At 43.0% G+C, this 66,315-nt stretch overlaps 3 protein-coding genes across 10 annotated transcripts; 1 reads left to right on the top strand and 2 right to left on the bottom strand.

Annotated features, from left to right (window-relative positions):
* Positions 1-17,555: 17,555 nt before the first annotated feature.
* Positions 17,556-30,581, top strand: LOC119563675 (aldo-keto reductase family 1 member B1-like). The gene is made up of 9 exons (XM_043539835.1): positions 17,556-17,621; positions 21,495-21,668; positions 22,410-22,526; positions 23,285-23,360; positions 24,069-24,193; positions 26,023-26,131; positions 26,943-27,022; positions 27,490-27,573; positions 29,060-30,581. Exons 1-9 carry the CDS (start codon positions 17,556-17,558, stop codon positions 29,135-29,137), a joined length of 909 nt encoding a protein of 302 aa, XP_043395770.1. The 3' UTR covers positions 29,138-30,581.
* Positions 30,582-33,284: 2,703 nt separating this feature from the next.
* Positions 33,285-44,029, bottom strand: LOC102930534 (perilipin-3). Of its 5 annotated transcripts, none has more exons than XM_043539752.1 (8): positions 43,853-44,029; positions 43,202-43,278; positions 38,764-38,959; positions 36,633-36,712; positions 36,014-36,263; positions 35,283-35,470; positions 34,646-34,774; positions 33,285-34,548 (listed from the first exon to the last, which is right to left on the bottom strand). In XM_043539752.1, exons 2-8 carry the CDS (start codon positions 43,259-43,261, stop codon positions 34,201-34,203), a joined length of 1,251 nt encoding a protein of 416 aa, XP_043395687.1. In that variant the 5' UTR covers positions 43,262-43,278; positions 43,853-44,029; the 3' UTR covers positions 33,285-34,200. The 5 variants fall into 5 exon arrangements, with proteins under 5 accessions (XP_043395687.1, XP_043395681.1, XP_037733229.1 ...); XM_043539746.1 differs by having other exon boundaries at positions 43,797-44,026; XM_037877301.2 differs by having other exon boundaries at positions 33,285-34,551; positions 43,853-44,025.
* Positions 44,030-47,847: 3,818 nt separating this feature from the next.
* Positions 47,848-63,926, bottom strand: LOC102945034 (aldo-keto reductase family 1 member B1). 4 transcript variants are annotated; one of them, XM_037877346.2, is made up of 10 exons: positions 63,477-63,926; positions 58,781-58,948; positions 56,333-56,449; positions 54,637-54,714; positions 53,752-53,874; positions 52,270-52,376; positions 52,011-52,092; positions 50,999-51,082; positions 50,161-50,243; positions 47,848-48,449 (listed from the first exon to the last, which is right to left on the bottom strand). In XM_037877346.2, exons 1-10 carry the CDS (start codon positions 63,540-63,542, stop codon positions 48,407-48,409), a joined length of 951 nt encoding a protein of 316 aa, XP_037733274.1. In that variant the 5' UTR covers positions 63,543-63,926; the 3' UTR covers positions 47,848-48,406. The 4 variants fall into 4 exon arrangements, with proteins under 4 accessions (XP_037733274.1, XP_037733288.1, XP_043395725.1 ...); XM_037877360.2 differs by lacking the exon at positions 58,781-58,948 and having other exon boundaries at positions 63,477-63,657; XM_043539790.1 differs by lacking the exon at positions 54,637-54,714 and having other exon boundaries at positions 63,477-63,652.
* Positions 63,927-66,315: the final 2,389 nt, after the last annotated feature.

The raw sequence follows: 66,315 nt of genomic DNA, 5'->3' as shown, positions 1-66,315 counted from the left end.
GGGTGGACCACAAATATCCAAGTGCAACTGTATGGCTAGAACAATGGAATACACGCTGCAGGTCTCTCAAAGAGCAGACATGCAATGCTTTCTACTAAATTTTTTTAAATACAGCCCATGACCATAGCATTCAGTGGCACAGCCAGGCCACTCAGGATAAGTCGGCAAAACCTGCAGGGCTCTCAGAGCCTGGGTCTACAGACAAGGGCTGGGCGCTATAAACAGCAAGATAGACATTGTGGCTTGGGCTGGAGCTCAGGCCTCAGGGGCTGAGCCTGAATGTCTACACTACTGTTTTTAGCACTGTAGCACAAACCTGAGTCTCTGGGCCCAGACTCAGATTCACTGCTGTGGGTTTTAAAAGTCAGTGTAGACGTACCCTTACTCTTCCCCCTGAACTGGGAGTGACAATGAACCCCAGCTACCTGGCAGGGTCTGCTGCAAAAGCACCTGTGAGCTGCTCCACTCCTGAGATACTCCCCATCTACAGGCATCCATTGGTACAGCCTGGCTGCTTACTCTTCACCTCTATAAGTGGGAATGAAGACAAACTCCAGGTAGCTGGCAGGGGCAGCTGCAGAAGCATACTTGGTAACATTTCCCCTCCCCATCCTCCTTTTGCCACTCCCCCATGGCTTTCATTTAATCACTGTTGTTGCGTTCCTCAGGATTTTCTCCAATTTGTCCACATCCTTCCTGAAGTGTGACGTCCAGAAATTGACAAAATACTCCAGCTGAGGTCTTATCAGTACTGACCAGAGCAGAAGAATTACTTCTTGTGTCTTGCTTACAACATTCCTGCTGATAAATCCCAGAATGATGTTTGCTTTTTTTTCCCCCAACAATATTATATTGTTGACCCATATTTCGTTTGTGATCCACTATAATCTCCAGATCCTTTTCTGCAGTACTCCTTCCTAGGCAGTCATTTTTCATTTTGTACTTGTGCAATTGATTATTCCTTCCTAAGGGTAGTACCTTCCATCTGTCCTCATTGAATTTCATCCTATTTAATTCAAACCATTTTTCCAGTTTGTCAAGATTATTTTGAATTTTATTCCTGTCTTCCAAAGTGCTTGCAACCCCTCCCAGCTTGGTATCGTCCACAAATTTTATACATGTACCCTTTATGCCACCATCTAATTCATTTACAAAGATATTGATTAGAACCAGACCCAGGACAGATTCTTCCAGGACCCCACTCTAAATGCCCTTCCAGCTCAATTGTGAGCCACTGATAGGGGAAGCAGTAGCAGTTATCTGCAAGGCTTATTACTCTGTCAAAGAAGGCTACAGCTTGGTTTGACATGGTTTGTTCTTGACAAATGTATATTGACTGTTACTTATTATCTTCTAGGTGCTTACAGATTATTTGCTCCATTATCTTTCCCAGGACCGAAGCTAAGATGAGTGATAATTCCCTGGATTGTCTTTATTTGCCTTTTTATAGATAGGTACTATATTTGCCCTTTTCCTGTCCTCAGGTACCTCTTTTGTCCTCCATGAGTTCTCAAATATAATCGCTAACGGCTTAGAGATCTCTTCAGCCAGTTCCTTAAGCATTCTAGGATGTACTTCATCAAGCCCTGAGACGTGAAGACATCTAACTTGTCAAAGTAATCGTTAACACGTTCTTTTCCTTCTTTAGCCTCAGAGCCTATCCCATTTACACTGTTGTTCTCTATGTTAGCCAGCTGATCATTGCTAACTTTTTGGTGAAAACTGAAACAAAAAGGGTATTTAACACTTCGGCCATTGCTGCATTTTCTGTCGTCGTCTTTCCCTCCTCATTTAAAAGTGAGCCTAACTTGTCCCTAGTCCTCCTCTTGCGTCCCATGTATTTAGAAAATGCTTTCTTATTCTAGCTAGTTTAATCTAATTTTGTGCCTTTACCTTTCTAATTTTGTTCCTACATGCTTGTAGGTTTTTTTTTTTATATTCATCCTTTGTAATTTGACCTATTTTCCTATTCTTGTATAATTCTTTTTTAAGTTTTAGGTCATTGAAGATCTCCTGGTTAAGCCAGGGTGGCTTCCTACCACATTTCCTATCTTCCTCTGCATTGGTACAGTTTGCTCGTGCTTTTAAAAATGTCCCTTTAAAAAAACTACCAACTCTCCTGAACTCTCTTTTCCCCTCAGACTTGCTTCCCAGGGGCTCTTAACTAACAATTTTCTGAGTAATAAACTCTGCCTTCTTGAAGACCTTTGTCTTTATTCTGCTGTTTTCCCTCCTACTATTCCTTAGAATCATTAACTCTATCATTTCATTCTACTTTCACCTAAGCTGCCTTTCACCTTTAGATTCTTAATTACTTCCTCCCAGTTTGTCAGCATCAAATCCAAAATAGCCTCTTCCATAGTCTTTTTCTCCACCTTCTGTAATAATGAGCTGTGTCCAGTGCATACCAAGAACTTGCTGAATAATTTATGCCCTGCTGTATTATTTTCTAACCAGACACCTGTTGGGTTGAAGTCCCCCATCACCACCCATTTTATTAGTTTTTTAAAAAAGTCTCATCCACCCCCTTTTCCTGGTTATCTGGTCTATAGTAGACCCCTACCATGACATCACCCTTCCCCCGTTTTTTATCCTTATCCTGAGACTAGCAAGAGGTCTGCCTCCCACTTTTGTCTCAACCTCAGTGGAAGCGTATACATCATTGATATACAAGGCAACATCTCCTCCCTTTTTTCCCAGCCCATCCTTCCTGAACTAGCTGTACCATTCTATGCCAATATTCCATCATGTGAATTATTTCACTAAGTTTCTATGATGCCAATTATGTCGTCTTTATCGGGCCCTACCAAATTCATGGTCCATTTTGGTCAGAGTCATAGGATTTTAAAAATGGTAAATTTCATAATTTGAGCTACTTAAATCTGAATGTTCATGGTGTTGTAATTGTAGGGGTCCTGACCCAAAAAGGAATTGTGGGGGTTGGAGTCACAAGGTTATTGTAAGGGAGATTGCGGTACTGCTACCCATACTTCTGTGCTGCTGCTGGCAGCCGTGCTGCCTTCAGAGCTGGACAGCTGGAGAGCAGTGGCTGTTGGCAGGGAGCCCAGCTCTGATGACAGAGCCACCGCCAGCAGCAGTGCAGAAGTAAGGATGGCAGGGTATGGCATTGCTACCCTTACTTCTGCTTTGCTGCTGGTGGGGCGCTGCCTTCAGAGCTGGTGCTGTCACACAGCTTCCACTTTCCAGCCACCCAGCACTGAAGGCAGTGCAGAAATAAGGGTGGCAATTCTGCAACCCGCCTAAAATAACCCTGTGACTCCCCCTGCAACTCCCTTTTGGGTCAGGATCCCCAACTTGAGAAACGCTGGTCTCTGGTATAGTATAGGGTAAAAGCACACAAAAGACCATATTTTGCAGGGGGCGGGGGGGGAACGACACCAGATTACACAGTCCGTGACACTGTTTTCATGGCCATGAATTTGGTAGGGCCCGAGGTATTTGTGATTATCCACTAGTATTTCTACTTCTTCCTGTTTATTCCCCATACTTCCTGCAGTAGTATACAGACATCTAAAATGTTTATTAGATTTCTCCACTACATTTTCTTGTCTCTCCTTTGTCCATGCTGCAATTTTCAATGTTCCCCCTAGATTCTGACCTTTCACCCTGGTCTCTGTGTTTTGGACTCACCTGTGGGCTTTTGCCTCCTGCCCATCAGACCTAGTTTAAAGCCACCTCACTGGGTTAGCACACCTCCCAGCATACCAGATCAGGCATGCAGATGGATGCCTCTGTCCCCTTTAGAAGGGAGTCACTAACCACCACCACCACCCTTTGATTTCTCTTGTGAGTGCTGGCCACGATTCTCCCAGCCTGGGGGGTACATTGTTTCCTTGTTCTCCATGGTCTTCCTGTATCCATCTGTTGTCTCTTGTCTAGTACTTCATAAGAAAGGGAGCACCTTTTTCTTTTGTGTTTGCATGGCACCTAGTGCAATGGGGTTTTACTCCATGACAAGGTCTCCTGGCACTGTGGTAATACAACTAATAAATACAATAATAATAAACCCTACTGTATATTGTATACTGTAAACTATACTGTACATTGCAGCAGAGTTTATAACCAATAGCTTTATTCACTTGGAAGTAAAATAGACTCAGAATATAATAATTGTCCAACATTATATAAAGCTTATATATAAACAAAGAAACATTTATTTATAAACATATAAAGCTGAATTGGGTCATACCTATAACTGTCTGTAGGCACAGAAAGTAGAAGGCTGTTACAGGGGATGTTTATTCTTAGTAAACATTGAACCTAGAATAATGGATTTTGGATGCAGCTGGAATTATTTAGGTTTAACACACATATGATTCAAACTCTAAATTCAGCTCCAGATTTGGATCCAAACTTCTCCAGAAATTGGGAATTTGTTTCCACCATTTATAGACAAAAGGGCCAGTTGACAATTTTGAAAGTAGACGCAAACTTCCCCACAGGAATGTTAGGATGCAGAAGATTCAATTCTGCATTGTGCCCAGTAGCTGCTGAGCAATGCTAAGGGAAGGAATTACACGGGAGCTTACGTGTTACATATGCTCCATAAGAGTTACACGTGTTTAAGTCCAAAGTAACTCAGTTGCAGTCATTTCTTGTGGATTTATGTTAGAGTAATGTAGAGCAGAATTTGATTCATTTAACTCAATCCTGCCACACAGTGGACAACTGAATAGATGACCTGCAAAGTCCTGTTCCAACCCTCATTGTTACACTCCTAGGTACATTTGTTTGCACTAGGGCATTCACCATGAAGAGTTCTCCCTACTGATAACACCTAAGAGTTATTGAAGATTAAATTATTTATTAAATTTCTTCTCCATTGTAACAAGACATTTCACCTGAATCAAAAGCTACCTTGAACTGAACTGAAGTTTCTGCTTCTCCGGATACTAGTTATTGCAAATTTTCAAACCAAGTTGGAGAATTTATCTATACAAGGAATTGTATACCTCTATAGCCTTCTACTCAAGTGAAAGTTTGGCTAATATAAGTTAGATATTTACTTTCTGAAAAGTGTTTTAGTAAACCAAGATAAGATTTATAAACTACTTGTTATATCTACTATTGAATTTTCTGAGGCACTAGGGTTAGCTTTGAATCAAAGTGCACACTTGGGTTTAATATATAATGTTTGTGTTCATGTGCAAAAAATGGTCTTGGATAAGACATTATTTGGAGAGGCAATGAGGAATGCAAACCATAAAACAATGACAATTAGGTTTTTTCTATCACCTTTTAATTTAGGAATAAAAACCATCAGTGAGAATAATTTCCTGTTCTATTTTACTGCATTCATGATATTTTATGTGAGAAAGTTTAAAATATTTGGCACCTTAGGGTCTGAATTAAAGCCCAAAGAAGTCAATAAAAATAATTCCATTGATTCCAATGGGCTTTGGATCAGGCCCTTAGTGGATGGCTTACCTTAAAGGAATATAATTTCCAAAATAGTATAAAGAACAGGTAGCATCTATTGTTTTACTTGCAATAATTAAATCTACAAGGCTATTAATCCAGATGAAGCAGAATATAAACTGATTACCAACTCGGGACAGGAAGAATTTCCCCTCAAAATATTGTATTGTACTATATACATTAGTTTGTCATTTGTTTTTTGGGTTCCTCGAAGCAGTCATCATAGGCTAATTCTTCAAGAAGGAAGTTGGACTTTGTTTTCTGGAGTATGTTTTAGGATATAAATATTTACTGCTAGAGAACAGGGAGTGTGGATAATGAGGAGATCAATAGAGTCAAACTTAAGAGTCAAGCATTTATTGTTCCCGGACTTCCAGACTAGCTCAGGGCGGTGAAATATATGCCAAGTCTTTAAGAATTAAACAAAATAGAATGTCACCAGATCTGTTCTTTCTCCAAGGCTGAATATCTAAGGACAGTTTTTCTAAAATATCTTTGTAATGCCGCCATCTTTGCCTATTTATCAAAAGGGTCATTCTGTAAGGTGGTTGTACGCAACACTGTATGTAAACTAATGTACAAAGATAATAGACTTGCTAAATACTAGGACAAACAACATTAATGACATTCTTCACTGCCTAGGTATAAAATGGAGTCCACATAACAACGTACTTATTTTTTCCTTGCAAACAAGATATTAGTTTGTCCACAACTATGCCATTAGTTACTTATATGGCTGCCATCACGTTGGTATCGGAGCACCTCACAGGCATTGATCAATTTACCCTCACAAAACCTCAAAGAATGCACTTCACCTACTTTTCCTGCAATGGAGCCTCTTCTTTGGATTATGGACATCATCACTTTCGCCAATAAGCATGAGTGAAAGTAACTTCAATGATTTACCAGTACACCGGAGTCGTGAGCAGGGGGCGTCGCCTCAACCAGAAGAGGTGGGGCCTTTAAAGGCCCCCGAGCTCCAGCTGCGCTAGCAGCAGCTGGGAGCCCCAGCCCTTTAAATCACCACCGGAGCCCCCAGCTGCAGAGGCAGCTGGGAGCCCCAGGGTTCAGGAGCAATTTAAAGGGCCCGGGGCTCCAGCTGCCACTACCCCAGCAGGGCTCTGGGCCCTTTAAATCGCCGGAGTCCCAGGGGCTCCCGGCTGCTGCCACTAACCCAGGGCTCGGAGATTTAAAGGGCCTGGGGCTCCACTGTGGTAGCTGGGAGCCCCTGGCCCTTTAAATCACCGCTGGAGCCCTGCCGCCACTACCCCAGGGCTCCGGCAGCGGGCTTGGGTGGCAATTTAAAGGGCCCGGGGCTCTGGCCACTGCAGGGAGCCCCAGACTCTTTAAATTGCCAGCCTGGGGAAGCTGGTCCGGTCCAGCACAGCTTACCGGCTCTTGCCGATATGCCGTACCAGCTTACTTTCACCTCTGCCAATAAGGGAGCCTGTCAACACTACTGCTTAAGTAGCTGGTGTCTCCTTTGATTGATAGGATATATTTTCTCATACCAGGATCTGACTGTGCTGCATTTCTGGCATTCACAGTCCTGCTAAACCCAGGAAGTATAGATGCAGAAGTGAAACTGTTTTTGCTGCATGGCAGGGTCACAGGGTCAGCAGATTGAAAAAGATGCACGCTATCTGTCCTATGTGAGATACAATGGGAATGTGTTTGATTGGTAACATTTGAGGACGATCTAAAACAGCCGTCATTGACATGAACTGGACTAATAGCATGATTTGTGTGGAATAAAGCCACAAAACCATACCTCTGCAGGAAGTTACAGGATGTCTCCTTGAGGCTATATCTTGGGGGGAAAGGAATTTTCACGTACTGCATGAGGCAGAAATATATTCATGCTCTCGCCTAGACCAAGGAATGCGGCCACTCACAGACAGCAAGGCCTTCAAGAAAACAAACAGAAAAGGCCAAAAGCAGAGTTATAGAAGACTTACTGCTGGCACTGGTAACCTCTCTCTTCCCTCTCTTGCTCTTGAGATTTCTGAGTCTCACTGAAAAGAAGTGCTGAGGTAGAAACAGCAAACCATGTTAATTCCATTGCTTGATCTCTGGCTGAGATCCTCACCCTCAGATTTCAGATGTTCTTCAGTTCCAAGAAACAGTAAAGGAAACAGGAAAGAGTTATTTTGGCATTAATGGAGTCAGTATTGGGTAACTCATGAATACGTTATAGCAGCTTAATATCACTTGGACATTAAATGTTTATTTCAGGCTGAAGTTTGGCCAGTAAAAAAAATCCCCCCAAAATCACACTATCAACTTTAATTTATTAAAGAGAAAAATATTTTGTAGAGTTTCTTCTTTTTTGGTGATTAATAAATTAAACTGATTCTGAAATTAAACAGAGTCAGACTTGTTAAGTGATTTGCCTTGTGGGCATTCACCCAAGAATGATGCCCAGATGAGACATTAAAAAGGACCTTTACACTCAGTGAAAAAGACATTAGTGTAAACAGTCTCATTAACCAAACACCACCGAACTCGGTGAACAACATTAGGGCATAACACTATTAACAATATGCATAATAACTACTGATCACAAGAACTCCTTGGGTCTAGATGGGTTCTACTGCCTGTGGCCCCACATATTTCTGCAGAAGAACCGTATCAGGGATTCTAAAGTCTTTAAGGATGATATGTGCTGGGCTGGTGGCTCTCAACTGTAGTTATTGCCCTTCTGACCCTGTGAAGTGAGGCTCTCTCTGGCCCTTAACTGGGTTCTTCGGAGCCTTCCTGTAGCTCTCCCTTTTTGGGCTGCTCTTCATAGGGAGATCAGTAAGAAACACCCCTCTTCAAGGGGAGATGATTCTTATCCTGGCCTAAGTTAAGCCATTCCTTCCCCAGGCTGAATGTCAGAACTCGCCCCTCTGTCCTTTCAGGGCCAGAGAAGATGGTGCCCTCCAAATTCCATTCCTAAAGCAATCTGACTGGCTAAGAGGGACTTGGCTCTTCATCAAAACCTTCTCTGAATCAAAGCTGCAGCTGTGCAGTGCCTTGCTGAAAAGACAGTCCTGGCCTCTTGTACAAGACCATTTTCTTTGTTTGATGGCACATTTCTTACCCGTGAGCCCAATGGAGAAGCTTGCTGCATTTCCACCATATTCAAATAGGAGCCTCAAACAGGCTTCAGAAGAGATTTTCTGATGTAAAGCTTTTTCAGAAAAGGAATTAAAATGCACAGACTCCTCAGAGGACCCAATGTGACACAGGAATTTTTGATACCATATTAAGTTTGGCACCTCAGTCAGTCTTTAGAAAGATTTTGAGGTAAATTTCTTCATAATAAGCACAGACTCCACAGAATGTCCAGTCAAAACCCATAATTTTTAACAACAAATTAAATTAGGAACTTCAAAGAGACCTTAAAAAGGGATTTCTGAGGTAATTGGTTTTAGAATAAAGTTGAATGCCAGCACTTGCCAAGGTTTCGGGGTGAGAGTGGCCTGCTGTGTGCACTGATTGGGTCTCAGCATATGTTTGGTTGCTTGGGGGATATTTGAAACAAAATTCCCTGGAGCACTTCAGTAGAGAGAAAGTGAATGCTTCCAAAGGACAGAGCCAGGCAATCATTAAGGGGCTGGCCACTAAACTGGGAAGTGCACATTAGCTGGTTGGCACATTAGCTACTGGCTGAAGCACAGCACTGGTATGCTACATTTGTTCCTCTGAGGTACAGGAGGGAAAGGAGGAGGGCCATGCTGTCCTTGGCTCAGAGATGGAGTAGACAATACACACACAGTCTATGAACCAAAGAGGATTGTCCTTAGCCCCACTGAATCACAGCAAATCCAGCAATACATGCTCACCCCAGAAGTCTTCATGCAGCTCTGTGAAAAGCCAACGGGTGATTTTGAGAGGATGATACACACAGCCTCTCAACTGCTGTCAGCGTCCAAAGTATCCTGGATTTACCTGTTTTGGATCCTTTCAGAGACGTATCAGGGACACCTTGAACCTCACCAAATCTGTTGCCTCGCAAAGGTCCCAGGATTTTAATGAGGAGAGCAATGTGTCTCCTTCCCCGTGGACAGAAGCATCCAAACTCAAGTAGTCCGGATGGTAGGCTGAGGGACATCAATCCCCACGAGAGCTCTCAGAGTGGATAATACTGCATACCAGAATAGCAAACACATTTACTTAAGCCCTGAGCACAACATGAGTCTGTGACTCTAAACTGCAATTTACAGCCTTGGTAGCAATGTTTCTTGGTTTCTGCCACTTCCTGCAAACTCAATATCTTATTCCACCCAGGACAGGTTCAGAGTGAACCACTGAATCTGGATTCATCTCTGCTGAGAGGCAAAAAGAAAAAACAACTAATATTCACAGCGTACATATTTTCTGAACACCAGTCATGGATTAACAGGGAAAATACCTTGATAAATCTTTATCAGAACATACTCTTGTAAATCTGGCTGTTCTCTTCCATTATAAATCAAACAAAGACTCAGGACAAATAAAAAAGCGCTCGTAGATCCACCACAATGGGTATAGAGAGGGCATTTGATCCTCTCAAAGTGCGAGTCAAGTATCTGCATCAGATTAATATTATGTTACTATATGCAGACAGGAAGTTAAAGAGCACCAAATTCTCTCCTTCCTTGTTTAACATGGTGATGGTGGCAGCTGACAGGTGGGTTACGATATGGCTTCCAACATTGCTAACAGCTGAGGGTCTGAATTGGTGCTGGCAATAGTAAGAATTTTTTGAAAAAAATTCTTAAAGATGGATCTATATTCTCCAGCAGGGCAAATCATTTTGAATTTGTTTTTCGTACTGTAATATATTTGGGGGGCGCATGGGTGAGGTTCTTGGGAGTAAGATACTCTTAAGTAGAGCTAGGTGAAGATTTTTTGATGAATTAGTTTTTCATTGAAAAATGCATTTTTCGGAGCCCAAAACTATTTGTTGAATCCAGGTCAAATTCAGTGAATTGTTTCAGTTGAAAATTCTCTCATTTGAAACATTTTATTTTAAATAAACGCTTTTCAAATCAAAAAGTTGACTTTTTTTTTAAAAATGCACACACACAAAAAGGGTGCACATCTCAAACTGCCTAATTCAAAGAAAAACCAACAAAATCATGTTGCTTTGAGGGAAATCATTTTGGTGAACTCAAAATGCATCAAAAACTGAATGGACTTAATATATTTTGGTCAATTCAAATTTGAATTTTTGATTTGAAGAAATTTTTTGAAAAAATGTGTTTTCCATTCTAATCAAACCAGAATTTTCTTTCAGATTTTTTGGGTAAGGCCCTGAACTAAAAAAATCAATTGTTTGCTAAACTCTATTCCTAATACAGTAGAACCTCAGAGTTATGATCACCTTGAAAAGGAGGCTGTTTGTAACTCTGAACAAAATGTTATGGTTGTTCTTTCAAAAATTTACAACTGAACATTGATTTAATACAGCTTTGAACCTTCACTATGCAGATGAAAAATACTGCTTTTAAGCATCTTAATTTCAATGAAACAAACAAATTGTTTTCTTACCTTGTCAAATCTTTTTCTTTTTAAAATTCTCTCTTTTTTCAGTAGTTTATGTTTAACACAGTTCTGTACTGTATTTGCTTTTTTTCCTGCCTCTGCTGCTGCCTGATTGCATATTTCCTGTTCCAAATGATGTGTGTGTAGCGCCCCCTCTCCAGCTGGTTACCTCCTTTAATGCCAATCCGCTTACAGGTTTTGATGGACAGGTCTGGGTTCTTTTGGAACCCGCCACCCACTCAGCGGGGTGTATCTTCTTTCTTTTTTTCCTATGAAATTATTTGGCGGTGCCTCCACCCACCTTATTCCTTCCTGGCAGGGTCACCAGGGCAGCTTGGGCGGAAAATTCTAACTACAGACTAATCCCCACTTACTTGCCAGATAGTTGGAGACTTCCAAGAAATAACACAATAATTATATTAAACAGGAGAAAAATATAACATAACGGGGTAAAACACTACTTTTAGGGTCACCGGTGCCCACACTGCAAATACCCGTGACTTGATGTAGCAAAATGTAAAATTAGGGTCCCGTTGGTACGCACACTTTGCTGGGGCCCTTGATGACCTAGAACCACAAAATTCTTCTCTGCAGTGGTTTAGCAGCGTGGCTGACTGGGTTCAGTACAGCCCAAAGGACTCACAAGTGGGAGAAGGTGGTAAATCCATCCACAGGTGTAATATGCAGCAGGTTATAAAATCCTCAAACCCTTACTCCCTGGCTTGAGGACACAGTTCAGGGAGTAGGGGGTCCCCAGAACAAATTCCCTGACTAACTAACTAAACGATGGTGCACTCACAAACTCCATGAATGATCCTCAGGTTCGAAGATGACTCTGGACTCCTCAGTCACTGCAGAGGGGCCGCTCTCTGCTGGCAGGTTTCAGAATAACAGCCGTGTTAGTCTGTATTCGCAAAAAGAAAAGGAGTACTTGTGGCACCTTAGAGACTAACCAATTTATTTGAGCATGAGCTTTCGTGAGCTACAGCTCACTTCTGCAGTTTCCACAGTATGCATCCGATGAAGTGAGCTGTAGCTCATGAAAGCTCATGCTCAAACAAATTGGTTAGTCTCTAAGGTGCCACAAGTCCTCCTTTTCTCTCTGCTGGCAGGGATCCTCCTCAGGCAGGAATCAGGCTGCGTCGGTCCCAGGAGTGCACACAAAGGGGTGCAGGGCTCAAGGTGTAGATTACACAACTACACTAAGATCCAAACGGTAGTCTCCTAGCCCAGCCTCCAGTCACACACTCAGCAGGCAGCTTCCCTGGACTAGCAGACAGAGCAGAGCTGACCATGTGGTGAGTGGTCTCACCTAGGGAGCTGGAGCGCGAACTCAGCCTGGCTGGGAAGTTTCCCAGCAAATGCTACAAATTGGGAATCATCAGTGGGGAAGGAAAAAACCCAGCGGAGGGATCTGCTGTCAGGTCCCTAGAGGCCTGTTCTCAGGGGGAACCCTACATGCAGGCCTGGGACTCCCCAGCTCTCTACACAGCCAGTCCTGCCCTTTTCCTGGCTGGCTCCAGACTGACTCCCAAATGGCTTCTTCCTGGGAGGGCTTCTCACTCCCTATTGGTTGCTGGGCGGACTCTGAGTCTGCCTTGGCTCCCCCACCCTACCAGGGACAGTGTGCCTCTCCCTGAGCTGCCTGCAGACAGAGTCCCAGGAATCTATGTCATCTCCTTGGCGGTTACAGGTGGTTGACTTGTCAGTTTGTAACGCTGGTGTGCGGAGCTCTGAGGTTCTACTGTATAGTACGGGGGGAGCCAAACTGCAGCTCATGAGCCGCATGCAGCTCTTCAACCGTTAGAGTGCGGCTTGCAGAGCCCCCCATGCCTCCCATTCTCCACCTGCCAGAGGGGGTGGAACCTTAGGGCTTCTTCCCTGTGGTGGGATGATGGGGCTAGGGGCTTCTGCCAGAGACCACTGGTGCCTGCTGATGGGGGGGGGGCACAATTTAAAGGTTTGTCCCCCCTGCCCCCCAGCTTGACTCATGCCCCCAAGCACAGCCTCCCTTTTACCCTCAGCGGCTCTCCCTGCAGCTCCCAGCTGTTTGCTGTTGCCTCTAGGGCAGTGATGAGCTGCCAAAATCTTAACAACTGGTTCCCTCCTCACCCCATGAAGGGGTCGTGGCCCACCCCCGCCCCCCAGGACTCCTGCCCCATCCAATCCCCCGCGTTCCTTGGTGCCCCCCCCAGGACCACTGCCCCATCCACACACCCCCCCCCGTCCCCTCACTGCCCCAAGAACCGGGCAGGAGGGTCTTGTGGGCCACCGTACTGGGTGCCCACCCCACCCCTAAGAGCCAGAGGGACCTGCTGGGGGGCGAGGTGGGGAGTTCCGGAGGTGCTTACCTGGGGCAGCTCCCAGGAAGCATCTGGCAGGCCCCTCTGGCTCCTAGGGGCAGGGGAACGTAGCTAGGAGGGGAGCAGGGGGAGCGGCCGCTCCCCCCCACTGATCACATCAAAAGTGGTGCCTTAGGCACCAACTCCGTGGGTGCTCCAGGGCTGGAGCACCCACTGGCAGCTCCCTGCCCTGCTCCCGGCCCTAGCTCACCTCCGCTCCGCATCTGCCCCTGAACGCACCACATCACTCTGCGGAGGCGGAGCGGAGGTGAGCTGGGGCTGGGGGTGGGGTGGGGCGGGGCGGGGAGCTGCCAGGGGGTGCTCTGCACCCACCAAATTTTCCCCTTGGATGCTCCAGCCCTGGAGCACCCATGGAGTCGGTGCCTAAGGCGTCACTTTTGGTGGGTTAAATTTAGAAGCTCTTTTAGAGCCGGTTGTCCCTCGCAGAACAACCGATTCTAAAAGGGCTTCTAAATTTAACAACCGGTTCTAGCAAACCGGTGGGAACCGGCTCCACCTCACCACTGCTCTAGGATGACCAGATGTCCTGATTTTATAGGGACAGTCCTGATTTTTGGGTCTTTTTCTTATATAGGCTCTTATTACCCCCCACCCCCATCCCGATTTTTCACACTTGCTGTCTGGTCATTCTAGTTGCCTCTCCTTATGGCCGCAGCTCCCAGCTTGCTGGCTCCAGCAGCTGCCACACAGGGAGGGGACCCGGCAGCACCATGTGACCGAGCGGGGCCAGTAAACCCTGGTAAAAATCTGGCTTCTGCCCAGTCGGGAGGGTGTCTTGAGGCATCAGCCCTGCGGGAGATGCCTGCCACGGCTCAGGGCTTAAGCCCTGGGCCCCGGCAGGAGTGCCCTGGCTCTCAAACTTCTGAAGATTGTTGTATGTGGCTTGAAGGGTCAGTAAGTTTGCTACCCCAGTATAGTAATTCCTTGTGGAAGAGCGGAGAAGTGAGGGGTGGGGGGGCAAGAGGGCTGAAAAGTGCAGAGGAAGATAAGGTAACTGGGAAAGGGGAAATAACGCAATAAGGAGATCATGCCAGACTAATCTGATTGCTTTGAGAAAAAAAATTGATTTTTTTAGACAAGGGAAATGCAGTAAATTTAATATACTTGGACTTCAGTAAAGCATTTGACATGGTAGCACGTGGGAAACCGAGTTAAATTAGAGAAGTTGGGGATTAGGACAAGCATTGTAAGCAACTGGCTAAAGGGGAGAAGGCAATGGATTGTGCTGAAAAGGTGTAATATCGAACAAGAGGGAAATTCCTATTGGAGTTCCTTAAGGATCCGTCCTGGGACCAATCTTATTAAGCATTTTGATTAATGACCTTGGTACAAAAAGTAGGAGTGTACTAATGAAATTTGCTGATAATACAAAATCGGGATGCAACTATCATCAATACAGAAAAGGATCTTAATATTATACAGGAATCTGAATGAAACTGAAGACTGGAATGACAGAAAAGAGATGAAATTCAGCAGAACAAGTGTCAGGTCGTGCGCCTAGGATCTAATAATAAGAGTTTCTGCTTTAAGCCGGGGGCTTGTCAGTTGGCAGCAACAGAAGATGAGAGAGACCTGGTTGCGTTGGTCACTCACAAGATGACTATGAACCATTAATGGGATGTGCAAAGAAGGCAAAGGCAATTCTAGGATGCATCAGGCAGGGCATTTCCAGCAGAGCTAGAGAAGTATTAATGCCATTGTACAAGGCACAAGACAGACCTCATTTGGAATACTGTGTGGAAGTCTGGTTACCCATGTTCAAGAAAGATGAATTCAAACTGCAAAGGTACAGAGAAGAGCTACTAGGATGATCGGGGTATGGAGGGCCTATCTTATGAGAGGAATCTGGAAGAGCCTGGCTTGTTTAGCCTACCAAAAAGAAGGCTGACAGAGTATATGATTGCTCTAAACACCAGGGAGGGGGAAGAGCTATTTGAGCTAAAGGAAAATGTTGGCACAAGACCAAATGCAGGCTGGAACTCCTCCTCTGAAGGTTTCTAACCATCTGAGATGTGAGGTTCTGGAACAGCTTCCCAACAGGAATTGTGGGGACAAACAACTTTATTCGTTTTGAGAGAAAACTGGATAAATGTGTGTGGGATTGTACGATGGGTTACATGTGATGGTGGGGCACAGGGCTCAGCAGCCCTGGGGACTCTTCCAGTTTATGTCTTATGTTCCTAACGATTATGCTTTGCCAGTCACCCACAGGGGTTAGGAAGGGATTCCCTCCCTTCAATGTATTCTCTCTCTTTCCTCTGAGCCATCAGAGATGGCCCTGGCTGGAGAGTGGCCCACCCTGTATAGTGTGCTATGATTTGAGACAGCACTGAGCAAACTCTCTCACATGCTCAGTTGGCTGGTTTTTGTTCACATGCTCAGAACCTAACTGATTGCATTATATGGGGTCAGGTTGGAATTTCCCCCCAGGTCATATTGGCAGTGACCTTGGGGATTTTTGCCTTCCTCTGCAGCATGGGGAGTGGGTCACTTGCTGGGATTATCTGGGCATCTCTCACTTAATCATTTCCTGGCCATTACAGGGGCCTTGGGCAACACAGTCCCTCCTATTCTTAGACTTCTATTCTCATAACAAATTAAGTCTAATTTTGGTTTCCGGGTTTGGTGTGAGAGTACTGGATGGTGTTTGTGGCCTGTGCCATACAGGCAGTCAGACTAGGTGATCTGGTGGTTCCTTCTAGCTTTAAACTCTTGACTCAAGTTCTGTGCAGCTAAGAAGAACATAAGAATGGCTATACTGGGTCGACCAGTAGTCCGTCTGGCCTGATATTCTGTCTTCTAACAGCGGCCAGTGCCAGATGCTTCAGAGGGAATGAACAGAATTATCGAGTGAGCCAGCCCCCTTTGCCCAGTCATAGCGAGCAGGAGTCAGAGGTTTAGGAATAACCAAAGCATGGGGTTGAATCCTTGACCATCTTGGCTAATAGCCATTGATGGACCTCTTCTCAATGAGCTTATCTAATTCTTTTTTGAACCCAGTTATACTTTTAGTATTCACAAAATCCCCTGGCAATGAGTTCCACAAGTTGACTGTGTGTAGTATTTCCTCTGGTTTGTTTTAAACCTGGTGCCTGTAAATTTCATTAGGTGACCCCTCATTCTTGTGTTGTAAAGGGATAAACACTTTCTCCATAGCATTCATGATATGCCCCTCTTAGTCTTCTCTTTTCTAAAGATGAACAGGCCCAGTCTTCTTACTCTCTCTTCATATGGTAGCTGTTCCATACCCCTAATCATTTTTGTTGCCATTCTACTTCCCCCCCCCCCCCAACTCTAATTTTTTTTTGGAGATGGGAAGACAGAACTGTATGCAATATTTAAGGTGTGCGTATACCATGGATTTATATAGTGGCATTGTGATATTTTCCGTCTTATCTGTCCCTTGCCTAATGGTTCCTAAAATTCTGTTTGACTGCCACTGTACAGTGAGCCGGTGTTTTCAAAGAATTATCCACAACAACTCCAAAATCTTTCTTGAGTAGTATGAGCTTCTTTAAACCTCATAATTTTGTATGTATAGTTGGGCTTATATTTTCCATTGTGCCTAGTCACCCACTTGTGAGATCTCTTTGTAACTCTTCAGTCAGCTTTGGACTTTACGATCTTGAGTAATTTTCTATCATTTGCAGCTTTCCCACCTCACTGTTTATCCCCTTTCCAGACTGTTTATGAATATGTTAAACAACAGTGGTCCCAGTGCTGATTCTTGGGGGACCCTGCTATTTACCTCTCTCCATTGTGAAAACGGACCATTTATTCCTACCCTTTGTTTCCTGTCAGTTAATGATCCATAACAAGACCTTCCCTCTTATCCCATAACTGCTTACTTTGCTTAAGAGACTTTGGTGACGGACCTCGTCAAAGGCTTTCTGAAAGTCAAACACACTATATCCACTGGATCTCCTTTTCCCCACTTGCTTATTGACACCCTCAAAAAATTCAAATCATATAAGGACACACGTACAAAGCCTACTGCACACTTGCAGATTGGAGAATTATGAAGCCCTGTAGAATTACAAAGAGAAGAGGGAAGAGGAAGAGGCACAAAGCAAAACCTCCACCTTCTGAGGCTTCTCGCCTTCATTCTCCCTTCCCACTCCTATCTGCAGCCAATCACCAGAAAGTGGGTGGAGCAAGAACCTATTTAAGGCTTTTGCCAGGGTATTGCTCATTCTTTTACTGTGTTGCATTCCAAAGGGAATTAGGAACAGACAAGCCATGACAACTTACGTGGAACTGAGCACAAAAGCAAAGATGCTTATCCTGGGACTAGGAAACTGGCAGGTAATGATGAAACCCAACTATTCCGGCACTGTACACATAAAGGTTACAAACTAGCCTTGCTCTAAGCATGATGCAATGAAACAGCTACAGGTCATCAAGCCTGTTGCAGCTGTCTCACCAAGAGAATGCAACTCCTACCTGGAGCTTATGGTCTCTTGAAATTCTGCAGGTGTGACTGTTCAGTTACAGCTTTCTTTAAGTACTTGTCAAATCTTTTGAGAGTGAATGCCTAGCGTTTATGTGGAGATTTGCCTTTGGATGTAAAGGCCGATGCCCCTGAAAACTGCTTACTGTGATTTTTTTTATTATTCAATGCTAATCTGTTTGATTTAATTTCAGTAGATGATACTTAAATTAATTCTAACTGGATTTACAAATGGAACTTTGTACAAACTATTTGGATGTTGATTTATAAAGCACCCTATTTCTGCATGGTACTTTCCAAACAAAAAGGAATTGTAGTATCTCACATTGCTGCTTTGGGGTGCAGGAGAAGATTTTTAAGAGCCTATTTAAGTTAATTTCCCAGAAGTAGGCAAAATGGACAAATCTCACAAAAAACTGCAACATTAAAAGATAAAAGATGATGTTCAGCCCCATGTTTTATTAAAGCTCTGTAAAATGTTACATTGAGAATGAGCAGTGCCTGAAGGGGAAATATAGAAAGAATGTGTGTCAAAAGAGTTGTACTTATGTTTATACTTTAATTGCCCGCCTCTGTGTGGGTCTAATCACAAAAGGTGTTAAGTGCCTTCAGCTGCCATTGACTCCAGTGCTAATTGTGCATGCCCAGTATCTCTCAGGTTGAGACCCCTTAACTCATTATTGCAAGCATGGGATTGTAACATGATTTATCAGTGATGATTTGTGAAATCTTTGACAGGTTTGAGTGGTAGCTATGTTAGTCTGTATCAAAGAGAATGAGGAGTACTTGTGGCATATCTGATGAAGTGGATTTTAGCCCACAAAAGCTTATGCCCAAATAAACTAGTCAGTCTCTCAGGTGCCACAAGTACTCCTCCTTCTTTGTTGAAATCTTTGAATGAACCTGATAAGTGGGTCAGGCTGACTGGAAAGCTTTTTGGATATAAGAAGCCCCTATCTAAATGCAATGAAAAATTCCATGTTTATTTCCACAAAAATCACTAGGGTTATTTTGTCAAGATTATTCAGTATTAATGTTCCCACAGCAACCTCAACTGTATCTTTGTACTTACTGAATAGAGGCGTTTCAATTTGAGTACAGCATGACTATGTAAAGAAAGATCCTGTTGTAATGCAGGTACACAATGTAATATAATACAAGGGATTATTCTCTGAATGTCTCATTGCAGAGTTGTGTAACCAGGGAACAAATTGCCAATCCTGTCTCCCTTGTTGCTCCACCAGCAAACACAACGAGAAGGATCACATGTTTTGCTTCTTCACAAAAAGCTTTGTCTTCCACACTGCACTTTAGTACAGCATATTGTATAGCAGTGGTTCTCAAACTTTTGTACTGGTGACTCCCCCTTATAAATGAAAAACACTAATATTTATCATCATTAAAAATGCTGGAGGCAAAGCAGGGTTTGGGGTGGAGGTTGACAGCTCACAACCCCCCAAGTGGTCCCAAACTCCAGTTTGAGAACCCCTGTTGTATAGTGACTGACTAGGACAAGGGCACTCACCTCCTGACTGCTTCTTGTCAGCTGGGTGTGGCACTTCAGTCTCTTTTACCCCCTGCTCCTGGAACCCTTTGTAGATTGCTGACCTTGCTAGGCAGGTCTTCAGTGGCTCAGCTCTCTGGCCAAGTACCACAGTCAAATGGATGAACCCCCTCCAGAGTAGCAAAGAGTTCAACAGTAAGCCCTCACCAAGGTCTTCAGCCATGTCTTCAGGTCCTTTTTAATCCAGCCCTTCATTAGGGTTTACACCACTTTGCCACTGGCAGGACCTGGGCCCACCAAATACTCCAGGTCCAAACCCAAGGACCCTATAAATAGCAGTCACATACCCCTGCCTCCTTTAATTAATTCCCTGGGCCTCTTCCCACCTGGTCTCTTTACTGCCATCCATTACCTTAGGGCTAGAGCTCACAGGTCCTCTCACCCTCCAGATTTAAGCAAATACAGCCCATCAAGCTCCCTGAGGCCAAAGTTCCCTCTAGCCCCAGCCATGAACTGACCTACTCAGCCCCTGCAGCTCCTTTTATTTGAGACTGCTGGACTCTGATTGGCTACTTCTAGGCAGCCTCTCTAGGCAGCTCTAGGGGACCCACCTTTACTGCTCCTTCCTGGGGTGGGGTGGTGGTAGGATTGAGGGGCCTCCAGCAGGGGGCCACAAAGAGACTGGTACATCTTGGCATGCTGCCACTTTTACATATGCCAGCTAGCTTTCCCACGCTGCTGAAGGAACTGCAGTTAATGAATCTTATGCAGGAAATGAGATGAATTCAGGCTGTAAGAGTCATACAAAAAGTAGATATTCACCAGAAGGGATAACTGGTTCCTGCTTATTTTTCTACCCCATGCAAGAAGCCAGGTAGGGTTTTTTTTTAAAAGAGTAATAGAATTTAAGGCCGGAAGGGACCACCAGCTCATCTAGTCTGACCTCCTGTATGTCACAGGCCACCAACATTACCCAGCACCCCAACCAAGCAAGCAGCCTTTGATCAGCAGGACTCAGAACTATGTGCTTAAAAAAAGTGATCAGTGATTATATTGTTCATCTTATAATGCATTAAATGTAGGAATGTGTAGTTCTGCTTTTGCTGCAAGTTCTTACTTGAGATGCCTCCCCTCTTTCCACTTGACTTGGTATAAGGTTGTCAAACAAATTTTCAGTGTTCTTTTCCGGCCAAGAAAGTTATGTGGTTTCATATTGATAATGAATCCTAAACTATGTGCCTTATCCAGAGAGTGGCACTTTCTATAATGTTTTGCATTGTATCTACATATGCCTCCTGTCCCATCTCCTCAATAGCAGATTTGTTTATGTTCAGGAGTCAAGAGGATTTCCAGTGATTATGTCTTTCCTCGTGTTTCCCAATACCCCACCTTAAAACTGGTTTCTCCTCTTTTTCTCTCTTGGCAAATTATAACTTAATTCCAGGTGTTGATTCCAAGTAACTCAACGTTGATTCCTATGGTCCGTTTAGCAGAGCTCTTCAAAAGTTATCCTGTCAATTTCTCACTCTCAGAATGACTGGCTGCAAAGGAAATGTTAAGCAGGTGAATGAAGGTTTCCAACAGGGATGTGGAGAATCTCTTGGAGGGCACTCCTCGAATGAGACAGTGTCATGACCAGTAACTTTCAGCCAGGGAGGACTGGAGAATTCTTGTATCATGTTTTCCTTCCTCCACACTCTCAGTCTGATGTCTCCAGGAACATGTACTTACATTGTAGGGAATGGGCTAAAGAATTCTTGCACAGTTTCCATGTACAGATCTTGGAGTCTGTTATTGTGTTTTCCAAACAAATGTTGATCAATATGATTACCATACCTTCCTTTGACTCCCATTCCTTGAGATTTGCCCCTTTCTTGCGCACCCTCTTCATCTACGTGATTGGCCATCTGGGCAGATTTCACCCTAAATAGATGCATATGGCATGGTACAGTCTTGTATCTATCTTGTCCTACCTGTCTATGGTATTTCTTGAGTGCCTATTACCATAATCTGTGAGTGCCAATCACAGGTGGCTTAAGACTCAAGGTTGTCACTGGTTGTTTTGTTCCATAAAGCACACTGAAAATGGGAATCAAATCCGGATCACTCAAATACTACTGGATTAATACTACATGATTTTAGGGGAGGATGAACCATTATCACACTGGAAAGCTGGAAATATTTTCCAGATATTTAAATTTCTGGCTTTCTCTTTTCATTTCAGTCCCCCATTGGGAAAGTGAGAGAGGCAGTGAAGTTTGCCATTGATGTTGGATACTGCCAGTTTGACTGTGCCTATGTGTACCAGAATGAAAATGAAATAGGGAATGCGATCCAAGAGAAAATTGAGGAGGGAGTTGTGACACGGGAGAACCTCTTTGTTGTCAGTAAGGGTAAGGTACTGCCTTGGTTCACCTGAGTCCAAGTATGGGGTCAGGTTGATGACTGGGAGGAAAAGAGACAAAGAACACATAATGCAAAGGGCAGGCTCCATGGAGTAAAGCTAGTCAGGAAATTAACCCCTTAATACTGTATCCACTATTTATTAATTTTGTTTTCTTTATTCCAGTAGTCAAGTAAAGGGGATGGAGGGAAGGAAAAAAGAAACTCTCTTAAAAATCCGTGGTTGATTAGAATGCACTTTTCGGTGTACTCCTCTTTTGCCAGCAATAGAGCAGGAACTCAGCCTCTTCTTTCAGTGACCCTGAGGAAGAAAGCATGGCTACAATATTCTTGCTCATTCCTGCTGCAGACTTGAATTTATTAACCCTTGTATGTTAGGTTTTCTCCCCAGCAGCAACAAGGGTAAGAAAAAGAAATTGTTTTCTACCTACTGGAAAACTTGTGAGTGGGTCTTCGCCAATCTTGCATTTTTGCATTATTTTCTTTAATTGCTGTCTTAACTGGTGACGTTTTACTATATTTTAATCTGGCAGAATCCTAATTTAGTCAAGTGTACTGCCAGTGACAAAATTAACTGCAATAATATACCCATCAATGCCACCTCCCCTGTAGATGAATGGCATAATATTCCCAGACCTGCCTCTGGTAGGTGTGACATTCCCCTGTCCTTCTGGGGATATTTAATACTGTCATTAGCCTGTGAAGTCAACTGTCATGCTTAGTTTTCTCTCTCTAGCTATGGTGCACATTTCATGAGAAATCCATGGTGAAGGGAGCATGCCAGAATACGCTTGCTGCACTGAAATTGGATTATTTGGACCTCTACCTGATGCACTGGCCCATGGGATTCAAGGTACTGTGACTTTAACTCTTCTAAGCCTTTCTGTCAGAGTCCTAGGGAGGCAATTTCCTCTTCTTAGCAGTCATGCCGTAGTTATCGTCTAACCAGGCAAAGAAGACTAGACTTTCTTCAGCGTGTATTGGTGCCACTCCCAGGATCCTCCAGAAAGTAGTGCTGCCCTGGACTGGTAAGGCAGTAGCTATCTTGCAAGGTCATTCTTATGATATGTCTATGCTGCAGCTGTGTTACTGTGACACTGTAATGTAGTCTTTTTGTCATTCTTATTTTCTTCCTTTTTCCAGCCCTTCTGGATTAGAGAGTAATTGATCCAAATCAAATCCAGGTCTCTTGGCTCATAATATCTAGTCATTTGGCTGTCTATAATATTCTACAATATTCCTGTCTGATGATGTCTATGTTCTGAATGCTTATCTATCTCTATCTTTACTGGAAAGATAGCTAAGTCCTCAGCTCCCTACTGCAGGACTATTCTGTCAACCTCCAGAGAGCTCCTACAAGCTGACAGAAGCACTGATAAGCTTCTGTCCTTCCTCTGCTTGTAGTTGCAAGTCACACTGATTGGCGTGGTGCCAGTCTGCTCATAAACTAATTACTTTAATAAGAGTTATTCTTTTTGCCCCTCAAAGCTCAAGTCAGGACAGCCTGTATAAATCCACCTTCACTCACTTGCAGATTTAAAGAAAAACAAACAAAAAACCCCAATAGATAATTCAGCATGGACGATATCTTTGTCTATCTTACAATGACAGGCCGGAGAAGAACTGTTTCCTGCAGATGAGTACAGCATGATCATTCCAAGTGACACAGATTTTCTGGACACATGGGAGCTGGGTTAACTGATTAATTGAGATTCCCTTTGTTTCTGTCAGAAATGCTATTAGATGAGGGTGGCAACAGGAACTGTGTGTGCTCAGCCAAGCCTTCAGGAGAAAAGAGAATGAGATAGTAAGTCACCAGATTTAGAAGGAACACTTGGGAATTTTGTCCTTTTCTCCATTCTGTGAGATGGGAAATGAATCAAGTCTTATTGGTGACTTACAGGAATAAAAAGGAGACTGCAGGCTGATACTAATGATAACAAGCACAAAAAGAAAACTGTTCTTAAAAGAGAATGTCTCTGCCTCCTAAAAGAAGGATGCAGTGGGCTATTTTTTGAGTATCCCCTTTCTCAGCTAGACTCTGGGACCTGCAAAACATGATGTATTTGGCAGGTCCAACTACCTGGTTTATCATTTGGTTTTGTGAAAGAAAATAGGCAAGTTAACAAGAAGACCACGAACACTTTGTGCCATGTATGTCTACATGGGGAAACTGACTTGCATAACTTTTCTGGAATAACTCTGAAAGAAAAGTGACATTATTCCAGAATTATTACTCAGCTTTGTGAGCAGACTAATTATTCTGGAATAAAATTACTTTTATTCTGGAATAGTGTGTTCACAGGGGGAGTTACTCCAGAATAGCTATGCCAGTCAATTTCCCTGTATAGATAAGACCTTGGTTATATAAAATGTCTGATTCTCTTGTATCCTTAGGCTATGGAAGAGCTGGTGGATGCAGGATTGGCAAAATCCATTGGAATCTCCAACTTTAACTGTGAACAGATAAAGAGGCTCTTGAACAAACCTGATTTAAAATACAAACCAGTGAATAACCAGGTGGCTGCTTACAGACTCATTCGTGTTGGCAGAACACTTGTCTGAAGGATGCTGCAGGTAGAAGATGTGACTTGTATGTGTGTCTGTGTATGTTTGAGAAGGGTGTCATTGGTTAATGGACAGAATGGACCATTTAATGAGTTTTTCTATGATTCCTATAAGTAGAGTTTTTCAAAACTTGGAATTTCCATCCTATGGGAAATTCAGACATTTAACATTTTTTGTTCTAAATTCAAATTTCAAAATTGCTCACAGAATAAAATTTCTGAAAAAAAATTAGTTTCAGGTAAATTGAGACATTGTTTCTATTTTGATTTTTAATGTATTTTAATTTTTTTATTTTATATTATAAATTGATAATTGTTTTTTAAAATTGATATTCTAATTGCTAAGTAGTATTCTAATTGTTAGTTTGCTTGGTAATTGGTATTCTAATTGGTTTGGTAACTAGTACTCTTTGCTATTCTAACTGATCATTTGTAATTGTTATTCTAATTGGTAATTGGTATAATATAAAAATAAAAAATATAAAAATGTAAAATAAAAATTTTTGAAATAAAAAGTCATTCTGAAACAAAAAATTGAAATGTTCCATGGTGATAAGGTCAAAATGGAAACCCGAAAATTTCAACCGCATTAAAAATAAAAAATACACGATTAGTGAACACCTGTGAAAAGCTGGTTTAGTTGCCCCAAATCAGTCACTCTGAGGCATATTACCGAGGGGAAGCAAGCTTAGCACAAGGTTGTGCTTAATCAACAATGAGATGGAGGTTGTGTACAATAAGAAATTTTAGATCACAAGAAACTAAAAGTACAAATCAAGTCAGTTCTTTAACTACTCCTTGCAGGAGGAGTACCTTTAGATAATTTAAAGTACAATAGAACCTCAAAGATATGAACACCAGGGTGATGGACTTACCAGTCAACTGGCCACCCTGTGAAACCTAAAGTCATCAATCAGGCAGTAGCGGAGACCAAAAAAAGACAAAAAGAACACCCCACCCCCCCAAACACCAGCAAATACTGTATTGCCTCTGGACCTTAGCCCTGGGGCTCATGGCTTCAGCCACTGGGTGGAGGGGAGGGGAGGGGAGGGAAGTTGGGGCTGCAGCCGCAGGGTGTAGGGGAGGACGGCTGGGGACTTCTGACCCTCGGGGAGCACCGGAGCTCAGGGCTTTAGACTGTGGGGAGCACTGGGGCTTGGGGCTTCAGCCCTGTGATTCCATTCCCAGTTTTAGCCCTGCGTGGGTCGCCGGGGCTCTAGCTATGAGGGGAGCGCCAGTTTCAGCCCCAGCATTTCCCCCCCATAGCTAAAGCCCCGATGCCTGGCAACTCCTGTGGGACTGAAGCCCTGATCCTTGATGCCCCCCACGAGGCTGAAGCCAGGAACAGAGAGGCGGGACTGAAGCCTCAAGCCCCAGTGCTCCCCCCAGGTCTAAAGCCCTGAGCCCTGATGTTTCCAGAGGGCAGAAGCCCTGAGCCCCCTGCCAAGAGCCCTGGCGGCCCCTAGGGTCAGAAGCCCTGACCCCCATCCCCACCCTGCGCCTGCAGCCCCAACTCCCCAGTGACTGAAGTCTGTAATGTTTTGTTCAGAGTTAACATTTCAGAGTTATGGACAGCCTCCATTCCTGAGGTGTCTGTAACTCTAAGGTTCTACTGTATATGGACTAGTTCCAAAAGAAGCTACCTTCTGGAGGTTAGTGGGGATATATTCTATGGAGAAGCTTGTGCTATTATATATCTTTCAGTAAGTCACCACAGTGTCTGTACTCTGAAGAACAGTAGTACAGTCTGCCTCTGCGTAAACTTAGTGTTCATGCTTGTAGATCGAGAGCCACCCACACCTTCCTCAGGAAGAGCTGGTTAAGTATTGCCAGTCCCAAGGGATTGCTGTCACTGCATACTGTCCCCTTGGAGCTCCCAACTGGCTTTGGTAAGAATGTTTTCTATATCTTGTTTTCTTTTTAGGAGTGATTTCAATAAACTAATATTTGTATATTACCATAGCTGGATGAAATAAAAATGAAGAAAATTGATAAATTATTGTAGATTACAAAACATCAAAATTTCTCTTAAATCTGCACAATTACATAGAAACCATTAATCTCTTATTGGATTAATGTGTGGGACTCAGTCTAACTGGATTTATGTATTTCAATAGAAAAACAAGCAATCATTTTGTGAACTGGTGAAGAAAATTCTTAGTTGAATTCTGATAAATTTATTTAACATTCTTTAACAACTTAATGAAAGATTACAAAATCATAATCAAACACCTGTCATGAAAACATCAGTTTCATGCATTCATTGTAACAAACATATGATGAGCTTGAGATTGTCTCTGGGTCTAATCTTCAAACCTGCTAGACTACCTTAGAGACATCCACTCTCCATCCATTACCTACAAGGGAAACTGGGATCATGAAGGATGAAACTCTTGGGAGTCAGAGGGAAGGTATTCTCGGTGCTAAATCCTAGACTATAGAACATCTTATTGGAGTATATTGGAACAAGCTATATCTAACTTCTATGCAAAACTCAGCTATTCACAGATGCCTACTCATGATAAAATAATGTGAAGAATGATGTTTGCGGGGAAAGGAGCAATGCGATGGGGTGAATTAAAGTATGCCATACATTCTTTTGTTCCTAAATTACCAATTATCTTATGAACCCTATGATGTTTAGTGGTGGAAAAACACAATTATCTTTTCCATCAAAGTGTCTACTCTTTATTTTTGTTGGCCCAAGTCTGAGGACTTTTTCCTCTTGGATGATCCCAAGATTAGGGAAATTGCAGCTAAGTATAGCAAAACCTCAGCTCAGGTACAGACTCATTGTACAACATTTTTTTCCTTTCTAAAATGTCATCCTCTTATGCTGGCTAACATCTTTCACAAAGGAATTGCACCCAGTTCTGCTCCCTGTTATGTTTCCTTTGTAGCGTGTTGCTTTAAATATTTGTTTTTAATATGATTGCATTACTGAAGGGATGGGGAAAGATTACTGACCACTATACTGTGTGAAATTGAGGGCATCAGTTAGAAAGGGGTAGCTACATCTTTCATATGCATCACCATTAGTCAACCTTTTCAGTCAGTGGCAGTCAATAGTTGCCATCTTGGTCTCATGAATACTAGTAATAAATGAGTATGTGCAAAATTAGTGTGGCTCTGCTACATTGTTTCCTCCTGTAGTAACACTTTGATCTAGGGGATTTATTCACTATTGAATGTGAAGGTAGGCATGGCATTGTCTTCTGAATTTGCCACATTTCTGATTTGTTGCTGTAGGTTCTGATCCAGTTCCACATCCAAAGAAATGTGAGTGTAATTCCCAAGTCTGTCACTCCACATTGTATTGAGGAGAATTTTAAGGTAATGTTGCAAATAAGATACTTAGAGGTCCTGTTGCAAGTTTATACAGGAAACCTGCTTTACTTTACCAATATCACTGTTTTCCCTTCTATTTAGAACAGGAAATAACTGGGGTCTCTCAGATATGACTATATGATAACATGGTAAATGCTGAAGTTTTTTTTTGAAATGGCAACCACTCAGCTTACTTCATTAGAACAACCAGCAAATAAATAAATGTGAAACCAAATCCTCCCTCTGGAAGAGGTAACCTAACAGTTTGATTTAAAATTCTATTAGTGAGTTGCCTGATTACATATACTACTTTGTTTCAAAATATGGTCTCTCTCTCTCCATCATCCTGTCAGTTCAATGCTAGACCATTCCAAAACACCTGAATCCCTTTGTTTAATGTACATGATTTCCCCATACTCAGTTGATTTTTCTAGGCGCCGATAACCACATAACAACTAGGAATTTGGAAACAACTAAAATAAATGACAGGTTTCAGAGTAACAGCCGTGTTAGTCTGTATTCGTAAAAAGAAAAGGAGTACTTGTGGCACCTTAGAGACTAACCAGTTTATTTGGGCATGAGCTTTCGTGAGCTACAGCTCACTTCATCGGATGCATAGCAACTATGCTCATGCTCAAATAAACTGGTTAGTCTCTAAGGTGCCACAAGTACTCCTTTTCTTTTTAACTAAAATAAATAGAATTCTCATTAACGCTGTCACCTCTTTGAGGTAACACCCACATATCTGAAGCTAAATCAGTCACTCATACCTACAACAATTCTTAAGTACTAACACAGGCTACACTATGGTTACCACTAAGGAAGGGCCAAACACTGCAGTACATATACTAAAGTAAATATCCCACTGAACATATGAGAGATGGCCCGAGGAATGGTTTGGAGGATCAGGCCATGCAAACATCTTTCCTTCCTCTGAATTATCCCTCATTTGTAAACATTTGAAAGTCTACCTGAACTATCTTTTTCAGCAAAATAAAATAAAAATTGATCTGATCAGTGAGTTGAATGGTTAGCGACATCCTAAATTATAATATAAGAACCTAGCGGGTGGAATCATGCCGTTTTGTATTGTAGAGCGGTTTTCATAATTCAAGGCCAAATTTTGGGACATGGCATTAATAATTCAGCATATAAATTAAGTGACCTGATACTCACAGGTGCTGAGCACTGGCAGAGACATCACAAGTCCCTTTGACTAAATTAAGAGTTGAAACTGTGAAAATCAGGCAACTTAATTTTTATGCCTGTCTTTAGGTACCCCACATTTAAAATTTTGGTTCATATATTTTATTACCCACTCAGAAATGTGGGCATTCATTGTAACATTTGCTCATGAAGTTGTGTTCCTTCTGTCACCTAAACAACTATAATGCATTCCTCCTCATCTCTGCAGTATCCTTACCTGGAAGCCACTTAAACTTACCTCTTGTACATCTTATTTTGTGTCTGTCTCTCTCGCTCTCCTTTTAAGGTGTTTGACTTTGAAATAACTAAGAGGAGATGGAAAACATCCTCCGCTATAAGAGGAGATGTAGAATCTGTCCCATAAGCATGTGGGTGTCTCTTCTTATCTAGCAGAATGCATGGCAAATCCACATTTATTGTAGAACATTTATATCCTCATTTTTAAATGGTGAGTAGGAAACTGAACAATGGACCTCTAACAAAATGTCATATTCAAAGCCACTGAAATCCCATGCTAGTATTCACTAGAATACTAGTCAGTTTGCGCCCTTTTGCAGAATTGTGATTTATATAGGGTTTATCATGTTAAAATAGCTTTTAATATGTAGATGTTAAGCTACTGTGAGCTAAACATGTGTTAGCAAATTAAAATAGACTTACAGCTCCAGAATAGACAGGCTTCAGATTTCTTGGTGGTTTTTTTTTTTGTTTTTTTTTTTGCTATTCATCTGACTAAAAGATGTTCAGTGTAAAATTACAATTGAGAAATTAATGTTCTACTAAATTAGCTTATCCTTGTAAGTTAGTAAGTCAAGAAAAGAGAGGTCATGTACTACCTACACAGAAATTGTTAATGTAGGGTCTGTATTGTAGAGTGGTTGGACCCTGACATTTAAAATCTATTCCTAGCTCTGCTATTTATTCTCTTTTCCCAATGTAACAATCTGTGAAGTGGCTACTACAGCCATACTGTACATCAGATATGTGTGGCTTAATACTACAAAGAAATTTGATAGCCTCAGATGAGGTGTGCTAAATAAGTCAGAAATATATTCCTTCTGACATCAAGATCATAATGTAAAATCTGAAACAGTTACAAATCTACAGGGGAAAAGTACCTTTTGACTGTCAGGAGTTCAAGCCTGCCTATTTAAATTACAGAATACCCAAATCCTCTGTTGATTACAAAAAGCAGAGCGTTAACATGAATTATCCGGTATAAGTTAGGACAGTGAGGGAGGCTGGATAAACACTTTAAATGTCCACTATAATTAGAGATTATGCACATTTCAAACTCCTCTCTTTAACCTTGAGACTGCATCAGTGCTGACCCTTGTAGTGTTCACTGTAAGAACTTTAGAATAACTCACTCTTTCTTTCTTTAGGTGCACAAATCACAAGGACTATACTTTCAGAGAAGATTAAACCTGGCATTGTCTTGACATTCTTCAGGGCTTAGAATGATTGTATTCTGCTGATCCTTTAGTCTGGTTAGCTGAACCGATGAGCATGTTCATTTGCAGTATACAATTATGGCACCATTTAATCACCAGTGTAAATGTATTATGTACTGCCTGCTGGCAGAGGAGATACAGGAAGCTTGAAGGATAAAGCCTGAAGACAGTCCAATTTGCTGCCCTTACATCTACTATAACTACTGTAGTCCTTTAGCTGTTTGAGATTTTGTTTTTACAATATAAATGCATGTTTTCTCCTTTAGTAAAATTTATTCCACAGGCTGTTAGTAATGAAATAAGTAAACAAGTCTTAATAATCATTGAGCTACAGGCCTTGTGAACAAGTTTTTAGCAATTAAACTAAACAGTTTTTGTAGCCATATTAACAGAATGCTCATGGCATTTGGACTCATTACTATAGAAAGAGAATCTTGTGCACTAGCATTAAGTCACCTAGTCCAGCATTAAAACCTAATTTAATCTAAGAAGATATGTTGACACCTAAATACATAGGCATAAGACAGCTCATTCAGTTTCAAGAAGCCTTCATGAGATAAGTGGATGTAAATTCTTTGTTGCTATAATTTCATTTAATGCAAGGGAGTGGAACAGTTAGACTTTAAGATGTTTAGATTAGACTATTTTACTGTGTATTTATACATAGGGCCCTACCAAATTCACAGCATGAAAAACGTGTCAGTCTGTGAAATCTGGTCTTTTATGTGCTTTTGCTCTATATCATACAGAGTTCATGGGGGGAGACCCATGTTTCTCAAATGGGGGGTCCTGACCTGAAAGGGAGTTGCAGGAGGGGTCAGAAGATTATTTTAAGGGGATTGTGGTATTGCCACCCTTACTTCTGCGCTGCTGCCTGCAGAGCTGGGTGGCTGGAGAGGGGCGGCTGCTGGCTGAGGGCCCAGCTCTGCAGGCAGCAGCGCAGAAGTAAGGGTGGTAATACCACAGCCTGCCATCCTTTCCTCTGCGCTGCTGCTGGCGGCGGCTCTGCCTTCAGAGCTGGGGTCCCGGCCAGCAGCTGCTGCTCTCCAGCTGCCAGCTCTGAAGGCAGAGCCACCACCAGCAGCAGCGCAGAAGTAAGGGTAGCAGTACTGCAACCCCCTCCCCCACCACACACACCTCCTTTTTGGATCAGGACCCCGACAATTACAACACCATGACATTTCAGATGTAAATAGCTGAAATCTGAAAATTTATGATTTTTAAAATCCTATGACTGAAATTGACCAAAACGGGCAGTGAATTTGGTAGGGCCCTATTTATAGGGCATTTAATGGAATGAATCTCGCCCCCACCCCCCAGCTTAGTTATGGCCTTTAGGTGCTGCTACACTACTACGACTACTGAGCCCCCAGAATCTGTGGCTGAAGACAGAATGAGTAGTATGTTAAGATAATACAGCTTCCCATAGAACCATGATGCACTTTATTCACTGATCATACATTTTGTGTCTATTGTTAGGGAACATGGGGCTGCTTAAACTTAAAGCAGTAGCCACTGCTGAATGAGTTTCCTGCAGTTCCCGATGAGCTAGCTGTGTTTGTTTTAATTTTCTCACTTTGTAACCCTCTCCCAGTCTGATAGAGGAGAACAGCTGTTTTGAACTGTGAGCTGAATCAGAAACAGACACCAAGCAAGAGTAGATAAATGTGGAGGGGGGGAAGGGAAAGAAAGAAATGTTGTGGAAGCTAAACAGGAAACTTCACCTCAAGCATATTCCTTCCCCTTTACTGAGTTCCATTATTTAGTGCAGCTTGTGCTTTCCTACAAGTCTACAGTAGCCTCTACAACTGGTGAGGTGCTACCATTAACTTGTTAGTCAAGATTCATTGCTACTGAACTCAAACTGATGACTGAAGTTTGAATGTTGCCCTAGGTCCTCTCACAGTATAGTAAGATGACAAAGTTGATGAGTGTGTGATTAGAATACAGGACTAGGAGGTAGGCTACTTGGCTCTAACAGGTGATTTTCTGCACTGCAATTTGCTTATCTGTAAAAGAAGAAAAATAGGGACCTGTGTGAGAGGCTGTTTGTATTTTGTAACATACTTTTGCAGGTGATGTTCTAGAAGTGCAAAGTTAACATCCAATTGGAATTAATTCCACGTGAACAGAAAGCACTGGCCTGGGACACGAAACAAGCAATTTCCAAGCAGAATGATTATGTTGCAATAGCTAACCACTGCAACGTGACCTCTGGAGATTCCAGGTCCTGTACCCTTTATTGAGAAAATAGGTGGCTTTGGAACATGACATCACAGCTGTAATTAAAAGGCTGCTTCAGTTAGTGCATAGTCTACTATTCATACCCTAGTCTGTTTTCTAGGTGAAGTTCCTGAAAGCTGCAGACATGTTGGGATGGCTATCGACCAGTAGCAGACAGTACTGGGTAGACTGGAGTAAGGGAACATTAGTTCAAAGAATAGTAAGTGGATACAGGACCCATTACACAACCTAGAAGTTCATGCACAAGATTAACCAGCATGTATACTGCAGTAATTTCACACAATATGCAAGTTAGTAGAGCCACATGCTTTGAGTTTATTTTAAGCCCTGTTTTATGAGACAAGAAAATCTCCAAATTGGACATAGCACTGCATGATGAGCTTCAAGCTAGCTATTTTTGATGTTGAGGCTGAAGGCATCTTCCCCCACCCCTCCCCCTGCTCTGGGGTTTGATACAGACATCAGAAGTTTTATCTAACTCAGAAGAAGATAAAGATCTTTATTGGTCCCAACTGAACTAAAGAATTCTGGGATGCTATGTGGAGACACCATCTTCCTTAAGATCTTGATGAAACATTGAGTGAGGGAAGGATAGCTGGCTGTTAGAACAGTCTCAGACCTTTTATTAATAGCATCAGGTTGCCAAGGGTTGTTGCTGGTTGTCCAGCATGGGCCATTTTTAAAGAGATGTCCCTTGACCTACATATATTGGATTTTAAGCAGGCCACAGGACTTCCTGGAATGGATTCCTGTGTTATGCAGGAGATAGAAGGGACTGCTGTGATATAGTCTAGGGTTAAGAATAGCTAAAAGTTAAGGCAATTCAAGAACAAGCTAGAAGACAGATTTGTTTATATGCAATATGTTTATTTTGCAAGAGACAAAAAGTTCTCTACCACAGCAATTTGAGGAGAAGTGACAAGGGAATATGAGTCAGTTACCCAAAGCAGGTGTAAAGGTAGTCACCAATACACTAGTGTGTGTGGTATGGTTAGAGTCATCTGACTAACAGATATAAAATATACACATATCTCCATTCACTAGAAAGGCCATGATTTATGTCAATGACTTGTTCAGCAATCCACATGACACCTAGAGCTGAAGCTGTATTTAGTACCATTTCTCACTGCTTTAAGAAGGAAGTCTTAGAAGACTTCCAGCAAGAACTTCTCCAACTTGGAGAAGTCTATCTCACTGTGGCAAGAACAGTTTTCACCAGAAGTAACCTAGTTCTCAGCTACTACTTTAAGATTGTGGTGAGTATTCCAGGATGTAGGTGGTGTTCCTGGAGGGTAGTATCCAATTTATGTATTTTTTACATTCATATTTCACCCTCATTTTAAAAGAGATACTTCTGGTGACAGCATTGCTATTTAGAAAGCAAATAAATCATTGTTTTTAATCTTAGCTCAGCCACAGGTAGCATGCAGCCCATGCAAGACATGAGATTGAGTTGTACCCCATGCTATCCAGGGGAGGAAGTGCCTCTCCAGGATTGTGGTGAAGAATGTTTGAACCAGGAGCTGCAAGCAGCTTCATTTCCTACAAGGAAGAAAAAACCCCACACCACACAGTTCAATCTAATGTTGGAGGTGGCTGCACAAAGGTATAAGCTTTCAAACCCTATCTGTTAATCACTATAAGTGTTAAGGAAAATTTGGTCCTTTAAAAGTGAGCTGCAGTAACTTTGACAGAGCGGTGATAGAAGCTATTTACTCTTCCCCCACCCTCATTCTGATGGTTCCATGGCTTCTTCTGGTATTTTGCCAGACAGCATGAAGGGTCCCACCAGCCAGGACAGAGGAGTGTTGTGCACTATGTACTCTAGCAGCTCATCCATGTACCCCTGGGCTTTGGTGACCTGTTTGCGGCTCTGGGTCAGGATTCTGCTGGAGAGATCTTGGAAGGAGTGAACCGTGGAGAAGGAAGTCTGGAGCTCCTTTGTGCTGTGGTGAACCTGCTGCACCTTATCTTGGATGTTGGATGGGAAGCCTTGGATGCTTGACATTAGGGTTAGGCAGGTTGCCTGCAGCTGCTGGATAATGCTCTGAAACATTGTCAGAGCACGAGACTCCAGCTGCTGAAAGGAAACAAGTTGTTACTGAGGTAGAATAAGACTCCTGAGATAGGCAGAAATGCCACAGCCCAAAGCTGGATCCTGGCTAATTAGATACCTCAGGTTGTACCAACTCTGTGTCCTTACTCCCTCCTGTCTGCCTCTTGCTCCAGTCCAGCCACATTTGGTGGAGCTTCTCTTGGCCATCTTGAAGCTTCTGATCCACTCCTTGCTTCACATATTCAATCTGGAGGAGCAAGGAGAAAAGGAGTCTTACCACAACATTTCTGTAGCACCTTTTATACACCACAAGTGTTTTAGAGCATCTACGAGACGCTGGGGCCCCCTCTGTGCCAGTGATGACTGGGCCATATTTCAGTACTTTGGTTGGCATATATGCCAACAAAAAAACAAAACAGTGCTCCATAGCCAAGAGGAAATAATGTGCCCCCCCAACCCCGAGTCACTCGCTTGCAACACCTGCTTTCTTCAGAGATCTCCCTTTCAGAGACTCAGTTGGCCAGGTGTTGCTTAGCTTGTGAAGTTTGATGGAATCAAGGCATTATGGCAGTTGGAGTTATCTGCTTGCCTAGACCCCAAGTAAGAGACTAGCTTAAGCAGCAGCCAGTTCCAGTGAAACATGGGTAGTCAGGGGGAACAGGAGAGCATAGACACCTTGTAGAGAAGACACTTTGGTCTCAGTCTGCTCAGCCCAAATCAGCTCCAGAATAGAATGCTGATGAGAAAGTTCCTACCAGATCAATGGTTTGGTGAAGCTGGGAGAGAGTCTCTTGGATGCTCTGCCTGGTATTTTTAATCTTGGCTAGAGAATGCTGGTAGGCACGGTGGCGGAGTTTGCTTGACAGGGAGCCTAAGCGCACAAAGTAACTTTGAGGCTGGAGAGGAGCCACTCCATCCTCCTTTATAGATGTTGCAAGTTCAGCTGAAGGAAATAAATGGGGTATGACCAAAAACATTTTAGCAGGATGGTAAAAGGGAGGAAGGCATAGACTATAGCTACTTTTCATATCTTGTTGAATTAGTTATGTCAGGAAGTTGCTTGTGACACATCTAGCAATAGTAACCATAGCTATTCTTATTTGGATATTGCCTTTTCAGACACATTTGATAGCTGCATTAGGGATTTGGCCACCTCTAACTCTTCCCCCTTAATCATTCCCCACTCTGAGAGCCCAATACATCTCATTGTCTGGATAGCTAAGCCTCAGGATACAAGTGACATTCTAACCATCTCCACCTACTTTCCAGTAGCCTGTGAACTGTGTAGCACTGTTCAACTGCCTTGGATGGTACAGGAAAAGCAGATTTCTAAATGAAGGACCAGGTGGGTGAAAGCAAGACAGGCTGAGCATAATATTTGGCTCCAACTTTGCATGTTGTAAGGTAAAAGGGCCTTCTTGAAAATAAAAGAACCAAGACCTCTAATGAAGGGAACCAGCATCTCATGATTCAGATGTGTTCTGACCTAGTTCCTCATCTGTTATGGGGAGATATTGATCTAACAGCTCTGCTGATTTCTCCAGCACTGCTTCCACACCACTCAGCGCCATCTGGCCCATTCTTGATCCCGTGACTGTGTTCACACTGTGCATCATAACTGACTTGGTGGACTCCACACTTGCTTGCACAGCTTCTCTGGTCACATCTACCAAGCTGGAAAGTCTGCTGGCAGCTTCCACTTCGGAAGACACCAGCTCCTTGGTGTCTGAAGCAACCTTCAGAGGTGACAGCAGAAGACATTTGGCGATTATTCTTCATGTATTGTTTATACAATTCTCTGCCTGAATTGTCTGCCCCCACACCATGCCCTTTCCTCAAATTCTACATGGTTCTTCTCCAGAGAAGAACCATTATACCATGATCTAGTTGAGCACAATTTACTAGGCTTTAGCTACCCTCCTATTTTTGCCTCATTCCAGACAGGCAATAAGTCTGTTCCTGGGCAGCGCCTTTATGTGACTCAGCCACTTTCCTGAACCAGAAGGTTCATGAGGCTGCCTCCAGAGCTCTGGACTGGTCTAGTTCTTACCCTAGATGGTTTATGTGACCACAACCTTCTCTAGAGAAGAGCAGAATAAGTTTACCTTATCCGCTGTAATTTGAAGGTTTGGCAGCTTCTCTTCCAGTGTGTCCAGTCCCTTAATAGATTCATTTGCTGTTGAAACTATAGAGAAAGGCAGTTTAGTCCTACAAGTCAAACTCAGTTTGATCAATTAAAGGGTAAGGTCACTGCTGTATGACAGATTCAGCCAGATCTTTTCCAGTCAGCAGCAAGCCTGCCGAGAGATTAAAATCTAGCCACACTGAATGGAGAACATGCTAGTTTAGCATTTCCCCTTTGTGTTGTATCATGCTACCCTAGGACCTGCACTTTTGCTGCACAGTAGATCCATTGAGTAACTACAGTTTCAGGCCTGAATTTTTAAAAATGTCAAACAATTTTGGGTACCTCAGTTTGTACATCCCCCTGGATCATTGCTGATTTTTAATAAGTCCTAGAAGGCCAGAGCTCAAGAGGACTAGAAGAAAACTATTGTGCCAAAATTTGAGGGTAAACAGGATGACTGTGTAGTTAGACTTCCCAGTCACCTATTGACTAGGTCAATTCTGGACAAAATAAAACTGCTGATGTGGGACTCCAAGAATGAAAGGGGAATATAACTAGTGTAAATTGACTTGGGTTTGTTGAAGCTAGCTCTTGTCAAACTTTAAAAAGGTTGGTGGATTTAAGAATATTACATCAACACTGTTAGGTTTGACTTCTGTAAGGCATTTGACTTGGTATCACCATGGCATAAGGTAGAATACAAAGTCAGCCTGACACATTAAGTGGATAAAATTGTTGCTAATGGATAGGTCTCAAAATGTAATTGTGAGCTGGGAATCATCTTTTAGAGGTGTTTCTAGTGGGGTTCCACAGTGACTGGATCTGGATCTCCTGGTAGTCTAGGGGGAATGAAGCCTAAGTCGTGTCTAGGAACAAAACATGAAAGCTATAATCAAATGGCAGACTATGCTAAGGAACAGTAATTAAAGAGCCTTGGTGGTTCAGAATAGTCGTTTGACTTTGAGCTCGCAGTGCTATGGCAAAGTGCTAATGGCATCCTTGTATGCATTAACAGGAATATGCAGGAGGAGGTTATTTACCCCTGTATTTGGGTCTGATGTGAGTGGTACTGAAGTACCAGTCTGGTGTCCACACTTCAAGAGTTGGAAAAAATTGGGGAGGGTTCAGGGAAGAGCCACAAGAATGATTGAAGGATTAGAAACATGCCTTGTAATGAGGGGCTCAAAGAGCTCTATTTAGCTTATCAAGAAGAATGTTGAGTTACAGTCTGTAAACACCTACATGGGGAAGAGATGTTTAGAGGGCTCTTCAGTCTACCAGACAGAGCTATCCTGATCGAATGACTGGAGGCTGAAGCTAAGCAAATTCAGATTAGAAATAGATTAACATTTGACAAGGATAGTAAACTACTGGAGCAGTGTACCTAGGATTATGATGGAGATTCCATCCCTGGGAACATCAAGATTGGATGTTTTCCCTAAGACATATGCTTTAGTTCAGCCTTAGCTATTGGTCTTTATTTCAGGGAAGTCCTGCATTATTTTTTGTGGCCTATGTTATGCAGGTGGTCAGACTAGAGGACCACAGCAGTCCTTTTAGCAACCAAACCTGTCCCCAACCCCTGCATGAACCTTGATATTTAGAGAGACCTGACTCTTAGGTGTTCAGCACTTCAGAATAGCAAGCCCCCTAAAAATCTAAGCATGAGCACCCAGGAGTCACTTCAATTCCCCATTTCTAAAAGGCCATTAGAATTTAACAGGTTTGGCACGCAAAGATGATTACCCACATAAAGTAATCAATCTAGGGATTGAGTCAGTCAAGTTGTCTGTGCACCATCAGAGACTGAAGACTCAGTCTTGCAATCACTGAAGTTATTTGGCAATGACTTCTCTGCCTGTGAGAAACTGACCAAGTCTGAAGATATACAGGAACCTTAAAATGAAAGAGGTAAGTACTCAGCAAGGCAGGGGCTCTGGACTGTCTTGGGATGTAGTTATATCAAGGAGTAAGGAAATCAAGAATAAGTGCAAGATATAGGCCTTCAAAAAGAAGCCTGAGACTGTGAGCCATTGCACTCTGTCTGCACTTGGGATGGAGACACTTATGTTCATTGATAAAACGACCTGCAAGCCCCGCTTACTCACTCTGTGGTTCAAATGAAGTCAGAATTGGCTGTGCCCTGCTGGCTGCAGCCTCACTAATGGTCTTCACGCCTTTCTCTGCCACATCACACAAGGACTTTAGGTAGGGGTGGCTCTCCTTGGTGGAGGTGTAGGCAGTTGCAGCCATGTCATAGGCAGAGCTGACCAAGGGCAGACTGGCCACCCTCCTCAAGAGATTCTGCAGGCAAGAAAGGGAGAGAGATTTGTGAAGAGTCACTGAGAGCATCATACCGGAAAGCCTACAGAGGAAGGAGAGTCAGTTAGCACCTTGCAGGTATTTCATAGTCATGGACCTTTCCTCCCACACTAATTCAAAGGCTCTAATTCTCAGCAGTCTGAAGGGTTATGTAGTCAAATGGTCCTCTAATTACCGTGGGATGCTGTATTAAACTAGCTGAAAGAGCCAAGTGTGTCTTACTCCCATCGTCTTTGAGAGGAGACCTTCTATCATTGCAACCGAAGAGCTATTAGTTATCTGGAAGGTTTACTCAGGATTTACAGATCAGGTCCCAGAGTAGCTTTCAGCTATGTCAAGCTTGGCATGTTTTAAGAAAGTTTCAGAAGTGCTGAGGAAAGTCAATCACAGTCTTTCATAGAATGGGAAATAGTCTCCATGAATATTCAGCTCTGGAGTCACTAAACAGATTATGATGGGATTGCTAGAACATAAGACTGACCATTTGTTTGACCCAGTATACTGGGCTAGGTTGGCCGTGTTGTCTTCCAGCCATGGCCAATGCCAGATGCTCCAGGAGGGAATCAAGTGATCCACCCCCTGTTCACTCCCAGTTTCTGGCAGTCAGGCTAGAGACACCCAAAGCATGAGGTTGCATCCCCTGGCCATGTTGGCTAATAGCCAGAAATGGACCTCTCCCCCATGAACTTATCTAACTTTTTCAATCCTATTATACCTATGGCCTTCACAACATCCCAGGGCAATGAGTTCCACAGGTTTACTGTGTTGTGTGAAGTAATTCCTTTTGTTTTAAGCCTGCTGCCTATTCGTTTCATTGGGTGTCCCCTGGTTCTTGGGTCATGTTTACTCCTTCATAAACACTTCCCTATTCACTTTCTCTATAAAATCACAAATGGCATCGACCTCCCCTTAGTCATCTCTTTTCCAAGATGAGCTGCACCAGTCTTTTTACTCTCTCCTCATATGGAAGCTGTTCCATATCCCTAATATTTTTGGTGCCCTTCTCTGTATCTTTTCCAATTCTAATAATCCTCTTTTGATATGGGGCAACCAGAACTGTGTGTGGTAGTCAAGGTCTGGGTGTACTATAGACTTATGTAGGGGTATAATGACATTTTTCAGTCTTACCTATCCATTTCCTAATGATTCCTAGCATAGTTTGCTTTTTAAACTGCTGCTGCAAATTGGGCAGATGTTTTCAGAGAACTATCCACAATTACTTCAATAGGTTTCTTTTGTGAAAGCAGCTAATTTAGATCCCATCACTTTGGAAAACATAGTCCCAACCACCCGATGTCCATTAACTTGCATTTACCAACATTGAATTTCATCTGCCTTTTTTTGCCTACTCACCCACTTCGCTGAGATCCCTTAACTCTTCTCAGTCAGCTTTGGACTTCATGTGGGGGAAGTGGCAAATAGTGATTTCTGAATATGTTGAACAGCACTACAGATCCTTGGGGGACCCTGCTGTTTACCGCTCTCTATTGGTAGAAATAAATGGTCCATTTTCACCTTTGTTTCCTAGTTTTTAAGGAGTTACTGATCCATAAGAGGACCTTTCTTCTTATCCCATGACAGCTTACTTTGCAGAAGAGCCTTTGGCGAGGGACCTTGTCATTAGCTTTTTTAAAGTCCAAATACACTATATCATCCCTGTCCACACATCTGTTGATCCCTCCCCCAGAAGAATTCCAATAGATTGGAGAGTCATGATGTCCCTTTCCAAAAGCCATGTTGACTCTTCCCACCCCACCCCCAAATTATGTTGTCTATGCATCTGATCATTCTGTTCTTTACTATATAGTTTCAAACTATTTGCCTGGTACTGAAATTAGGCTTACTCGTCTGTAAATGCCAGGTTTGCCTCTGGAGCCCTTTTTAAAAGCGGTATCACACATTAGCTATCTTTTAGTCATCTGGTACTGGAACAGATCTAAGTGATAGGTTAAGTGTCACTTAGTAGTTCTGCAATTTCATATTTGAGTTTCTTCAGAACTCTTGAGTGAATACCGTCTGGTCCTGGCAAATTATTATTTAATAAATCAATTTGTTCCTAAACCTCCTTTATCCACACCTCAATCTGGGACAGTTCATTGGGATTTGTCATTTAAAGGCTTGCTCAGGTGTGGAAACCTCCCTCACATCCTGTGAGGTCAAGATGATGCAAATTCAAATGCAAAGAATTCATTTAGCTTCTCTGCAGTGGACTTATCTTCCTTAAGTGTCTCTCTAGCACCTCAATTGTCTAGTGGCCCCACTGATTGTTAAGCAGACTGTTTGATGTACTTCATTGTTTTGCTGTTAGAGTCTTTGGCTAGTTGCTCTTCAAAAATTTTTATTGGAATGCCTAATTACACTTTTACGCTTGACTTGCCAGAGTTTATGCTCCTTTCTATTCTCCTCACTAGGATTTAACTTCCAATTTTTAAAAAGGAAGTCTTTTTGCCACTAACCACTTTTTATTTTGTGGTTTCACCATCATGGCCCCTTTTTTGGTCCTCTTACTATTTAATTTGGGGTATACATTTAATTTGAGCCTCTATTATTGTGTTTTTAAAAAGACTTCAATGCAACTCGGCAGAACTCACTCGTGACTGTTCCTTTTAGTTTCCATTTAACTAGTTCCCTTTTCTTAAGTTTGAAGCCTACTGTGGTGGGCCTCTCTAGGGTTTGTCCCCCCTCATCACAGGGATGTGAAACTTAGTAATAGCAGTCATAATATAACTAAGTGGTTCACCTATATTCACCTCTTAGTACTAAATCAAGATTGGAACCCACAAGGGGAGAGACAGCCTTGCATCTTGGGGCAGCTCTCCCCATCTAAAAACTCTCCCTGCATCCCACCCTGAGGTGGCATGTACCCAGTCAATATGGGGATAGCTGAAATCCCCATTGAGTTTTCTATTTTTGTAGTCTCTCTAGGTTCCCTGAGCATTTCACAAACCACCATCTTGGTCAGTAGTGTGTTCCGACTGCTATGTTCTCATTATTCAAAGAATGGAATTTTTATCCTTTGAGATTCTATAGGACAGTTTGATTCATTTAATTTGATTCTATGGTTTCTGTCACATATACCATTCCCCCCCAGCCCAACCTATCATTCCTATACATTTTGCACCATGGTATTACCATGCCTCATTGAGGATCATCATTTTACCAACTCGCTGTGATGCAAATTATATTTATAGCCTCATTTAATACTTGGCACTTAAGTTCACCCCTTAGTATTTATACTTTTAGCATTTGTATAGAAGTGCTTATAAAATTTGTCAATTTTTAGCAGTCAGCCTTTATGGGATGTAATTGAATGAGACTCTTTTACTTGACTGTTTCTCTTCATTTCCTACCTGTACTTTATCAGCTTCCAGCCTCAACAGGCAGAATCCCCGTTAATAGATCCTCTCCTAGGGGATGTCTCTGTTCAAATGGTGTATTCCTCTGCACCTGTTGGCTCTCCCCCGCCCCCCACACCTTAGTTTAAAAACACCTCTACAACCTTTTTCATTTAGTAGACTCTCTTTCAGACAGTTTCCAGCGAGAAACTGCTGAATTGGAATTCATTTGCAAATTGGATACTATTAATTTGGGCTTGAATAGAGACTGGGAGTGGCTAAGTCATTATGCAAGGTAGCCTGTCTCCCCTTGTTTTTTTCCTGCAAACCCCCCCCCAAGACGTTCTGGTTAAACTTGGATTATTGCTGTGCACATTGTAAGATGAGCTGTTGCCAGCAGGAGAATGAGTTTGTGTGTGTGGTTTTTGGAAAAAGGGGGGGTGTGAGAAAACCTGGATTAGTGCTGGAGGTGACCCACCTTGATTATCATGCGCATTATAAAGAGGGGTTTCAAAGGGGGATGGGCTGTTGCCAGCAGGAGAGTGAGTTTGTATGTGTGTGTGGGGGGGGGGGGGGGGGGGGGGGGGGGGGAAGGGTGAGAAAACCTGGATTTGTGCTGGAAATGGCTCTACTTGATGATCACTTTAGATAAGCTGTTGCCAGCGGGGGAGTGGGGTGGGAGGAAGTTTTGTTTCATGGTCTCTGTGTGTATATAATGTCTTCTGCAGTTTCCACGATATACTATGCATCCGATGAAGTGAGCTGTAGCTCACGAAAGCTCATGCTCAAATAAACTGGTTAGTCTCTAAGGTGCCACAAGTACTCCTTTTCTCTTTCAGACAGCAATGGGAGAGAGTCAGTCTATCACCCTCTTAATACATGTACCTACCTGTTGCTCCTGTTCCTGGGTCTCTAAGGAAGAATCATGTATTTGCTTCTCAGAAGACATAGTGGAGTCAGATACAGCTAAAAGGCAAGAGAGGTGGAGCAGTTACAGGTCAAGAGCACACACTCATTTGATTGACATTGCAGTTTGACAGCAGTCACATAAGTCATAGCTGAAGAACTACAAATATCCAGTTTTACCAATTTTTACCTCTTCGATATAATTTACAGACTATTTCTCACATATGATGTAGGATTAAGAGAATCTCTAAGCAGTCACATTTGAGAGGAGTTTGGTCTTACAAGAAGTTAGTCTTGTTCTTACATATCAGGCAGGAAAGAAGAAGAAGAAGAAAAAAAAAAAGAGAGACACTAAAGTTACCAGCTGCAGATCACAATAAAGAGGCCCCAACTTGATGCCTCCTTTCTCTCCCCCTAGGAGAGAAGGGGAAAAAACAACCCAGAAACACAAACCCCATCACTCAAATTTTAAAAAGTAGCATTTTACAGAAATTACTATATATTTGAAACTAATAAATGTGTAAGAAAACAAAGTGTTATTGATCATGATCATCATCTCATCTACAGTAATTATTTACCTGGCCTTGTCAGCTGTACTTGATAGTCCAGTAAATGCCCACTTCAACCTGCTCACCTTTTATGTACCTGTGGTGATGTCATTGGGGAGGAAGGTGGTCAGGAGCTGAAGACTGACAGTTCAGCAAACCCATGAGAAAGAAGTACTCTCTGCTGTGACCAATGAGGATAGAATGTATGTGGGACAACATGCAGGGGTTCTTGGGAAAGTGAATAATTGTACACATATGATTGCAATTGACCCTTTTATTTAATTTCTTAGTAGCACCTTCCCTTCAAGATGAACTCTCCTGTGAGCAGGCTGGTCCAGATCTACAGAGGTATTTAGGCACTTAATGCCCATTGCTTTCAATCAAAGTTAGGAGTCTAAATAACTTTGAGGAGCTGGGCCTTATTGCTCTGTGCAAGTGTTTCTTATTAATGTAGAACAGGCAGGGAGACAGCAAATCTGCATGGACTCACTTTGGGTAGTTTAAAAGCTACAAGTATATTAGTGTGGATTTTTTTAACCTTATTTGTTATAGAGTAATATTATAAGTAGTATAAATAAGAATCAGAACCCTGGGTCCTGAGTAACTTTCCCTTCCCATCATCTTACTGCCTAATGAGCAACAGGGTTGGGAGAATCTTTGCCAATAACTCATCCTAAAATATAGCTTGCTAGCAGAAACCATCTCATGGTATAACGTGTCGTTTTTTATTAGTTATTTCATAATTGGGTATGACAGCTCAGGGCAGGAGAGACATGGACAGAACGAAAGAGCTAGAGGTTCTTTGGTTTGTTCTTCGTCCATGTAGCAACTTCTCATCTCTTCATTCTCCACCCTTCATTATTATTATTTGTACTATCGTAGTGCTTGGGAACCTGTCAGGGATCAAAACCTCACTGCGCTAGGTGCTGTACAAGCACAGAAGAAAAAGACAGTCCCTGCCCCAAGGGGCTAACAATCTAAGTAAGAGACAACCAATGGATATGGACAGATGGGGGAGTACAAGGAAACAATATTATGATATTTGTCAGCATGATCAGCTGTGGTCTTAGCACAGCTAAACATTGTTAAGTTTTTTGTAGGCCCGCACCTTTTGAAATTCAGCTAACCCGGGGCAAATCTCCCAGCTACAGGAAGAGGTCCCTGATGTACACTGATCTGTCCATGTTGCCTCCACGGGAATGGGGACACTTTCCTGCAAATGGTGCTCCCTGTATGATAATATCCTTATAGAAGGCCCCTTGGTCACTGTGTGTCAATACCCAGATCTTGTTACCTAAGTCTGTTTTCTTGTGACAGATCCTTCTCCTGAGCCCACCTGCTTCTAAAGAGTCCTCATCCTGCATTCCTCTCAAGAGGGCAACTCACCCAAATGCAATTGCCCAGGCAGCTCATTATGGATCTGGAGAAAGGGATAAAACAGTGAGGTGGCAAATTTGCGGAAGATATAAAATTACTCAAGATAGTGAAAAAGTGGACTGTGGTGTTACAAAGGGATCACACAAAAGGGGGCGACTGGGCAACAAAATGGTGGATGAAATTCAAAGTTGATAAATGCAAAGTAATGCACATTGGAAACAGTAATTTCAGCTATACATACAAAATGGAGTCTAAATTAGCCGTTACGACTCAAGAAAGATTTTGGAGTCATCATGGCTGATTGTCTGAAAACATCTGCTCAATGTGCAGTGGCAGTAAAAAAAAAAAAAAAAAAGCTAACAGGTGAGGAATCATTAGGAAAGGGATAGATAAGATTTACTGGAAAAAGTACAGAGAAGGGCAGTAAAAATGATTAGGGATATGGAACAGATTCCGCATGAGGAGAGATTAAGAAGACTGGGACTGTTCAACTTAGAAAAAGAGATAACTAAGGAGAGATATGATAGAGGTCTATAAAGTCATGAATGGTGTGTAGAAAGTGTTATTTATTCCTTCACATAACACAACCACCAAGGGTCACCCGATGAAACTAATAGGCAGCTGCTTTAAAAAGAAACAAAAGTTTCACACAGTTCAATCAGCCTGGGGAAATTGTGAAGGCCATAGGTATAACTGGGTTAAAAAAAAAATTAGGTAAGTTCATGGAGGGTAGGTCCATCCATGGCTCTTAGCCAAAATGGTCAGGGATGCAACCCTATGCTCTGGGTTGTCCTTAAGCCTCTGACTGCCAGAAGCTGGGTCTTGTTGGATCATATTAAAGAAGTTCTGTATTAAAATCACAAATGAGTTTGATTCCCCATAGTTTAAATTCCAGGGTATTACTAATTAAGAGGTCTCTTGGTTTTTGGTACTGTATCTCTCCCTCTCTGTGTGAAACTTGCAAGCTGCTAATTGTGTTAGTACATTCTAAGACAGAGTCTGTTCTCAAAGCAATTCTTTATAACAACCACCACCCTTTTGTTGAATTCCTCTCGCTTTGTTAACAACTGTGATTAAAGTAGAGATAGAGGATGTATGTGGATGGATGCTTGGTGTGGATAATAACTGAGTGATCAGGGAGGTGCCAGCCTAAGAATCCAGTGTCCATAGGCTGAAGAAGGCGTCAAGTGGAAATAACCAGAGGACCCCCGGAGGGCAGATTGGAATCCACCCAACAGCCTCAAGAATGGGAGAACCAAAGAACAAGATAACATCTGGCAGCACGGAGCTGTCAGGAATGTGACATCTGCTGATTGATTCAGCAACAGCATGATGAAGCAATTCCCATAGACTGGCATAGGAAGAAATTCCTATAAAAATGGACTCTAGAAAGTGAGAACTTTGGGGTCTGATTCTGCAAACCAACTTCCAGGAGCATCAGACGTGCATCTGACGAGGCCCTGCTCCCTCCTCATGTCCAGGCCACCTGGCTTGGCATGAGCAACTCTAAGGCTGGTAACTATGATAACCTTGCAGAACGTGTGTGTGTATATGAATGAATGTGTGAATAAATATGAATGGAATGTTATAGCTATAACTAACTGCTTACTATGATTCTTTCTGTATTCACAATAAATGTGGTATTTTGCCTTTTCCCCTTTAATAAGATCCTGCTGGTTTTTATTTTATTGGTATAACAGTCTGGACAACAGGGGATGGATCACTTGAAATTTCCCTGTTCTGTTCATTCCCTCTGAAGCATCCAGCAGTGGCCACTGTTAGACAGGATACGGGGCTAGACGGACCATTGGTCTGACCCCCTATGGCAATTCTTCTCTTTTAGAAACCCAAATTATTTTTGACAGAAAATTGCCAGACCATTTTTGACCAGCCCCAGTGGCAAGTGCTGTAATTATACCACGTACTAAGCTCTTGTATTGACACTAGCCCCTTCGGTCATTACTAATGTGTGCTAAAAATACCTTAGTTGTGAGGTTCGTAAGATGTGGCCTGAAGTATAAATGCAGCTGATGAATTTCAAAGTTTAGGAAAATGCATATTATTGAAGTGGTGGCTTTATGGTTGTTGCAAATTTTTATCTGATCTGCTGATTCTTAACGTAGGTTTTTTTGCATACCATCTTTTAGTATGGTTATTTAAGAAAGGCTGAAGACTGCTTTTTGTAGCTTACTAAGCCTTTGGTGTAACCTTTGTACTGGCCATCCTAATGAGGAATGTTACTACTATAAATTTAGACAATCAAGTGGAAGTCTCCCTAGGTTGAAGTTCCTCTGCAGGAATACCCCTTGAACTAATCAAAAATACGCTATACCTTGAATAAGATTAACCTATTGCATTGTTACTCCATTTGTTGCCAATTTTACTAGAAAAAGCAAGTAGCTACATTTTTAAAAAGTGCCCCATCTAAACAGATTACAACTGTGTTTGAGCATCAAGAGGTTAGCCAGGATTTTGCTCTGTACTCATGTGTTTTTGCATCAGTACCATGAAAGCTGCAGATCCTTTAAGGACAGCAGGTTCTGCATAAGAAGTTAGTATGAAAGTGAAGTGAGCTTTCTGTGTTTCAACACGAAGAATGATTTCCTATTCTCTTGTTTGAGGGCTGGAGACAACTGCACACAAAGGGGCAGCTGCAGAATTACTGTCACGGCAATGCTGAAATAATCATCTCATTATACAAAGCAACGAGACAACCTTTTATTACAAGCGAAAACACACAGTTTTAGATGGCCAAAAAAGCTCCATTGTTTGGGAGAGCTGCACAGGTAGCATTGTCCATACTCAGAAGTCAACTGGCACTTCAACCTGGGAGCGAAAGGCAAAGGAGTGTTCCCAAAAACAGGAATTTAACGGACAAGGCTTCAGAATTGGCTCTTCCAAATGACAGCTGTCTAACCCTCCCATCTGGGAGCAGAGATAATCTCAATCACATTACAACCTGTTGTGAAACAGCGTGAACAGAGAATCTGAACTAGTGTATTTTCTGTTCAACTTGAGCCAATCCCAGCCCATCTTGGCAAAAACACTCCCACGTAATAAGGAGGTCCAAATTATATTCAGTGTTTTGTTCTTCAGACTCCTTATAAAATTTCCTTTGAGCACATCTTCTGTGGCCAGAATAGAAGTACAGTGTGATAGCTGTAGTGTGAAAAACTGCTATGGGGACAAATGAACAAGTCAGAGGTAACAGCAGAAGTGAACCACTGCCAGGGGTCAGGAAGCATGGCAAGACACCACCAGCTTTAATACTCAGCTTTGAAAGGATAGTCCTTGTGATTTGTGCACCTGAGGAAAAGAAAAAGAAGAAAGGTTATTCTGAAATCTGAATTAAACACTGCTCATATTGGCATTGGTGTCTTTTTCTGGACCGAGGAGAAGGTTCTCAATGGTACACAAGTAGCCCACACAGGTGTTAAGTCCCTAGCAGCCTCAGAAACATATCCAGTTTATACACAAACTTCCAACCCCTTTGCATTTAGACATTGAGAAGTCACAGGCAGGGAGATCTGAATGCTTTTTAGATTAAGTGTTTACATTTGTGCTGTGTCATTCAAATGGTAAGTTTTTAGATTTTTCAACAATCAGTTTTGCTCTCTGAGCTTGATATAGCAAAGTGCTATGATCTCTATAGAAGTACTAATACTTCATACTAAACACGTCAAACTTCAACACTTGATATCCCTAATGAGATAGTGTCCATATTTTAAAAATGGTGGGGGAAAAAAAGAAAAAAAAAAAAGTCTGGCAGAGTGATCAACCGAGTTGTATACGACAAATAAGCTGGACAGCCAGGCTCAGGATTTGGGAATTTAACTCCTAATATTGTGTTCATTTCTCTATATTGCTGTCTCTTTAATTTCATACAGAAATGAAAGACTGCTTGCTAAATTTGTTATTGTATTAGAATTCTATTTACTAACCCCAAAAGACCCTGAAAAACTATCACTCAGTTTTGAAAATTTAAGCTTATTTACATCATTTACCTGTTCAGATGGACATTAGTAATAAGAATCGGAGCTATTTTAAATTCACCCAAGGCAAAAAGCAACAAAAAACACTATTGTTTAGGCTAAAACACCCTTCCTCAGAGTTCTGTTTGACACTTGATTTGAAACAGGTTTCCTATCCTTTTAGGACAGCACCCTTTAACATTCAGTTCCAGGGATCATTTCAGAGTGTGACAGAAGAGAGAGTATTCTGGGATTGCCTAAAGTCAGAGTCTTCCCACTCCAAAAATAGACTTAGTTGAGAAGAAACAAAGTAAACAAAATCCCCCACTACAACCCAGCAGATAAATCACAACTGCCCGATTTCCTCACATCCATCAAGCAAAAGGGAACGAAGGGATAATTTTGCAACATCATGATGAGCAAGGACATGTTCATGCACTGCTAAGTAGGAATGCAGATATATTTGGGTGGAAGAACACATGTTACTGGTTTCATCTTGGCAGGTGTTACAAGTCAATTTTAAATTATTTCATTGTATAATGTGGACTGAAAACTCAACTGACAGCACAGAAGCTGATCAACGCATCTCAAGTTTTAGGACTTCCAAGGGCAATTTAATTCCTTAATTCTCCACTGGAATTAAGTATTTAGCATGCTAACATTAAACTCCAGAGAGGTAGGTATCTCCATTCTACTGACAAAGCGTGAGGCAGACAGTTAAAAGGCTCAATCAATGTCACAGATCCAGTCCCATGTCAGAACTAGGTTTAGAACTAGAGACTAAGAACTCCCGCGTTCAGGCTCTTCCTTCTTGATAAATAAGTGAGTTTAAATCAAAGGTAGGCATTAAAAATAAGGCCATATGTTTACCACTGTGAAGATGTTAAAAACTGTCCTGAAAAAATAATTTTTGGACAGACCTGTTTGTTAGACAGTCCTGAGGCAAATTTCAGTTTGCCTTTTTTTTTTTTTTTTAAAATCAATCTCTCTCACACACACAAATAATCCCCGGATTTTTTAAAAAGTGTTTTCAAACAGTCACCTACATGGTGAATGCACAGGCTCTCCAGTTCCTATTAAAGGTGAGGATGGTTTCCATCTCCTCTTTAGTCAATTCAAAGTCAAACACCTGAGAAGAGAAAACTTTTAGTTAGCTTTTCAAACAGTGTAGTCAAGACTTGGGTGATCAAAGATTCACAAGACTGAAAGAAAAGCTTCATAAACACACCCAACTTGACCTGGAAAAAAAAAAAAAAAAAAAAAAATCAGTGCTGGTTAGAAGCAATGATTGCTTTGTACAACTAAAGTATTTCCCTTTGGACAGCTGCAGTCTATTGGCAGAGAAACATGTAAACTGAAGTGACAGACTCGTCAGCTATACTGAAAGCTTTTGTGAACTGTTATAATAAAGACAATTAGCTACACATTCATCCTGACAAGCTGTGCAGTTAGTGTGTGTGTGTGTGTGTACATATATATATATATATATATATATATATATATATATATATATGTGATATCAGAGATTGGATCGGAGTAGAGGAAAGCTATTTTCTTGACACTGCTTTGTATACACTCAGGTATTAGGCAAGTTTTACTTGCCAGTTGTTCAGCACACAAGAGAAAGGAAACACTAACTAGGACCCTGAACAGCCACTTTGTGCATTTATTTTTAAGCCAGTTCTGCTCACTGTTGCCATTAATCCTGAGTGTTAGTTTAACCTTCAGTATACTGTATGTAACAGTACTAAAGAATCTTTCACCTCCTTATTTGAGAGTAACCTGGGAAGGGTGAGAAAGTATGGCCACCTTCCACATAAGAAGTTTGGACTCCATCTAGTTACTACGATTCAAAGCCAACCTGAATGTTATTTGCAATCTTACCTTAAAGTTCTCTTCAATACGATGTTGGGTAACAGACTTGGGAATCACAATCACATTTCTCTGGATATGAAACCGGATCAGAACCTACATAAACAGATCAGCAGGGTTACTTAAGTCATTCATCACCAGTAAGAGACCGAAACCTCCCTGTTCTAAACAAACAGTACTATTAGAGCAAAGATGCAATATACACTAAGATGCAGTTCATCAGAACCATTCCAGTTCTAAAGCACCTCTTTTCATCACTGCAGGACTCAAGGCCAAGCTGACACTTATTGAATCACAATGGGTTGAACAGTGGTGGCCAGGTGAAAGCTGGATGTTTCCCTTTCCTCTGTTTCACAGATTCATAGATATTAAGGTCAGAAGGGACCATTATGATCATCTAGTCCAACCTCCTGCACAACGCAGGCCACAGAATCTCACCCACCCACTCCTGCGAAAAACCTCTCACCTATGTCTGAGCTATTGAAGTCCTCAAATCGTGGTTTAAAGACTTCAAGGAGCAGAGAATCCTCCAGCAAGTGACCTGTGCCCCATGCTACAGAGGAAGGCGAAAAACCTCCAGGGCCTCTTCCAATCTGCCCTGGAGGAAAATTCCTTCCCGACCCCAAATATGGCGATCAGCTAAACCCTGAGCATATGGGCAAGATTCTCCAGTCAGATACCCAGGAAAGAATTTTCTGTAGTAACTTAGATCCCACCGCATCTAACATCCCATCACAGACCATTGGGCCGATTTACCATGAATATTTAAAGATCAATTAATTACCAAAATCATGTTATCCCATCATACCATCTCCTCCATAAACTTATCGAGTTTCCCTTTCCTCTGTTATCCAAATAACCAGGTGATCATTAATTCCTTACCCTTACAATGAGACTTTAAGAATGGAATCAGATTGCAAAGGATGCAGAGTCTACACAAGATTAGAATGCTGAAACAAGAGGACACATTATAAAGGAAGCAGCAGATATCATGCAGCGACCTCACTTTGCTGGGCACAGATACCTGAGCTGGGGTTTTGTTGTGCTTGGCTGCAATCTCCTTAATCTTGGGGTCATCCAAGAGGGAAGGGTCCTCTGGTTTAGCCCTGTAAAAACAAGAGAGATAGAAAGTTAATGGTGGCAAGTTTTCATAAGATGACTCTACATACTAACAGAAACATGTACCCATTACAACTGTGTTACTTGTTCAACTTGCCTCAGAGTTTCAAGTTCAACATACACATTGTCACTATCAGGCAAGTTAGGCTGCAAAGCATTCTTACCATGGCCTGTCAGGAGATCCGAGGGGACTGTATGCTGTGACAGAGATTCCTTTGGATTGGCAATACTTAATCAGCTTTTCCTGGGTAAGGTATGGGTGGCATTCAATCTGTGAGCACAAGGACATAAATTTACTCAGAGGCAGTCTGCACTAATGCTGCTGTGTTCCAGGGATCATTTCCTATTCCGCTTACAGGAAATATCTTTGGTAGGTTGGCATGTTGTGACTAATTACGAACCCTGTGTATGTTACAAAACTTTTAGTTGGTTCGTATTTTATGAAATTTTCTTGTTTTTGTGTTTTATCTGTTGCGTTTCAGTTATTACGGGATATTGCAAGGCAGAGGAGTGGATGGGGAGACCATACCTCACTTATATTTTAATTATCAACTTTGTTCTTCAAAGATTTACAAAATAAATAGTCATCCTCAGACTTATGCAACTGAAGCAGTACAACAAAGTTCATATCCAAAAGTATAGCATAAAACCAGAGTAATCTAGTTGAAGTGAAATTCAAATGAATAGGGCTAATTCTTCCAATTTAAAGTTTTCTTGTTTAGCTTCCCTAGTTAAAGATATGACTATTTTGGAAAGTACTGTAGCATCAGTACTATGAACTGGAGTGTTCCAGACCATTACTTTAGAATAACTTAAGTCTCCATTTTCACTCAGGTATTAAAGTAACCCTCTCTTTCAGTACTTTGATAAGAAAACCATTACTGAACTTGGATCATTTACACCACGGTACCAGAGAAGGGGGATAACCACAATCTACTTATTTTGTATTTGAGATTTTAAAAACAGACCAGTCAAGCAATTCAGTTATTTTTCCTACCATAGCCATTACTTAACCCCCTCCATTATACTGTAGCTGTTGCCAGTAGCTGAAGCATAGGCAAGATGTTTCTGTTATAAACACTCGGATTCTCTCACTTATGGCTTAAGCCTGGCCACATCCTCTGAAGTCAATGGGAATGGAAGGTTCTCACTCAGCCCCTTGCAGGACGGTGCTCTTAGCTTTCTTAGGCGTCGTCGATACGGCAGCAGTGTGGACTACAAGGGGTGTGAACTGTACAGCATGCTCATGTGCTGCGCTCTAACTGCCCTGGTTAGACCCTGCTGGCGAGAACCAAAAAAGGGACCTAGTTCGCATTGATGTAGTCCCATTTCAAGCAGGACTACACTAACATGAACAAGGCACACACTCCCACTCTGTGCCTCAGTTTCCCCACTGTAAAATGCAGATGATGATACTTACCTCTTTTGTACAGCATTTAGTGCTTTTCACCAGGAAATCATTGTAAGACCTATATATTTATTAACATTCACTCCCTCAAGTGCCCCTTCACAATTCTAGAAGGACTGAAAATGCCTTCTATCCCTACTCTATTTGCCCACTCCCTACTTCCCCACTGTAAGAGAACTGACATGATCAGATCCTCAGGATCCCGGAGACACTGAGCTGTTACCTTTAAGCAGCTTACCTGGTTGTTGGCAGGCCTGTATTTTAACCCAGGCTTGTTCAAGATTCTCTCAATCTGTTCGTGGTTAAAGTTGGAGATTCCAATGGCTTTCACCAGACCTGCATCCACCAGCTCTTCCATAGCCTAAGGGGACAAGAGAATCTGAGTCTATGTAACCAGATACACAAGGCAGGGCCTAAATAAGGCATTCTTGCTGCCAACATGGTTTATTTCTTTGACGATAACCAGTGATAGGACACTTGGTTAGATTCGTCACATATGTTCTGGAGTCCACCAGGGGAAAAGGATGCAGAGAGAACGGTTCTTTTCACCCTCTTCTCTGAGGTTTCTTTTCTGGCTGTGAGAGTTTTTATGCATTTTTATTAATCATACGAGTGAGTTAGGAGAGACTGGTGTCAGACAGGCCACTATTCTGCCAGTGTTGGGTTATCCTCAAGATTGTGGGTAGTATATACACCCACAACTCTCCTTTTACTTCTGCAAGTAATAAGCAGAGCTGAGAATTTTTAACAAAATGTTAAAATTTCAATGAATTTACTTTGACTATGTCCTGTCACCTTATACGTTTGTTAGTATTCTAGCAAGGAAGTTTTCTAGCCTGAATTTTAAGTTTGAATCCAAATGAACTGAAAATTTACACTCACATTTCCTGTGAGCTAAATTACCCAAGGCAGCCAGTCAGAGAACAAAAATATCATCCGACTTGCATAAATATACAGTTAGTTGGACTATTTACATAGAATTCTAAGTGATGTGCAAACCAAGAATGAAGGTATTTAAAAATAATTTTGAATGAATGATAAATTCTTTGCAGAGAAATCAAATATAAAATAGATAATCTAAACCACAGAGCCAAAATTAATCTCAAACTGTAATAAGACTCACCTCCCAAGTGTCCAGAATATCTGTGCTACTGGGCAAGACCATGCCTTTCTCATCTGCAGGAAACAGCTGCTCTCCAGCCTGTCAGTGTAAGGCAGAAAGTCTGAAACATTCTCTGGTCAATTTTCTGCTGAAAAACTAGAAGTCTTGGGGAGTCAAACGGAACTCAGATTCTGTATAGCAACTCGAACTCTTAGGGCAGAAAAAGAGGAATAGTAACGCCTATTTAAGTAGTTACCTTACTCATTCTGGCAAGGTCTCCCTCCCTCATGCTACACATTCATCATTCCAGCCAGAGAATCCACCCCAATAAACAGGGTTAGATCTGTGGCTGGCGTGCAGTTCAGTGATAGATCCAGCAAAATAGAACAGTGACCCACCATAGTACAAGTACAGCTGAGTTACAGGTCTATTACCTATGGCTGTAGGAAAGCACACAGGTTTTATACATTGTCCCATGATGTACATAATGGTGCATTCCTTTATTAAGCCGGATTTATATCTGACTCCATCTGCTGCATGAGTGATGGTGTGCTGTTGCAGGCCTTCAGTGGGAGACTACGTATAGATTGCAGGGAATGGGGAAAAAGACAATGGAACAGACTGTGTGCATAAGTTACTGTCTATGCTCTTGCTATTATAAAAAGCTCCCTTGCCTAGACTCCTTTACAGCCTGCCTGCAGAACCAGCTTTATTGCATTTACTTTGTCCACCCTAAAAAAACAACTAAAAGATACTGGAGAGTGCATTTGGGAGTTGCGCAGAATACCAAGGAGAAGGTATTTTTATCAGGCTCAAACAGAAAAGAAGAGCCAAGACAAGGAGTGAGACATCACCAGCTTCAATCATATCTTTAATCTGCATGTGGAATTTAAAATGAAAGTTGCCAGTTCTGAATGCCACGGATTACAGAACAAGGCTCTTATGGCAGATGGTAACTACAAGTTTGTACTGTGCTTAGGGATTCCAAGGGCATGGGGTGGATGTCAGAGAGAGGAGAACTTAAGAGCTTATTTCACTGCCTGCTGCTTAACTAAGGTCACGTCTACGCTACCGGTAGACTGACGCTGCTGCAATCAATGCAGCAGGGGTTGATTTAGCGCGTCTAGTGAAGAGCGCTCTCCACTGGAAGGAGAGGAGTAAGGTAAGTCAATGGGAGATGTGGTGTAGACACCGTGGTAAGTCGACCTAAGTTATGTTGACTCCAGCTACGTTATTCTTGTACCTGGAGTAGCGCAACTTAGGTCAACTTACCCCGGCAGTGCAGACAAGGCCTAAGAGTGCTACTACTAGCAACAAGGAAAAACAGACTTATTGTTAAGAACCAAGGAATACAGCGATCCTTCCCATAAAGAGGAAGGCAAACCAGTAAAGAAGAAATCGGTAATCAAATGGTTAAAGGTATAAACTACCCTGCCCTCAGACCTGGAGTTGATCCCAGGTTCATCTCTCCTTGGATCAACAGGGGGAGGGAACGTGGTAGAAGCTGCATTGTTCCGCTTCAGGGATGTAAGCCTTGTTCACACACCCATACAGTAAAGCTGAATAAGCAGCACAAAGAGTGATGCTGAGATATCCCGGAGGAAGCTCAGTCCTCCTTGAGGGTAAGGGGGTTGGGGCTGTAACAGGATAGCTTACCAGGAGGACAGTGCTTCTCCAGAATCTGTCAGGAAGAAACAAGTGTTAAACATTACAGTACCTTAAATCCCAAAGGCCAGTGAATGAGATACAGATCCAGGTAATTCAGTTTCAATGCATCAAGGGTTTTCTGGCATGCTCCCTTCACCAGAGGTTTCTCGTGGAATGTGGACCACAGCTATAAAAGGAAAACCAAGCAAAGCAGTGACCTCACAGGCAAATGCTCTTACAAAACTCTCCCAGTCAGGACAAAGTCCTATTACACCTACAGGAAGCAGGTCTGGGAATATTATTACCCCCATTTACAGGCTCAATTTGTGAGCAGAGACAGAGGGAACGTTTCTTGATGCTAGTATTTTCAGTAACAGTTTACCTGACAAAATTGGGTTCTGGCAGATTAAAATGGTAACAAAATTTCACCAGTTAAGGCAACAATAAAAAGCCACTTATTGCAAGACACGGTATTCGGAAAGAGAAAACTAAGTGCTACAGAGTAATGAAGCTTTCCAGCCATCTGTGTCCAGAAGCAGGGAGATGGGAAAAGCCTCCTGCATGAGTTTGGCTAGCTAAACATTTACAAGACAACCTAGACAGCCAATAGGGCTGCAAGTGCCTTCTGATTTGATCACCTAATTTAAGAGCCTAGATAAAGAATGATTTCAAACACATACAGTGCAAAAAATGTATTTGGGCCCCCATGTTTTTGAATTGTCACATGGCCTGGATTCACAAGAGTACTTAGGCACCTAAGTCACAGCCTTAGGCTCCCCTGAGAACCAGGAAACTCCTGCCAAACCCAGCACGCACCTAAATGCAATTGGCACCTACATTTGCAGGGTAAAAGTTCCCTAGGTGTCTATGTTTCTGCCTCTGGACATGCTCACTGCTGCCCCCACCCTGAATCTGGATGCCTACGTCTCACAGCAATGCACAAGCCAAGGGAAGATAGCAATTTGTCTGCCTAAGTCACATGCGGTGCCCAATCCGGCAGGCATGTTCAGAGGCCCACTACTAGACCAGGTATAATTCAAAAATCTCACCAAGGGGCACTCCCCTGGGACATGGAGGAGCCAGGTTCAATTCTCCGTTCAGGCAGAGGGGAAGAAAGGATTTGAAGAGAGGTCTGACTGACCTTTCAGGAGAGTGCTCCAACCACTGAGCTTTGGGATATTCTGGTGTGGGTCTCCAGTCTCTAAGGAAGCTATTCCACTCCAGATAAATAATGGAAAAGCAATTGGAGCAGGAGGACTGGATGTTGGGTCTCCCAAGTGGGCGTCCTAATGACCATGCTACAGAGTCATTGTTACATGCACGCAAAGAGTCCCACAGTTCAATGGTTAGCCCACCCTCCTGACAGGTGGGAGACCCCTGTTTGAATCCTTTCTTACCCTCTGCCTGTGGGGAGAATTGAATGTGGGTCTTCTAGAGCCCAGGGGAGGGCTCTAGCCACTGGACTAGCAATCATACAGTGGACAGCCTCAACTTTGTGTGGTGTAAGGCACCCACGCAACTCATTCTCACAAGAAGCAGTTTAACTGCCTAAGGTGCTTGACATTGAGAGAGCAGTTCCCATTTGTCAATCACTAGCAGAGACAGGTGCCTATTTCAGAGAGAGAGAGAGAGAGAGAGGTGGGGCTTAGCATACACATCTCTCAAACAGCATCTCCCATTGGTTAGGTTAAACGGCTCCCCACCTAGCGGGCTGGCTTTTCTGAATCGCATTCTTAGCTGTCCATCTCTCCCCATTCATTGCACAGGAGCCCCGGCACTTCGCTCAGGCTTTGTGAATTGCAGTGTGCGCCTGTGATTTTCTAGGTACCCAAAAGTTAGTGTCGCAATACTGAAATACCTTTCTGAATACAGGCCAGTCTCAGAAAGCCACAACCTGGTCCTCCTTCCAGCACCAGAAATGGAAAGAGCCAAATGGTAGCTCGCTACATTGCCCTCATTCTGGAAGTTGCACTGGAAGTGGGAGGCATCTTGTAGCCCCTAATGCCCATTCATGATTCAAGGACTTCAGTAACTCAGCAAGAGGTTAGGGGTCTATTACAGGAGTGGGTGAGTGAGGGTTCTGAGGGTTGTTATGTGCAGGAGGTCAGACTAGATAATCATGATGGTCCCTTCTGGCCTTAAAGTCTAGGAGTTCTTACCTTAACTCCAGCTCTAGGTTCTACATTATAAGCTCAGCATGGCAGGCAAAAACACTTGTCCCTTCCTCAGTCATTGGAAGGGCACAATATTCCCACCTCCATTGCTGGTACGTTCACTGGAGAAGAGCCACTCCAAACAGGAGAGAATCCAAGAGGTCTTTTATCCTTCCCTGTGCATGCCCTTTATACCCATCCCATATGAACATGTGAAGAAGGAAACAACTCAACAGTGAAATGTACCATGTCTTGAATTGCTTTATCCCACAGAGTCAAAAGGGAGTGAAGTTTTCCATCTTCCTCCAACACCCTGGGTGCACTGAATCTGCCCCATGACCGTGATCTTCCTGCCGCAGCCATACCTTACTGACAACAAAGAGGTCCTCTCGTTTCACAACCCCTTCTTTGATTTTCTGCTGGATCCCATCCCCTACTTCATTCTCATTCTGGTACACGTAGGCACAGTCAAAGTGGCGGTATCCAATGTCAATGGCATCCTTCACTGCATCCTGTACTTTCCCTGGTGGAGACTAATAAAAATAATAAATTAAAAACCACCACCACCACTCTAAAATACCCCATTTTCCAGGTGGCTAGAGGCTCAGAACCCCCAATAAAGTTTATTTATTTCTTCTATGGTGTTCACCTCCCAGGCATCTGGGCACCTTGCAATCACAACAAAAAATGTCTCTCTGTGGTTGTCTAGTAATTGTTATTGTCTGACTTAATGATGGCATCCAACAGTGCGTCTAGCAATCCATCCTGCATCTCACATGGATAGTTTAGCAAAACAAAGCTGCCTCACACCATGACCCTACTCTGGATAGCTGTCAAGGAGCAATTTCTCCTTGTGTGAGAGGGCTCTTTAGCCACACCCTTCAAGTGGTCCTAGGAAAAGAGCTATCCTGGGAACTAGCTGTCAAGGCTGAGTCCCCACTCTGGAACTTCGAGTGCAGAAGGTGGGGGCCCGCAAGGATTCTAAAAATTAACATGGGCCGCTCTAGGCTTGTATTAAACTCCCAAGGTTACAGATTTTCTCTGACCCTGGATGGGTAGATGCTGCCACCACCCAAGTGCAAAAAACACTTTTGGAACCCAGGAAGGCGCACTTGGGAATTCCTCCCTGTGGGATACCCTCAAGCCCTTTCACCCCCTCCCCCCCACCCGGGAAGAGCTGCGAAAGAAAACAAAGGAAATCAGTTTTGCCCCCAGCTAATTAAACAACAAATGCACAAACCTCTTAGGGACACAAAAATTCAATCCTGTTCTTAAAAAACGGTAAATTTTATTAAAAACAAAAAGAAAGAAAATACATCTGGAACTTAGGCTTTTTGCTAGGTTTTAAAAACACAATTACAAGGATTAAGCATCAAGATAGCTTCTTGAGGTCCAGCTTAAAGGTTACAAGCAAAACAGAAGCACCTGGGGTTAGCACAGAGGAGTCCACAAGCCATAAAGAAATAAAAGATAAACCTAATCGTGTCTTCCTAGACATTTCCTGACCTACTTACATATCTGGGGTTTTAAATGAGTAGTTTCTAGGTATGATCTGATGATTTTCTATACCTGGCCCAAAGCTTTTTACAGCATAGTTTCAACCCTGTCTCTGCTCTGTCCCCTCTCTCTGGAGAACGGACATACAGACAAAGGGAAAAAATTCCCCCCCCAATTTTAAAAAGTTCTAACCTTCCCATTGGCTCTTTGTCAGGTGCCCACTACTTTCCTTTTACCTATGGACTTTACCCCTTTACAGGTAAAGCAAGTAGAGAACAGCGACTAACAGGGATTTTATAGCTAACTGGCTGGCTGGGTGTCCATAAAAGTGAGCTATCCATTCTTCATTTATCACACTAGCAGAAGAAACACGAGCCTATGAAAGGCAGTGCGGTGCACTGGGAAAGGCAAGGGATAAAGTCAGGTGATCTAAGTTCTGTGTGATCATGGGCAGATGACATGACCTCTCTGTCCCTCAGTTTCCCATCTGTAAAGTGAGGATACTAATAACTACCTTCTTTGTAAAAGTTTTTCAGCTCGATGGACAAGAAGTGCTATAGAAGAGCTATGTATTAATGATCACACAGGTAAGCATCCCACAAGAGGGGAGGCTGGGGAGATGCAGAAGCTTCCTGACCACTAAAAGAGTGCAATCACCACTCTGAAAAGAGAATAGGTAGCCAGAAGTAATATGGCAGATATACAGACTGCTGAGGGGTGATTTCAAATGTTACATACATGTTATCCGCCCCCCCCCAAAAAAAAAGGCTTTTCCAGCAAGGATTCTTAGAGCTAGCCTCCGCACCTCAGAATGCACTCATCTCACAGGACAGCAGGGGAGTTACTTAAGTACCAATGACCAGGCCAACGGTCTTGAACCCCTGTGCTTTGGGCATGCAGTTGAGATTGGTCTTCTCAAGGGAAGCGTTAAGCATTTGCCTGCCAGCCATGGGAAGTGACCAATTCATCCTATGACACCTGAACTATTGCTAATCAGGAATTTACCACAGTACCAGAGCTCCCGCTCTGTCCCTGAGGGCATATGGCTAGACAACAAGATGTAGACCAGTCCACTGACTGACATCTATGAACCGATCTTAGATTTCAGAGTCTGCAGTGTGTATTAGATAAAGAATTAGAAGGAGAACATTTTGCTCCTGCAAAAATAATAATTTAAAAATTCAGATAGTTGTCTGCATTTTCAGGTATTGCATAAATCCAGCTGTTGCTGCTGATTGCTATTTGATTTTGTTCCAATTCTGCTGGTCAAAAGTTGCTTGAAATAACAAGTTTGCTTAAACACTAGCTTGCTGCTCTCAAAAGGTAAAAATAAGCAGACACTGGATTTCAGGTTATGCTATGGTATATGCCATCCAGCACTTGGGGCCTGCATAAGGTAAGTGCTCTGTGCAGGAGCAGTATGGGATCCTCGGCCTGTAAGAGGCCAGCGGGAAGAAAGACCTATGGAAATTATTTATATGCCATAGTGGCCACTGTGTGTTCATATTGTTCAGCACGTCACCTATTCTAATCTACTGTAGCATGCTGTTTGAAATAGCATGTTACAGGATTGTACCATAGAACATCAGGGTTAGAGGTCATCTAGTCAAACCCCTGGCTCAAAGCAGGACCAATCCCCAATTTTTGCCCCAGATCCCTAAATGGCTCCCTCAAGGATTGAACTCACAACTGTGGATTTAGCAGGCCCATGCTCAAACCACTGCGCTATCCTGCCTCCCCACATGAGACACTGTCAGCTTTGTGGGACCACATACAGCAGAGCTCTGCATTAAGACATAAAACAAAGGCATACATTTTGAAGTTGCAAGTCAAGTTGGAGTTTGGGCTAAAAACACCCCTTCCTAGGCTTCAGAGCCCAGGCTCTAGCTTGAGCTGCAACTACAAAGCGTTAGCATGAGCCCTGCTACCTCAAGTCAGTCAACCCAGGCTGGCAGGCTCGCTACCATAGGCTATGTAGACACACCTTACCCTAGGGATACCAAACAAATTAAAACCTTGGATCTCCACCCTGCATTAACTTAGTATTGGAACCAGCACATCAAGCAGTGGATAGCAAAACCACTGCATAAAGCTGACATAGAAAAGTGCTTTTAAAAACGTAAGAATAGCTCTGTTCACCTATAAATCTGTTTGGAACATATAATGATTTCACAGACAGAAAGCATGAGTTAAGTTTAATGACATTTTAGCAAGATCCACTGTCACACATTTGCCATATCTCTAATAATAACTACAATACTGCTTCATACTTCAGTAGGACTTTCCAAGAGAGGATGCTCTTTATGAGCATTAATCCTCTCAACACCCTTGTAAAATAGGTCAGTAATATCCCTGTTTTACAGACAAAAAGGCAAGCATGAACACTTTCCTCAAAGTCACACACAAATCTGAAGTCAGAATTAGGAACAGAACCCAGAAATCTAAACTCCTGGCTGTATTAACTAAAATGATAAATTCTTTCAATCCCTCTCCCCCACCCCCAGGGATTGTATGTGTTGCTAGTTATGAATCATCAATCACATGCCGTGAAATGTACAAAATACAGACAGTCGCTGCCCTGAGTTTTCTAGAAACTACCCTTGTATGTTATTTCACTTTTAAAGTGATACCAACAAACTTCATGAGACTTAAGGGGATATTCTTTTAAAAGCTAAGTAATAAAAAAATCTAAGGCCAATAGAAAAAATTTTAAAGAAAAGGCTAATAAAAACAGCTGTTTTAAACAAAAAAAGAGCTCTCTTGCAGTGTCTGAAACCCAAACATTGCAGAAAAGTCTAAAAGTGAAACTGACTTCTTTGGTTTTTAATCGATTTTCAGCCAACCAGAGAGAAGTGATAAACTGAAACTTGAGCAGTAACAAGGAAATTGCGTTTTTAAAATGCTCTTTTTAAAACAGGGGAAGCTAACTGTAAGAGAGGCAAAGAAATTAGGCCAGAATACACTATTTTAAAATTGACAGTGGCTCTTTAAATAGGCCACTCAATTTCCTAGACAAATTTTGGAGTGCAGGAAGCCTTTACACTCCTTCCTCTCCCCCCCTAAAAGATGCATGAATTACACACGAGGCACTATGTTCCCAACAACTTTTAATAGCTAGGCTCAGACGCAGCAAAGGCCGGGTATGGAAGCGTGACACACAGCAGTATCTGCGTTACATAATGGCCATACGCGATTCACAATGAGCGCATACAGACACCGCCCTCCACCTCCCCATCCGCAACCCAGGCCTTTTGGACGCATCAGGGGACAGGACGCTTTGCACCAGGGGGGCAAATCGTGCCAGCGTAAGAAACCCAAATAGTTTGCACAGGAACTACCCAGTGCTCAGGAGGTGCCGGGGGCGGCCAGAGCTGCCTGCCCTGTAACAAGAAGCCAAGCGGAGACCGGCAGTTTTTGGCACACCCTTTGCAAAGGGAGGACCGGACCCAAAGGGGTCCGCAGCTGCAGAGGCAGCGATGAGGAAGGGATGCAATGCACCCGGGCGCAGGCGCTGGTGGCCGCTGGGGACCATGCCCTAGACCCCAGCTCCTGCAATGACGGTACCTTCCAGGTGCCGAGCCCCAGGATGGGCATCTTTGCCTTAGTGTTCAGCTCCACGCAGGTCCCCATGACTCCAACTCTTCAGCCCTCCCTGGATCGCGGCCCGGGGGGAGAAAAAGCAGCAGCCACGCTTTTTATTGGAGACTGGCCCCGCCCCGGCAGCTGGTCTCCCGGGGGCGGCTGCGGCGGGCGGGGAGAGCAGAGAAGGGAAGGGCTGCGGGAGGCGGGGGGGACGCGGTGCAGAGCAGCCGCCGCCAGCCTGTAGCGGAGCGGCCGCGCCTACCGCCCTGGAAGCGGGCGCGGCTCAGTGCACGCTGGCCTGGGCAGCCTGCGGGCGTGGGTCTCCTTGCGGCATGCGCGGCAGGTGATGCACGGACCGCGCCTGAGTTGCGCGCGGCCTCCCCACTGTTGCATGCGCCGGCTCCCCTGTTGGGATTTTCTGCAAAGAGCGGGTTCAGAGTAGCAACCGTGTTAGTCTGTAATCGCAAAAAGAACAGGAGGACTTGTGGCACCTTAGAGACTAACCAATTTATTTGAGCATAAGCACATCCGATGAAGTGAGCTGTAGCTCACGAAAGCTTATGCTCAAATAAATTGGTTAGTCTCTAAGGTGCCACAAGTCCTCCTTTTCTTTTTGCAAAGAGCGACACCCAGTAGCTTGCAGATTCCTCCGTCCAGTGCACCCCAACCTCAGGGGCAGGCAGTGCGGGCTATTTTCTGCTGAGGACAGAGCTTTCAGGGACCTGCAAAGGCCAGGCCGTGTGTGCGTCCAGCTTTCCATTCTGGAGGGCAAAGAGAGAAGGGTGTGTAGCCATCTACCAAAAAAGTTGGGTGGGATCAGGAGTGAGCATGCACCAGTGCCGCTGCAGCAACATGGGGGGGGGAAGCATCAGCATGGAGGGGAGGTCTTATCCCTTGACTCTCCGTCTCACTACCTCTATACAGATAAAATACAAATGAAACGGAAACTGGAATGTGATGCATCGTTCACGTTCTGTACTAGGGGACGGAGGGAGGGAGGGAGATCTGTTCATGGCTAACTAACCTTTCCTCATCTCCCATTCATTGTTCCTTTGAGACCTACATTTTCAGAAGGCCCCTCTCATTTTAGGAAACTCCATTTTGGGGGACCCAGTTATAGGAACCTCAGAATCTCAAATTAAGACCCCCAAGTTAGGGGCCACTTTTTTGAAAATTTGAGGCAGGTAGAGGCAGTGGCTAGCCTGCTGCTCCTTCACTCGCTATTTTTGTGCTGTCCTGTTGCAATGGCAATGAAATGTAGCTGGTGCTTCTGAAATTACATTGCTCTGGATTGAATTTGATCTTTTTATAATTTGTAACAGATCCATGGCCCACCTAGAATTCCTTAGTTGTCACTGTGCTTTCACAGCGTCGTCAGTCAGAACTTCAAGGCAACAGACTGCAAGAGGAGGTGATCAGGCCACTAATATTTTCTGGGCAGTGTGAAAGGTCATTGCCCAGGCTGACTGAACCCACCAGTCCAACTCGGGTGTCCAATGCTGTAAACGTTTCAATGCAGCTCACAAACCTGTTCAGTACAGGAGGGATCCCACACCTAACCAGCAGCCTGACACAAACTGTCCCTTTCTTTTCATCTTGCCTCATTACAACAGCCCTAATATGACTCTTTCATAGTAGCGAGCAGTACAGTTGACTAAGGAAAGTGTGCAGGGGTGGCAGGTTTGTATAATTTTTTGTGGTGCCCAGAACGGGTCCAATTCCCCCCCCCCCCCCCCCGCTACCTGCCTAAGGCTCTGGGAGGGAGTTTGGGTGCAGGAGGGGTTCAGGCTCTGGGAGGGAGTTTGGGTGTGGGGTGTGGGCTCTGGGCTGGGGCAGGGGGTTGGGGTGCAGGAGGGGGTGCAGAGTGCGGGCTCCGGGAGAGAGTTTGGGTGTGGGGTTGTGGGCTCTGGGCTGGGGCCGGGGGTGAGGGTGCGGGGTAAGGCGCTTACCTTGAGTGCCTCCCGAAAGTGACCCGCATACCCCTCTGGCAGCGGCTCCTAGGTGGGGAGGCTGGGGGGTCTCCACACGCCACTGCCTGCAGGCACCGCCCCCACGGCTCCCATTGGCTGCAGTTCCCAGCCAATGGGAGCTGTGGAGTTGGTGCTCAGGGCGGGGGCAGACGCTCTGAGGGAGGCGCGTGGGGGCAGCAGGCAGGGCTGGGGGAGAGACCCGGCCCTAAACACTGGAGTCGGGTCCCCATGGCCCTGAATATTCCTGTAGCACAGACACCAGGCGCCCGTATTACTCACTGCCCCTGAAAGTGTGGGATCTGGAGTGGGAGGTTGAGAGGGGAGATGTCCATTAAAAGAATCTATAATTTAAAGTGAGGCCCAGAATATAATTGTTTGAAGTATGTGCACACAGTTCTGCAAGAGTCACTTTAAGAAAAAAAGGTGAGATTCTTTAGTAGCACTAAGCACTGGCCTCGCTCTGCTGTCATTGAAGTGAATGCTGACATAGGAGCAGAGTTTGATCTACTCTGAACATCTTCCAAAATCCTACTCAAAGGTCTGCTTCACCACTGCATTACTCCCTTTTTTTGCTGTTGTGATGCCATTAATTTTAATGGAATAACACTAGTATTAAACTGGAGTGATGCAATGGTGAATCAGGCCCTAAGACTGCTGTAGCCTCCCACTTCTATCCTCACATGTATTTATTTTCTCACTCATTGAATGCCAAGTTAGTGCAAGTTACACTTCTCTACCACTTAGACCCTATTCCTGACCATTTTACACCTGGCACAGAACCACATTTTACACCTGGCACATTCAGTTTACATGTAGTCATTACATTACAGTTTTTAATGTAGTCATAAACT

Source organism: Chelonia mydas, chromosome 1, assembly GCF_015237465.2.
Source record: "Chelonia mydas isolate rCheMyd1 chromosome 1, rCheMyd1.pri.v2, whole genome shotgun sequence".
Lineage (NCBI taxonomy): Eukaryota > Metazoa > Chordata > Testudines > Cheloniidae > Chelonia > Chelonia mydas.
The sequence above is the reverse complement of the archived record's forward strand: the minus strand, read 5'-3'. Positions and strand labels throughout refer to the sequence as shown.

Excerpts from the sequence above, each read along its gene's own strand:
- LOC119563675 (XM_043539835.1), top strand. The coding sequence starts at position 17,556 with ATGACAACTTACGTGGAACTGAGCACAAAAGCAAAGATGCTTATCCTG. Across the intron at positions 17,622-21,494 it reads TGGGACTAGGAAACTGGCAG|TCCCCCATTGGGAAAGTGAG; the intron begins GTAATGATGAAA and ends TTTTCATTTCAG. Across the intron at positions 24,194-26,022 it reads ACAAACCAGTGAATAACCAG|ATCGAGAGCCACCCACACCT; the intron begins GTGGCTGCTTAC and ends TCATGCTTGTAG.
- LOC102945034 (XM_037877346.2), bottom strand. The coding sequence starts at position 63,542 with ATGGGGACCTGCGTGGAGCTGAACACTAAGGCAAAGATGCCCATCCTG. Across the intron at positions 58,949-63,476 it reads TGGGGCTCGGCACCTGGAAG|TCTCCACCAGGGAAAGTACA; the intron begins GTACCGTCATTG and ends TATTTTTATTAG. Across the intron at positions 56,450-58,780 it reads ACCTCTTTGTTGTCAGTAAG|CTGTGGTCCACATTCCACGA; the intron begins GTATGGCTGCGG and ends TTCCTTTTATAG.
- LOC102930534 (XM_037877301.2), bottom strand. The coding sequence starts at position 43,261 with ATGTCTTCTGAGAAGCAAATACATGATTCTTCCTTAGAGACCCAGGAA. Across the intron at positions 36,713-38,763 it reads GACTTCATTTGAACCACAGA|TTTCAACAGCAAATGAATCT; the intron begins GTGAGTAAGCGG and ends CTTTCTCTATAG. Across the intron at positions 34,552-34,645 it reads CAGAGTTGGTACAACCTGAG|CAGCTGGAGTCTCGTGCTCT; the intron begins GTATCTAATTAG and ends GTTTCCTTTCAG.